The sequence below is a fragment of the Nerophis lumbriciformis genome, linkage group LG38 (assembly GCF_033978685.3).
Source record: "Nerophis lumbriciformis linkage group LG38, RoL_Nlum_v2.1, whole genome shotgun sequence".
NCBI classification, from domain to species: domain Eukaryota; kingdom Metazoa; phylum Chordata; class Actinopteri; order Syngnathiformes; family Syngnathidae; genus Nerophis; species Nerophis lumbriciformis.
Window position 1 is genome coordinate 13,672,008 of NC_084585.2, and position 72,089 is coordinate 13,744,096.

Sequence of the window (72,089 nt, forward strand, 5' to 3'; positions counted from 1 at the left end):
GCGCTTGCTGTCTGTGAGAAGGAGAGACAAGAAAGAGTGAGAAGAGCCTGTCGTGTAATGCCAGCAGCTACAAGCAACTGCTTGAGAATCCACAGACGTGTGGATGTGTTGAAGGTGTGCTGGAAAATGCGGAACGGAAATTAGGGCGCAGCAGAAAAGTGGAATGTATTATTTAAATCGGTGCGGACCGGAGTTTTTTTTAAACTGGATCTGGATCGGCATTTTCCCATGCTTTGCCGATACGCATTTTTTTGCAAATATCGGCGGCCGATCCGATCCAAATATCGGATCGGGACATCCCTACCTAAGGTGTAGCGTTATCGCTCTCTACTGGTCAAATTTAGCACTACATGTATTAAACAAGCTTTGATCGCGTTACTCCCAGAAAAAAAAAACATGACCACAAATACAAAAGACATCACAAAGTCAGCAATTTTTATACAAAACAAACAAAATATCCACTTAAGCAGGACTGACTAAGTTTTGCGATGAAGCTTAGACGTGTGGATTTCACCGTTGTTGCTGCTTGTCTAGAACACTGTGTCCGCCACTTAAAAGGTCTGACAAGAAACAATGGCTCGAGCACTTGCTCGGGGCAGAACATTTATACTTTTGTTGTCCGTCTGTTGTTAAAAGTTCGATTTTCGCAATTAATTTAGATTTTTTATTTTAGGGTTGAATGAGTAGTCTCCTTCTTCTTCTACTCACCCCACAGCTGCTTCATTGTGAAACATATGCCTCGCTGTTTCCCCCTGTGTGGCGGGAGTACTGCACACATTGGCCGCCCAAGTTTTAATGGTTTCATCAAGCCTATTTGGATGATGTTCGGCGGGCTAAATGAAAAGCTTTGAGGGCTGGATGTAGCCCGCAGGCCGCCAGTTAGATAGGTCTAAAGGAGACCATGATGAACAGATTCTTCTGCGTCTAATGTAAGCTACGCAAATCTGCTTTGTCACTAAAGTGAAGACATGGTGGACAGAGCTGGCGAATGCTGTGTGTTTTGACATTCAGATCACGCAGCGGAATGCTTAGCATTACATTTGTGGTGAATCATTTGGAAATGAAAAGCCTCTTCATTATTAACAACCATCAGGGACGATCGATATCTGATCTAATGGCTCGTTTGGATGCCTAGGACCCTTTGTTGTCATTAGCTGAGAATACACGTACACACAAAGGCAGGCGCACTTGCACGGACACACACAAGCACACAGCAGTAATGTAATCAGAAAGACTAAATGTTGCTGTGTTTGAGCTCAATACTAACCAAATATTCTGATGTCAGACTGAGTGTCACTGATGTATTTTGATGCAACATTCTGCTTTGAAGTGTATTCATAGCACATAATGTCCATGGACTGCGTCACTTTTTATTTCTTTATTTTTGCTTTGTTATCATTGAGTGCATGGCTGAGGCCAATGTAAATAACATCTGCATAACGTTTCCACACGATAAAAAGAAATGAAAAGATACCTGGGGTTGGTCCAAAACCTAAATGCACTATATGCAAAAAGGCTAAAGTACACCTCTGAGTCAAATCCATTTTTTTTTCTTTTGATGTTGCGTCAAAGAAATTCCTTTCTTAGGATCAAATCCATCCAAAATGCATGACAGCATTGCGTGTGTGTGTGTGTGCTCCACATTAAACTATACCCTTCTTAATATTCCATCCATCCATCCATTTTCCACCGCTTGTCCCTATCAGGGTCACGGGGTTGCCTATCCCAGCTTCCCTTGGGTGGAAGCTTCATTGATAATAAAAGCTCAAAGTCATTATTGAGCTTAGTGCACCCTCTGGTGGATAAAAAACAAACGAACGTGTGGGTGTGTGTGAGTTCACTGTTTGCATTCACACAAACACACACATAATCAGCATGTAACATCAAAGTCCAGATCATACTTCTAGCAACAAGTCTACCATGTTAGCAAGTCTTACTTTTCATGGTCCCCGCCTCTTCGTCGTCCTCATCGTCAGAGTTAATGACCATGGTGCCGAGCTGTGACTGCATGGTTCCTGTGTCGTCGTGTTCGATCATTGTGCCTGATCTGTCGCTGGGTGAGCCTGTCAGCCAGCCGGTTGCGCGAATGGTTCCCGGTTCACCCGGCCCTGCCCTGACCATCGTGCCCTGGTCGACTTCGTCTTCTTCCTGGAACACAGAGCTCCTATTGTCATATTGTCACATCAAGAAGAGTGTTACAAAGTGTGCGCAGCAATGAGGGACATTACCGAGTTGTCGTCGTCGTCGTCCGCATCCTGTTCTCTGTGCTCCGCCTCCTCTTGTCTCTTCAGCTTGATCTCCATGGCGTCGGTGATAAGCGGCCTGAGGATGGAGCTGGGTTTTGCAGACTTAATAAAGCGATGCTGAAAGAACAGAAAATTAGAGTTTAGTAATTTTTTTTACAATTTTAAGTCCAGTAAAGCGACAGGGTTCTTTCTTATTGACCTTGTCATTCAGAACAAGGGATGCATGATAATTATCGGACCGATTAAGCATTATGACGTCATAGATAAATCCGATAACGGGATTTAAAAAATAGTCGCTCCAATGAGATAATCGATACTGTGCTGTAGGTCGGTTAGGATCAAAAAATCAAGCGCTTCTGCCTCTTAGGCGGTGCGAACTTCCCCTGAGCTCAAAGTGTAAACAAACATGGCTACTCTATTCCTTCAGAGGAAGACATCCTTTGCGCTCTGCAAACACTCTACACCGTGACACCAGTAGCCAGCCATTCCGAAACATCGCTAGCATCGGTGCCCTGAAAGCCCATGAAGACGTCTGCGCCGCCAAAGATGCTGACCAAGGCCCGCCTCAAAGAAAAGCCTTTTGGAAAAAGTGCAAAAAGCCCACCAGAAACGACCCTAAGGCTAAACAGATCAGAAATGTCCTCATGGAAATGATGGTGCAGGACAGCAAGCGCCCCCGCCATCGCGAAAGAGACTGGACCCCATCAGCCAGAAGACCACCTGGAGCCACAGTTTGTACTTCTGATCTGCCGCTATTTTTGGGATTGCAGTCGATCTTTGGGACCCTACCGGTCGATCGCGAAAATATTATAAAACTTTTTTTTATGAATAGGACATTAGTGACACAACCCATCCGGAGAGTGGCCAACAGACCAGCAAACAGGCATGCATTTTAACCCCTGAACACGCCCGCACGTCTCTCTTCTCTCTCTTCAATCTCACATCACGCTGCTCTTATTAACACCGTGGCCGGACTCCCCGAGCATAGCCGGACACTTCACTCATGTGTCTCGCATGGCATGATGTGCACAAAAATCATTGAGCTGCAACAATGCAATAAGGCTGATTGTTGCAATGGATCAGACATTTGTGAGCATCCTGTTGCATTTGAGGACTCGCATTTTGGGGACACATCATTAGAAAGGCGCCCACACTTTCTGAGCAGCAATCAACCGGCTTCCTCTCTTCGGCAATGAGATGCTCTGCTTGACATTCTTCCAGGTCTTCCACAAACTGTAAGGTTCCATAAAAGCGAGTGGCCCGTCGGGATGCATCGCTGTCAGGCCGAGACCCGCCCGTCGGCCACAGAGCCCACCGTCATCATCATCATCACTCGACTGTAACAGGAAGCCGACAAGCCAAATTAGGCTTGTCGGCTTAGCCTAAATAAGAAAGAACATTGCACCATAGTCCATATTTTGTTTTGCTTTATATACAAAACACAAAACCAGTGAGTTGGCACGTTGTGTAATTCGGAAATGAAAACAGAATACAATAATTTGCAAATCCTTTCCAACTTATATTCAATCGAATAGACTGCAAAGACAAGATATTTAATGTCCGAACTGAGAAACATAATTTTTTTTTGCAAATACCGGTAATCATTAACTTAGAATGTAATGGCAGCAACACATTGCAAAAAAGTTGGCACAGGGGCATTTTTACCACTGTGTTACATAGCCTTTCCTTTCAACAACACTCAGTAAACATTTGGGAACTGAGGCGACCAATTTTTGAAGCTTTTCAGGTAGAATTCTTGCCCATTCTTGCTTGATGTACAGCTTAAGCAGTCTCCGTTGTCGTATTTTACGCTTCATAATGCGCCACACATTTTCAATGGGAGACAGATCTGGACTACAGGAAAGCCAGTCTAGTACCCACACTCTTTTACTATGAAGCCACGCTGTTGTAACACGTGGCTTGGCATTGTCTTGTTGAAATAAGCAGGGGCGTCCATGATAACGTTGCTTGGATGGCAACATATGTTGCTCCAAAACCTGTATGTACCTTTCAGAATTAATGGTGCCTTCACAGATGTGTAAGGTACCCATGCCTTGGGCACTAATACACCCCCATACCATCACAGCTTTTGAAGTTTGCGCCTATAACAATCCGGATGGTTATTTTCCTCTTTGTTCCGGAGGACACGACGTCCACAGTTTCCAAAAACAATTTGAAATGTGGACTCGTCAGCCCACAGAACACTTTTCCACTTTGTATCAGTCCATCTTAGATGAGCTCAGGCCCAGCGAAGCCGGCAGCGTTTCTGGGTGTTGTTGATGAATTGCTTTCGCTTTGTATAGTAGAGTTTTAACTTGCACTAACATATGTAGCGACAAACTGTAGTTACTGACAGTGGTTTTCTGAAGTGTTCCGGAGCCCATGTGGTGATATCCTTTACACACTGTTGTCGTTTTTTGATGCAGTACCGCCTGAGGGATCGAAGGTCACGGGCATGCTGCTTACGTGCAGTGATTTCTCCAGATTCTCTGAACCTTTTGATGATAATATTACGGACCATACATGGTGAAATCCCTAAATTCCTTGCAATAGCTCGTTGACAAATGTTGTTCTTAAACTGTTCGACAATCGAATCGTCACTGAAGGAATTCCATTCGGATCGAATCGTGAGGTGCCTAAAGTTTTCCACCTATAATAGATATAAATAAGTTATCGTATCGGCTTGAGAAAAAATATTCTGCATCCCAAATCAGAACAAGGAAGCCACACCAACAGTGGAGACAAAAAAAACACATTTTAAGCCTTCACTGATGGATCCACTAACACAAAATTTAAAAATCAAATGCGAATGTATAGTTAGCATGTGCATACCTGCAGCAGTTGTGTGGCGGTGGCTCTGTTTTCTGGGTTCTTCACCAAACACTGGCTCACAAAGTCCTGGAATTGTGGCGACCACAGATCATGGTTTCGGAATGTCGGGGGAGGGTTGGTAGGGATCATGAAGATAGCCTGGTAGAAGATATTCCACACGTTCATCAACAAATCTAGGAGCGTGAATGCTGTGACTTCGTAATGTTTACATCAAAAAAGATCTTATGCTGGGAATTGCTAACACGAATACAACACAAATTAGCCGTCTTCACCCATTACATACTGTATGATACCCGTTTTCCCTTTAAAATTAAGAAACAATATAAAACCATTACAAATTAAAATGGAAGACAATAAACATATTCAAACACTCAAATAATAATTACCGTTTATTGCTCCTGAAGAAGACAGAACAATACTTCATGTTTTTTCTGCCAGGAAAGTACAGTGTGTCTGTTTATTTACTGATATTTGTTTTTAAATAAACTCTGTTTAACAGACTTCAGTTTGTGTATAAGTACCTTTTGAGCACATTCAACAATACCTTGATATGAATTGTTCATATTGTTACCTTCCCAGCAGTGATGCATTAAGACATTTATTTAGGTTGTGTCTCAGTATTCACACAAAGGCAGAGGACATAGTTGGAGATTTAAAAAGAGCACATTGTACGCCACCTTACCCTCATGGGGTGGATGTCGGAGTAGGGCGGCTTCCCCTCAGCCATCTCGATGGCCGTTATTCCCATAGACCAGATATCCGCCACACAGTTGTAGCCAATCTCCTGGATAACCTCCGGAGCCATCCAGAAGGGCGTGCCGATCACAGTGTTTCTCTTGGCCATGGTGTCCTAGAGAGAGGCTAAAGCAAGTGAGGCTCGGACTGTCCGACATGCCGAGAAGTAGGGATGCACGATAATATCAGCGGCTGATAACTATCGACCGATAATGGCAATTATGACGTCACATCGATATGTCCAATTATTAAAATACAACCGATAAATTGAGCTAATAGTAATAAAGGCTTATTATGTGTTTGTCATTGTACTATCTGTAGTGGTTTGTCATGCTGCCTGGCTTCTTACCCCATTCCCCCCTACGATGTTGTCGCTTATTTGCAGGGTGTTCCCTTCAATTAATTGATCATGGTGAAACGCCACAGCAAAATAAAAGTTAAAAATAAAAATATTTTTACTAGAAAACATTTTTTATTTAATGTATTGTAACCTTCAGAGGAAGTCACACAAAGTCTGACGCGCTTTTAACCTTTTATTGGCAATCTTATACTAACAACAAGCCCAATTCCAACACATATTCCCTCCCGTGCACGCATGTCCTTCTCTGTGCAGACACACTACACTTCCTCATTCTCTGCCAATCCTGTTTCAGACACGGTGTGTTTACCATCATGGGAAAATTAATATCAATAACACACGAATATAAACATTTAACACTAGCAGGTCGTTACAGTATGAACCGATGTATATAGCTTATTATTTGTGCACTATTGACTAATGATGCACCAAAAATTCAGCCGCTCAAAAATTACTTTGTTCACTGAAACAGCAGTGCCGAAAAAGTTGACATTAAATTTGTATATGTTTTGTTTTGTGTGTGTACATTTTAGGTAGAAGAAGGAACTGTTAAAGGCCTACTGAAATGCGATTTTCTTATTTAAACGGGGATAGCAGGTCCATTCTATGTGTCATACTTGATCATTTCGCGATATTGCCATATTTTTGCTGAAAGGATTTAGTAGAGAACATCGACGATAAAGTTCGCAACTTTTGGTCGCTGATAAAAAAGCCTTGCCTGTACCGGAAGTAGCAGACGATATGCGCGTGACGTCACAGGTTGTGGAGCTCCTCACATCCGCACATAGTTTACAATCATGGCCACCAGCAACGAGAGCGATTCGGACCGAGAAAGCGACGATTTCCCCATTAATTTGAGCGAGGATGAAAGATTTGTGGATGAGGAAAGTGAGAGTGAAGGACTAGAGGGCAGTGGGAGCGATTCAGATAGGGAAGATGCTGTGAGAGGCGGGTGGGACCTGATATTCAGCTGGGAATGACTGTTTATAACAGTAAATAAACACAAGACATATATATACTCATTAGCCACAACACAACCAGGCTTATATTTAATATGACACAAATTAATCCCGCATAACAAACACCTCCCCCCTTCCGTCCATATAACCCGCCAATACAACTCAAACATCTGCACAACACACTCAATCCCACGGCCCAAAGTACCGTTCACCTCCCCAAAGTTCATACAGCACATATATTTCCCCAAAGTCCCCAAAGTTACGTACGTGACATGCACATAGCGGCACGCACATAAGGGCAAGCGATCAAATGTTTGGAAGCCGCAGCTGCATGCGTACTCACGGTACCGTGTCTGCGTATCCAACTCAAAGTCCTCCTGGTAAGAGTCTCTGTTGTCCCAGTTCTCCACAGGACAATGGTAAAGCTTGACTGTCATCTTTCGGGAATGTAAACAATGAAACACCAGCTGTGTTTGTGTTGCTGCAGCCGCCCGCAATACACCGCTTCCCACCTACAGCTTTCTTCTTTGCTGTCTCCATTGTTCATTGAACAAATTGCAAAAGATTCACCAACACAGATGTCCAGAATGCTGTGGAATTTTGCGATGAAAACAGACGACTTAATAGCTGGCCACCATGCTGTCCCAAAATGTCCTCTACAATCCGTGACGTCACGCGAAGACCTCATCATACCGAGACGTTTTCAGCAGGATATTCCGCGCAAAATTTAAAATTGCACTTTAGTAAGCTAACCCGGCCGTATTCGCATGTGTTGCAATGTTAAGATTTCATCATTGATGTATAAACTATCAGACTGCGTGGTCGGTAGTAGTGGATTTCAGTAGGCCTTTAATTAATTTCTTCTCACAAAATTGTGTGTAAATATATATACATAAATATTGGTTTTAAAGGTCTGAAAAGTATTGGGATCGGTTTAAATGTTCTTTATCGTGCATCCCTACGGAGAAAGCGGATGCGGACTCACTGTCAGCTGACCGGCGACGCCAAAGTCCGCCAGCTTGGCTTGACCCTCAGTGTTGAGCAGGATGTTTCCCGCCTTTATGTCTCTATGGATTTTCCTCATGAAGTGAAGATATTCCAAACCCTTCAGAGTCGACTGCAAGATGCTGGCGATTTCCTCTTCCGTGAGCTGCACACGTGCAGAAAGATAAGAAACGAGAAAAACAATCATCGGATTATTCTATTCAGTCATATTTGAAGTTTTTTAAAGTGCTTCCTGTTAATTCAGGTAGCTATTGTACGAGGATTACCGTCTTGCTACGTATTCGGATGATATCGGACACAGATCCGGCCCCGCAGAATTCCATGACAATCCACAGGTCGCTGTTTTTGAAATAGCTGCCGTAGTAGCGCACCACATGTGGACTGGAAAAACAAAAGTGAACAACATCCTCCATTTTCAAGTTCTTTGTCTTATAGCACAAAGTAAACCATCAGCACCAAATAACGCAATCAGGTTTTACAACCTTGAAATGTGAGCATCTTTAAGAACCTACATCTAGTATAAATGCTAAGGACATACATCGCTTGCAAAGAAGGTTCTGCATGCGGTGTGATTAATGAAGGTGACTGTTTAACAAACAAATGCCAGCCACCTGTTGCACTGCTGCATGATGGAGATCTCTTTGATGATCTCCTGCAGGTCTGACTCCACCGGCACTTGTTTGATGGCCACAATCTCTCCAGTCTGTTTGTAATGGGCCTTGAACACGCAGCCGTACGACCTGCAGCGCAACGTCAACAGGAAGTTGAGAAATAGGAAGCGAAGAGGAGTGACAAGAGAGAAAGACGTGGGCGACTTACCCTTCACCCAACTTCTCCAGGATGTCAAACACTTCCTCTGGCTGCTTGGTGAGGCTGTCCTCACTCAGCTTCTTCAGCTGCCTGTAACACACACACACACACACAAAAAAAATTTAGCAAAAACAAGGGGGTAGAGGGGGAACTGCACTTTTATAGAATTTTGCGTATCATTCACAATCTCTATGTAAGACAAGAACTCATATGTTTATCTTTGTTATGCATTCTAACTCGGAAAATACTACTAGTACAAGGTGGCTAACAATGCAGCTAATGAGAGTACACTGCTCCACCTATAAAGCCCTCTAAAAAAACATCCAAACACTGCCAACAATACTCCATTTACATTTGTGACCTGAATATTACGAAGTATTAGTGATATTGTATTATAAGCATTTACGCAGACAAACTATTTTTAGCTGCGCTGTGATCACAGAGACCTAACTAGCTTATGACCCCTTTGAGAACGGGATGCTGCATCTCAAGGGGCTATCCCAAATAAATTGTATTGATATTTATTAAATTAATGCTGCTGTATTGACATTTGTAGCCGGAGGGATGGTGTATCGCCTCTGAGCTGGTGAAAGTTAATTCTACATTATAAATCACCTGTTTAGGAGAAGGGTGTGGCCCTAAACCGAGAAGTTGGTACTGTATACTTTGGCATCCAACTTACACCTGGAGATGACGAGAAACATACGAAAATACGCTAGTTAACGGCACTTTTTTTACCCTTTGTAGGATTATGATTAATTTTTCATCTAAACGGGAAGATATGAACATCCCATCAGTCGGCATCCTAGTGAGAATAGACAGAGACGGGTGGGGCCATTAACCAAGAAGTTGGTATACTTTGACATCAAACTTACACCCGCAGATGACGAGAAAGACACAAAAAGACGCAAGTTAGCGGCACTTTTTTTTTAACCCTTTGTGAGGATTATGATTAGTTTTTCATCTAAACGGGAAGATATGAACATCCCATCAGTCTGCATCCTAGTGAAAGTAGACATTGTACAGTAAGTGGTTGTGTTATTACGTTCGAAGTGTGTATATCTTGTTCAGCACTTAGCAATACTGCTGCATGATGCTTAATGTTGGTTGTTGAAGGGACTAGTGAACATTGTGATGCTTCTGTGAAATTAATATGCCTTTGTATGCTAAAATAAGCAAAATAAGTAAATATTACATGTGATTATGAATGTGCCTGTTATTACATTACATACGTACATACACTATATTGCCAAAATTATTTGGCCACCTGCCTTGACTCACATATGAACTTGAAGTGCCATCCCATCCCTAACCCATAGGGTTCAATGTGATGTCGCTCCACTTTTTGCAGCTTTTACAGCTTCAACTCTTCTGGGAAAGCGGTCCACAAGGTTGCGGGGTGTGTTTATAGGAATTTTCCACCATTCTTCCAAAAGTGCATTGGTGAGATCACACACTGAAGTTGGTCGAGAAGGCCTGGCTCTCAGTCTCTGTTCTAATTCATCTTAAAGGTGTTCTATCGGGTTCAGGTCAGGACTCTGCGCAGGCCAGTCAAGTTCATCCACACCAGACTGTCATCTATGTCTTTATGGACCTTGTTTTGTGCACTGTCATGTTAGAAGAGGAAGGGGTCCGCTCCAAACTGTTCCCACAAGGTTGGGAACATGGAATTGTCCAAAATGTTTTGGTATCCTGGAGCATTCAAAGTTCCTTTCACTGGAACTAAGGGGCCAAGCCCAACTCCTGAAAAACAACCCCACACTATAATTCCTCCTCCACCAAATTTCGCACTCGGCACAATGCAGTCCGAAATGTACCGTTCTCCTGGCAACCTCCAAACCCAGAGTCGTCCATCAGATTGCCAGATGGAAAAGCGTGATTCATCACTCCACTGCTCTAGAGTCCAATGGCGACGTGCTTTACACCACTGCATCCGACGCTTTGAATTGGACTTGGCTTAGATGCAGCCATGGAAACCCATTCCATGAAGCTCTCTGCATACTGTACGTGGGCTAATTGGAAGCTCAAATGTAGGTGACCTCTTTGCACAATGCGCTTCAGCATCCGCTGACCCCTCTCTGTTAGTTTACGTGGCCTACCACTTTGTGGCTGAGTTGCTGTTGCTCCCAAACTCTTCTATTTTCTTATAATAAAGCCAACAGTTGACTTTGGAATATTTAGGAGCAAGGAAATTTCACGACTGGATTTGTTGCACAGGTTGCATCCTATGACAGTTCCACGCTGGAAATCACTGAGCTCCTGAGAGCGGCCCATTCTTTCACAAATGTTTGTAGAAACAGTCTCCATGCCTAAGTGCTTGATTTGATACACCTGTGGCCGGGCCAAGTGATTAGGACACCTGATTCTCATCATTTGGATAGGTGGCCATATACTTTTGGCAATATAGTGTACTTATAAAATGATGATGGTGGCTTTTGGATGTTTTAGAGCGCTTCATCGACTCCTTTTTAACTGACTTTTGTGAGCGTTTATTTACGAGTCAGAATGTTTTTTTTTTTTAAACGTGTGCCTTTCTCACATAAGGATTGTGAATGACAGAGAAAATTCTAAAAAAAAAGTACAGTCCCTCTTTCAGAGAAAAATAATATTTATGTGGACACATTAATGTTTTTATACTATTAACTAAGGATGGGCAATATGGCTTAAAATCTATATCACAATATATATTGCAGCCTCCTGCGATAACGATATAAATATCGATATAATATCTGGTATATAAATGATAATAGAACCATTTTAAAACAGGTTACTAAGGCTCCTAATTTATCTTCTGACATATGCAGTAACATACTCCGTCATTTCCAGTTGTAATATTTTCTCAACTATCATCAATGCACTTGCTCTAATTTATTGTTAATATCTGGCTACTATATGTTGTAACATGGTTCTAGGTACACGTCTGTTAAAACGTAATATTCACTTATTCTTCTGTTTGGATACTTTACGTTAGTTTTGGGCGATACTACAAATGTGGGTATCGAATCGATCCAATACCAAGTAGTTACAGGGGCAGTATCATAACAATGCTGATACTGAGACTTAAAATGTTTAAGACAAAAACAAAAACACAGGATGTTTTTGATGATAATCAATTGAATATTACAATTATATTCTACAATTGGTTCTGATTTAAATCCTTTGGTTTTTGCTCCTAAGGTCCTTCTGCGTCCAGTGACTTATTTGTTGAGTTTGTAAACAATAACAAAAACAACAAAAAAATGTTGATATTAGAAAAATATCAATTTAACTACCATAGGATGGATCTAATAATGATATTATACTTATCGTTACGTTCGATATTTATGGTTAGCGGATAGTATATCCTCCAACGGTGTGTAATGTAGCATGTTTAGATATTCCACGTCCTGCAGGGATGATATTTGTAAAAAAAAAAAAAAAACAGATTATTTGCCGCCTTGGAAGCTGACTTTGAACTGGCTTTGACATTAGCTATTATGCAAAAATGTTTTTGTTCGCTTGTCGCTGTTAATTTTGCAGACACAGCTAGAATGTCTAATCAATATGCATTATCACAATGCAATGACAGTATTAAAAACTCTACCGTCGGCCAAATGTAAATCATTTATATTGTCTGTATCTGCATTAGCAAGAATGCGCCTGTTCAACATGGGTTGAACTAATCTCAGTGAGGACTTTATTTCCATCTCAGACTGTCACGGCAAGCCAGAAGACAAAAATACACTTGACTCTTTATAGATAAGGAAACCTAAAAATATCCCTTATGAAGTTTGTAACATCAAACATCAGCAACGGCTCTTTACAATATGAACACAAATAGAACAGTAAAAATGTGCACACGTCTCTTAAAGTCAAATCTGCTTTCAAAATCCCTCTGATCATCCTCAATTCAAGTCCACGACTGGGTGCAAATATTAGAAACAGCTCTCAGTATGACACAGTAAGAATGACAAACATATTTGTGAATGGATATTTCTCTGGCAGTGTCAATCAAAAGTCAACACTATTATTGTTGTAAAATGTTTGTACTGAGCTGATCTGATGGTGTTGCTAACAATCTGTCCTAATCTTGTCCTAATCTGTTCCAGTTATGATGAGAATGGCAGGACTTCAAGATGAGTACTATGAACATGATGATGAGTAGAACAGGAAAGTCTGATAAGACAAAACAATGTTCAAACCCAGACAATATTTGTAAGCCAACCAGGAGTCAACAAAGGGAGTAGAGAAGTCTTTAAAATCAATTCAAGGATGACAACCACATTAGGGCTGAAACGACGCGTCGACGTAGTCGACGTCATCGGTTACGTAAATACGTCGAGGACGTTTTTGTTCGTCGACGCGTCGCATATTTACGTCACACTACCGTCATGGCGGAGCGCAAAGCAGACGATGCGAGCGGTGCGAGCGAGGGGAAAAAAGCACGCCAAAAGTCGTCAAAAGTGTGGGAGTATTTCAATAAACGGCCTAAGAAGAAACGCTACTTTTACTCCGCTACTTTTATCTACATTCAGCTCGCTACTCGCTACTAATTTTTATCGATCTGTTAATGCACGCTTTGTTTGTTTTGGTCTGTCAGACAGACCTTCAAAGTGCCTGCCTTACTGGTGACGTTTCACTTCGTTCCACCAATCAGATGCAGTCACTGGTGACGTTGGACCAATCAAACAGAGCCAGGGGTCACATGACCTGACTGGCTCCGAGCTAACTTCGGGTGTTACCATTTAGTGGTCAATTGTACGGAATATGCACTGTACTGTGCAATCTACTAATAAAAGTTCCAATCAATCAATCAAAAGTGTGAAGGAAAAAAGACCCTTTTTTTATTTCAACCGTAAAGACTGACTGCACAGTTCCTGTCTTCACAATAAAAGTCCCGCTCCATCGCGCCTGCGCTTTCAAAATAAGAGTCTCCGAAAGCCAGCGCAAACAAGCTAGCAAGCTACGGAGTTTGCCGCCAATGTATTTCTTGTAAAGGGTATAAAAACGAATATGGAAGGTGGACAAATAAGATGCCAAATAACAACCACTTTCATGTGGTATTAGACAGAAAGGAGGAACTTTTTTTCTCCTCCATTTGAAAACGTGGACGTTACCAGCACTGCTTCCTGATTACAATCAATGCAAGTCATCACAATCAGGTAATACACCAACTTATATTCTTGTCTTCATGAAAGAAAGGAATCTATATGTTAAACATGCATGTATAATTATTAAAACACCTTTAACATGTAAACAAAAACGGCAAAATAAATAAATATAAAGTATATACTGTATATATCAATGTATGTATGTATGTATATATATATATATATATATATATATATATATATATATATATATATATATATATATGTGTGTGTGTGTGTGTGTGTGTGTGTGTATATATATATACACATATATATATATATATATATATATATATATATATATATATATATGATATGTGTGTGTATGTTACTCAGTACTTGAGTAGTTTTTTCACAACATACTTTTTACTTTTACTCAAGTAAATATTTGGGTGACTACTCCTTACTTTTACTTGAGTAATAAATCTCTAAAGTAACAGTACTCTTACTTGAGTACAATTTCTGGCTACTCTACCCACCTCTGCTAATAATGTTGTTGTATGCACACTGTGTCGAGCGGAAATGGCCTATCATAGCAGCACAACGGTAGCGTTCTTGCCATCACCATCAACTAGTCAATCGTCCGCGTGAGTATACGTTGTCATCATTACACAAAAACATGAATGTGTCATTTGTATCTGCGTTGTAAATTCATAAACTAAAGCACCGTTTCGCTCTGAGAGGAGCGTTTGGCGTGCCTGTTCAGTGTTTACAAAGACGCGCTCCTCTTTAACGCTAACGTTAATTAGTTGTGCAAATACCTTTTACAACATTAACAATTACGTATACTATGTACAAACGAACAATTAACTTTCACTTTAATCATACTATCATTGTTGTGTTATTAAGCAAAATAAGCAAAAGTTTTACTTTTGTTGAAATGTTTACACTGTTGTTACAGAATATTTCGTTTTGCACTTTTTTGTATTGGATGTTTATCTTTATTTTTGCACATTTTAGCAAATAAGCAATACTTTTACTTTTGTTGAAATGTTTACACTGTTGTTACAGAATATTTCCGTTTTGCACTTTTTTGAATTGGATGTTTATCTTTATTTTTGCACATTTTAAAGCAAAATAAGCAATACTTTTACTTTTGAAATGCTTATACTATTGCAGAATATTAAGATTTGCACTGGATGTTTACTTTTATATTTGCACATTAAAAGCAAATAAGCTACTTTTAATTTTGTTAAATGTTTACATTGTTACAGAATATTTTGTCATGTTGTTGTCAATGTTGACTGAGTGGCCATACTTTTTTTTTTGTAAATAAAAGCCATGCCTTTTGAAAAAACTGGCCTACATTTATTTTTTCATCTTCATTTTAAATAAAAAAAATAATCGGTAAAAGGAAAAATAATCTATAGATTAATCGAAAAAATAATCTATAGATTAACCGATTAATCGAAAAAATAATCTATAGATTAATCGATAGAAAAATAATCGTTAGCTGCAGCCTTAAACCACATCATATTTGACTATGGATGTACTATTTACAGTCTTGGCGCGACCAATAACTTAAACCTGCTCGTAATAGTGTTTTTAGAGAGACCATCAACTTGAACATTCTAGTAAGTTTTTACACCAACAAATAACTTAAACCTGCCCTTTATAATTACTAATAACTTACACCTGTTCTATACAGATTTTTAGAATGACTAATCATTTGAACCTGTTTTAGTGCTACCAAAAACTTGATCTAGCAAGTAACGGTTTTTGGAGTGACCAACAACTTGGAGTTTATAGAAACAATGACTTTAGAGCAACAAATACGTTCGCTATATTTTTTTAGAATAAAACAATACCATGAGTCTACAAGTAATAAAGACTTTAAAGCTACCATTGATTGAAAGCTGAGCGTGAGTCGTAACAAAGTGTTGCAAGTGAGCAATAACTTGTTGGCTACAAAACCTGGAACATGTTCGCTAACGAGTCTTAAAAAAAGAATGAATCCTTCTTGTATTAAAGTCTTTAGGAGAAGCCAATAACTTCAAGCTGCAAGTAAAAGTCTTTAGATTGACAAACACTTACAAAGCCTTTAGATAGACCAGCTGATGGTAATAAAGACTTGAAAGCGTCCGATATATTGAAGCGGACTGTAACAAAGTGTTGCGATACTGAGTGACCAATAACTTGGAACATCCATCCATCCATTTTCTACCGCTTATTCCCTTTGGGGTTGCGGGGGGCGTTGGAGCCTATCTCAGCTACAATCGGGCGGAACATGTCAGCTACAAATTTTTAAAACTAATAATTTGAATCTGTAAGTTAAAAAGTCTTTCGAGTGACCAATAACGTGATTCTGCTAGTAAAAGTCTTTAGAGCAGTGATTCTTAACATTGTTGAAGGTACCCAACCAGTTTCATATGCGCATTCACCGAACCCTTCTTCAGTGAAAAATAAAAAATAAAAATTTTCAAATTCAAGACAAAGTTGTATGTTTTTTTTTACTGGTGCACGAAATGAACCGTGCATGAACATCACCTTGTTCAAAGAACAAAACCAACACAGTGCATGAACTCATAACAAATTACACACATGCAAATCAGATGGAAAATTAGAGGGAACATCGTTTGGGGGTATTCTTAATACGCCGATAGGGAGAAGTTTTTATGTACAAGATGAGTCGGGTGTGTTTTGACCTCCACGGCGGAGGCTCCGCCGAACCCCTGAGGCCGACTCACCAAACCCCTAGGGTTCGACCGAACCCAGGTTAAGAACCACTGCTTTAGAGTGACCAATAACTTGGAGCTGCAAGTAAAGTCTATAGATTGACAGAGTAGTTAAAAAAAAAAAAGGCTTCAGAAAGACCAGCTGCTAGTAAAAATGACTTTAAAGCGTCCAATGAATTAAAGCTGACTGTAACAAAGACTTGCGATACTGAGTAACCAATAACTTGAAACATGTTAGCTACAATTTTTGAAGACCAATATCCTGCTAGTAATGGTCTTTGGAACGACCAGTAACTTGGAGCTGCAAGTAAAGTCTATAGATTGACAAACACATTTTTTTTAAAGCTACTAGTAAAAAAGACTTTTAACGCGTCCAATGAATTAAAGCTGACTGTAACAAAGACCTGCCCTGCGATGAGATGGCGACTTGTCCAGGGTGTACCCCGCCTTCCGCCCGATTGTAGCTGAGATAGGCTCCAGCGCCCCCCGCGACCCCGAAGGGAATAAGCGGTAGAAAATGGATGGATGGATGTAACAAAGACTTGCGATACCTAGTACAATAACTTGAAACGTGTTGGCTACAATTTTTTAAGACCAATGTCCTGCTAGTAATGGTCTTCAGAACGACCAATAACTTTGAGCTGCAAGTAACAAAGTATTTAGATTAGATTTAGAGAGATCAATAGTTTGAGTCTGCTAGTAGTAAAGACTTTAAAGCAACCAATAACTTGAAGGTAAGCAAAACGTGTATAACATAGTTAACGTCTTTAAAAAAACACTAACTTGAACCTGTCCGTTACAATGTCTTGAGAGCGATCAATAACTTGAGCATGCTGGAGTACTAGAGTGAGATCTATCTGCAGAGAGACAAGGATGATTGCTGTCAATCAGTTAACGCTAGTAAATGTAATAATAGTGAAGATAGTCTTCACAGGACTTGGTGTGAAGCTGCTAACGTTCTTCCAATGGCAGAGGTGAGACATACAGGCAAAGGAGACAGTAGTGTTACCTGCGAGGATGGTTCCGCATCTGCACTTTGTCCTTGTTCTCCATGCTGGTCGTCAGCTCAACTTATTCCCGAGTCCGCAGACGAACTCGACCAGCTTGTCTCCACCGGCCTCCCACGAGATAACCTGCCAAATGGCTAACAGCTAAGTCAGTTTGGGGTCGAGCAGCCAGCCGTTAAAAATGCTAGCTGTTATCGTGCTAAGTGGCTAGCAGCTAGTTGTACAGCAGCGTCGCCGTTAAAAAAGAGATTTAATGTGCTTCTCATATCATAAGACGAAGTGCTCTTATTGTGCACGTCCCTCTCGGACATGGTCCCCCTGTCAGCATGTCCATGCTCCTCCAGTGTGGGGACAACTTAAGACTTGTTGAACAGTGCAAGTGGAGACACTTCGGAGGAACCAGGAAGAGCAGAAGCAGGAAGGCGGGACAAAGCATGTAGTGCCGGATGAGACCGACAGAGGGCGGCAGAAACCAGTCTAGTTCATTTACAAAGTGTAATGAACCTGTAATGTCATTACTTTGACAAATGACATGTTAAAACAATCGTTATAAACAATGTAAACGGACTGTTTTGATAAACTGTGAGGAGAACACATTAGTAGAAAATGAACTAATTATGGCGATATAAGATGTATATACTGTGTATATATATATATATATACTGTGTATATATATATATATTGTCAGAGGCAGATATTTACATATATCCATATTTAAGTGTTACTTCTTTACTTTCATAGTCATATTACAAGACACCTAGTGTTCTTCCTGTTGTTCTCTTTTGGTTGTCTGCAAGTACTGTATGTGTCAACCTTGAAGTTGTGGTATGCAGGGAGAAGCTATAACTCCTTTCTCTTATCTGTTCCTGTGCCCAGCTGGGGAGGACAATGGGTATGTGTTCGGGCTGGAGGAAGAGACAACGAGGGTGGGAGCAAGAGACACTTTATAGATGAGGTTTCCGTATTTCAGATCAGATCATTTTAGCTGCGCTAGTGAACGCTTGCTGTACTGGATTGGTCTCACGTTTATTTTCAAAGCTTTGAAAATAAATCACAAAATACCCAATCTGTCTGGTGGTCAAATTGAACTCAGCTTATGTGTCATCAAAAGAACTTGGGCGTGATCAGCAACTTAAATTCCCTGGGAGGAACATCTGGTCCGAACGCAACAATATGTTATATTGCTACTATGGTACATTTTTAGTCTACTTTATACCTGCATTATTCTTTCCATCCTTTGTAACTGAGCTACTGTGTGGAACAAGTTCCCTTGTGGATCAATAATGTTTGTCTAATTCTAAGTCTAATCACTCTTACATCGGAGTCATCTATCCATTCCTTTTTTTTTACTGCTTATCCTTCTCGGTCACGAGAGGGGGCTGGAGCCTATTCCTGCTGCACTCGGGCGGAAGGCAGGGTCCACCCTGGACAAGTCGCTACCTCATCACAGGGCCAACACAAATAGACAACATGCACACTCTCGGGCCAATTTAATGTTGCCAATGTCACCTGAAATTAAACAGTTAATATATGATGCTAATTTATTAATTTTACTGGACATTATTTTCCAAAATAGCTCAATTCAATTACTATGGACTGGACTCTCACTATTATGCTAGAACCACTATGAACTGGACTTTCACAATATTATGCTAGATCCACTCGACGTCCATTGCACCGGTCGCCCTGGGCAAGTTTTTCCTTGCCCTGATGTGGGATCTGAACAGAGGATGTCGTTGTGGCTTGTGCAGCCCTTTGAGACACTTGTGATTTAGGGCTATATAAATAAACATTGATTGATTAAAAATATGAATGAAATACAGTAGTGGCACAGGGTTTAGTGCATGTGCCTCACAATAGTAGGGTCCTGGGTTCAATCCCCGGGCTCGGGGTCTTTCTGTGTGGAGTTTGCATGTTCTCCCCGTGACTGCGTGGGTTCCCTCCGGTTACTCCGGCTTCCACCTCCAAAGACATGCACCTGGTGATAGGTTGATTGGCAACTCTAAATTGGCCCAAGTGTGTGAATGTGAGTGTGAATATTGTCTGTCTGTCTGTGTTGGCCCTGCTATGAGGTGGCGACTTGTCCAGGGTGTACCCCGCCTATTACCCGAATGCAGCTGAGATAGGCTCCAGCACCCCCCACAAACCAAAAAAGGGACAAGCGGTAGAAAATGGATGGATGGATGAATGAATTACAAAGTATTTGGTGTAGTTATGTACCACCTTCGCCAAACAGAACAAGCAAACAATCATGAGAAAAATTGTGCTTGATAAATTCCATTCACAAAGTAAACAAAAGGCTTTTGGTTTAATAGATACATTTATTTATTTATTAGCAATTGACATCCAAAAATGGGAGAGAAATAACTTCACAGCGGGAATGAGTGGCAGGAAGAATCTGGAAGAAAAAATAATGTATATAAATAAAAGGAAGCATTCATTGTTCACAAACCATGTCTGTATTTGTTGACACTTCAGGCAGAAAAAGAATCAGAAAAGATGACAAGTTGATCAAGAAAACACTCACCATCTTTACTCTCCAGAAGGACGCACACTCTCGAAGACTCCCGCTTCCCTCATGGTGTTGAACTCCTTGACGGAGTCGTAATGCTTGTAGAAGTCTGCATACGCTTGCTTCCTGGGCTCCCCCACTGTGTACTGAGCATCATAAAACACATCATTTCAGTTAACCATGCGCAAATGTCACTTAAACAACTTTTCTGGGTTTTAAATTAGCACTATTCCGTACTTAATCTTTGGTGCTTAAGTGCGTTCACACTGAACGCTGAGTGCTCAGTCGGGGTGTGATCATACACTCATGTCACGAGATGATACATGATATTGGGTGCACGAGAACAAAAACAAGATCTTAACATTCATTTTAAGGTGTGTAGGGTGGTAGAGCGAAAACTACAACGACAAGTTACATTACTGGACAAGGAAACGTTTTTAATTTGCCTCAGTCACAAAACATCTGGGATTTAAGCTCACGATTCCGATCATTATTGAATGAAATCGGCCGATACCAATACCGATCACATGAATTAACTGTACATGTTTCCATCTATTCATGGTGAGTAATATTGACAGTTTAACAATTTTAGCACAATATTTAAACCGGTTCCTTATGCTCTTATTACATACAATTGTTAGATCAAAACAAAGCCAATAACACACAAAAACTAAATAACATCTAAAACGACTAACTATTACGCACTGAAATCCTTTTTGCCCTCAAAGTCATCCTGTGTCCAAGGAATTATTCCCTGAATTGACAAAAACACCCCAAAAAATATTTTAAAAAATTAATATATCAACCTAATCACTAAAATAGGTCATGGATCATACATTGATACTACCCTTGGTGTCAACACCATTTAATGGATTGTTTTATAAATTGGTGTCGACACCATTTTTATGGATGGATCTGTCCACCTTAGGTGTTGTGTACTGACTGTGACAATGCTGACACAGCAACAGTTATATTTTCCTGTCGCTAACTCTTATTCATTTCTTGTCAAGAACTGCGTACTTTCTGCAGTAAAGTGCTTCAATCTACACTTCTTAAACTTAACAAGCAAATATCTCAACATCGATAGCATTAATCAAAATAACAGAGGAAATTACCAATGCAATAGATGGTAAAGAATGTGCGGCCGCAGTATTCATGGACTTAACAAAAGCATTTGACACAATTAATCATGATATTTTAATTAAAAAAATTAGAACGATATGGCATCAGAGGTTTGGTCTTGAACTAGGTAAGAAGCTATTTAACCAACAGGAAGCAATATGTGAAGATGGGTGAAAATATGTCAACACGGCTAGATATATCTTGTGGTGTATCCCTGGGATAATACTGGGACTAAGATTGTTTAATCTTTGTACAAGCGACATTTGTAAAGTTACAAAGGACTTAAAGTTAGTTTTATTTGCAGACGACACAACTGCTTTCTGTTCAGGAGAGAACACACAGAAGATAATACAAATAACAGAAGAAATGAACAAATTAAAAAAATGGTTTGACAAAAACAGACTATCTTTGAATCTCAGTAAAACTAAAATAATGCTATTTGGTAACAGTAGAAAAGAGCAACATACAAGAATACAAATAGACGGAGTAGACATTGAAAGGGTAAAAGAAACCAAATTTTTGGGAGTCTTAATAATAGATGATAAAATGAACTGGAAATCTCATATACAAAATATACAACATAAGGTGGCAAAAAACATTTCAATAATGAATAAAGCAAAATACGATCTGGGTCAAAAATCACTTCATATTCTCGACTGCTCGCTAGTGTTTCCATATCTGAGTTATTGTGCAGAAATATGTGAAAATAACTACAAATGTGCGCTACATTCGTTAACCGTGTTACAAAAAAGATCAATTAGACTGATACATAATGTTGGATATAGAGAACATACAAACCCTTTATTTATTGAGTCAAAAATATTAGAGTTCAATGATTTGGTAAAATTGCAAACAGCTAAAATTATGTACAAAGCAAACTATAACCTGCTACCAAAGAATGTACAACAATTCTTCTCAACTAAAGAGGAGGAATATAACCTTAGAGGAAAATCTAATTTAAAACATTTGTATGCACTTACAACACTTAAAACCTTTAGCATATCAGTATGTGGAATTAAATTATGGAATGGATTAAGTAAAGAAGTTAAACATTGTACTGATATGATCCAGTTTAAGAGGTTGTTCAAATTAATAGTGCTTACACAAAAAGTACAAAGAAGAACAATTATGAGAAATACTTTCAACCTTATTGAAAATAACATATTCTTCATCTCAGTGTGTTAATAATGACTGACTTAATTATATATTACAAAACTGTTGTATTACTCATTCACAGATGTCATTTTACTATAAAAAAAAAAGTCAGCAAATGAATGTATATATTTGTAAACTCTCTGAAGTGGGAAAAGGGTAGGATTAAATAAGATTTGCTTCTTCCTACTCCTTTTCAAACATGATGTAAAGTGAAATGAAATGAAATTGTGTGATGTATTATGCTGTAAGTGTGTTCATGTTCGAAATAAACTAAAGAAAGAAAGAAAGAAAGAACAAAGCACTTATTTCTTCTGTAGCTCAGCAGATAGCTAGCATGCCTGCTCCTGCTTGCTCTCGGCGTGTAACATGTTCAGCCTCATCCTCCAGTGATAATGTTACTTAAGGAATGCAGTTTATTTGCCGTAATGGAAGTGATTATTATTAGCTTAGGGGAGTGTCTCCACACGGTATGGAAATGCAACTAGCTGCTAGCTAGTCAACCAGGGGACTAAGAATAAATACAACATCAGCCAGAAAGAACGGGCGTTTGTGATCACCATCAAAAGGCATTCATTGGCAATGGTGATAATGTACTTTTAACTTACTTTTAACTGCTGAACTTGTGTCACCAAATAAAAAATATGAAGGTTAAAACACAGTAATTATAATTACAATTGTCTTTTCGGGAAGTCGACAGGGTCTTCTACATCTCCAATATTGTAGCTTTTAAGTGTATCAATGACTCGGCTGCATTGTTTTATCTCTGCGCTGCTGCAGTGGGGTTTTGCTGCTGGGGGAAGCGATCCAGTGTGTTAGTAATGCTTAGGGATGTCACGGTATGAACATTTCTTTCCACGTTTTTTTGACAAAAATGATCACAGTTATTATTGTCGCAGTATATTTAAATGAGCTCAAAATTTCTCAAAAATGACTTATTCTGATATCTTTCAACCAAGTGTTATTTAAAAAAAAAACCATTTCAAAATGATTTCTTTTGTAAAAGAAACATTATTGTAGATAGTGTTTTTATGTATCTAGAGTAGAAATCGAACGTGCATATGAAAGCACCACAAGCTAGAGCTGGGCGATATGGCCTTTTATTAATATCTTGATATTTTTAGGCCATGTCACGATACACGATATATATCTCAATATTTTGCATTAGCCTTGAATTAACACTTGATGCATATAATCACAACAGTATGATGATTCTATGTGTCTACATTAAACATTCTTGTTCATACTGCATTAATATATGCTAGTTTTAAACTTTCATGCAGAGAGGGAAATCACACCTAAGTCAATTTACCAAAACTGTATTTATTAAACAGTTATTAAGCAGTGGCACAAACATTCATGTAATTTCTAAACAGAAAGTGCAAGATTGTCAGGGACATTTTTAAAACAAGCTATTAGTGCACTTTTGTGCATGATGTCACTAAGAAGACACATCAAAACAACACTAAATTAAAGTGCACTTTTTGTACAGAATGGCACTACAATATTTTAAAACAAATAAAGTTCACTTTTGTGCATGATGTCACACAGTATATTTCAAAAACTGTAAAAGAAAAATTAGCTGCATAATAGGAAATCAAATTGTGTATGTCCTTCGCTATGTGGTAGGTTACTGCGGATGTTCTCTCCTGTTTTTGACTATTTTTTTCATACGGTGTTGATGTGGAAATGGAAGACGCCAGGTTCAATTGGGTGAGTGCTGGTTGCTTGGGCATTTTCTTGGGTGTGGCACCGGACGGAGATGTTGACATGCAGAGTTTTAAGCACTCCTTATTCTCTAGCGGGTGACTTTTCAAATGATGCTACAAATTAGTAGTGCTGCTACTTTTTGTAGCAATGCTTTTGCCGCATACTTTACATATTACGGTTGTCTGTTCAACACCTTCCCGCTTGAAGTCAAAACGCCGCCAGACGACGGACAATGAGCTGTTTTTCTTGGGAATTAATTATTCCTCCATTTGTTACCAGATTCGCACCTTCTCTCTCTCGTGTTACCACTCGCACTGCTCCGCTTGCACCACCTGCCACAGCTAACGTTACCTATGGTACAATCCTCTCTGCTACCTCACTGCTCGGCGAGGGCGTATGACGTTGCACGCGTGACAGTATGTGACGTATGTAACAAAGTGCGCTTGTTTTATCACACTGTGCGAAGGAGAGACAAGAGTGAGAAAAGCCTGTAGTGTAATGCCCGCAGCTAAAAACAACTGCGTGAGAACGTATACTCACGAAATAGTCATTTTCTATATTTCAATATATCCCCCAGCCCTACGACAAGCATTATACACAAAGTAATACGACAGAAACAAACTAAATAAAAATAAATGTGAAAAATTGTGCAAGATAGCTCCTTATGGAGAGAAGAGAAACAAATGAAAACAAATGAAATAATTTTACAAGATAGCACCTAATGGCCATCAGACGTCAGACTACATTTTTCTGTCCATACAGATTAAAAAAGTGTTAATATATGAAATCTAGTCTTACCGATAGGGCTGCACGATTATAGCCGAAATAGCAATCATAATTATTAGTCATTACGTCAGGTAAATCAGTGTTGGGGTGGGGTGTGAACGCAACACCATAATGTAATTTGTAATATCTAATAAAAAGGCTATAGATAAACATTATCCATATATTTAAAGACACATTTGCTTTTGTTCATTAATAGTATCAACGTGTCAGCTTCTTCCCATTACATAATTCCTGTATCTCTATTTTTACATTTTGACAGAAGTATTTTTTTAAAGTTATGTACATGTAGATGCTGTATCGGCAAGGATCCATTAAGAGTTTGAGCAGAAATATGTCGTTTAGGAATTAACTATACACCATAAAACAGGGGTGCCCATTAGGTCGATCGCGAGCTGCCATCGATCGCGGAGGACGTGTCAGTCGATCGCCAGCCAGGCATTAAAAAAATAGACCTAAAAATTTGCAATCATCAATCTTCACTCTGATGTCACTTTTGTCACTTGATTGACTTTCACGGTACCCAAGGATCTTGTGAGATGACGCTGGCTGCTGTGAGCTTATTAGGAAAAAACGACCAGCAGGAAGGCGAGAAACACTTTTTATTTCAACAGACTCTCGCACCGTACCTGCTGTCAAAACCCTAAAGACTGACCGCACAGTTCTTGTCTTCACAATAAAAGCACTGCTCCTTCCTGCCTGCGCTAACAAAATAAGGGACTGAGAAAGCTAACACACACACAAGCTAGAAAGCTACGGAGTTTGCAATAGATTTCCTGTAGATTGTATAAAAATGAGTATGGAAGCTGGACAAATAAGATGCCAAAAACTAATCATTTTCATTTGGTATTGGACAAAAAGTAGAACTTTTTTCTCCTCCATTCAAAAATGTGGAAGTTATCAGCACTACTGTGAATCCTATCTGATTCCAATCAATCCAATTCATCAGAATCAGGTAATACACCCACTTGTATTATTGTCCTAATGAAAGAAAGTAATCTGTGTTAAACATGCTTGTATTATCATTAAACATATTTAATATGTTAAAAACTTCTCTTTCATAAATTATATATATATATATATATATATATATATTTTCTCTAAAAAAGGTAGATCACCTCAACTTGGTCATTTGAAAAATAGCTTGCCTGCTGAAAAAGGGTGGGCACCCCTGCCATTAAACATTAACAAAATGATATGTCACATGAATGTTTTTTAAAGTAATAATAATAACTTTGTGAAATGGAGAAAAAAAACAAGTAATGTAAGAAAAACATGCAAATTTTTTTCCGATACCAATATAAAAGACAAAGCAGTTTGGCTAAAAGAAATTAAGTCAAATAAACAAGTTTTGTTCTTCTCCAAGAACACCATGTGGTTCAGTGCAACAATTTGGCCAATAAAAATAAACATGAGTGATGCCTCTCACCTCTACTATGCAATATTTGTGCCTCACTGACAACTCAGCGTATCGACTAAGGCTGCAGCTAACGATTATTTTTCTATCGATTAATCTATAGATTATTTTTTCGGTTAATCGGTTAATCTATAGATTATTTTTTCGATTAATCTATAGATTATTTTTCCTTTTACCGATTATTTTTTTTATTTAAAATGAAGATGAAAAAATAAATGTAGGCCAGTTTTTTCAAAAGGCATGGCTTTTATTTACAAAAAAAAAAGTATGGCCACTCAGTCAACATTGACAACAACATGACAAAATATTCTGTAACAATGTAAACATTTAACAAAATTAAAAGAAGCTTATTTGCTTTTAATGTGCAAATATAAAAGTAAACATCCAGTGCAAATCTTAATATTCTGCAATAGTATAAGCATTTCAAAAGTAAAAGTATTGCTTATTTTGCTTTAAAATGTGTAAAAATAAAGATAAACATCCAATTCAAAAAAGTGCAAAACGGAAATATTCTGTAACAACAGTGTAAACATTTCAACAAAAGTAAAAGTATTGCTTATTTGCTAAAATGTGCAAAAATAAAGATAAACATCCAATACAAAAAAGTGCAAAACGAAATATTCTGTAACAACAGTGTAAACATTTCAACAAAAGTAAAACTTTTGCTTATTTTGCTTAATAACACAACAATGATAGTATGATTAAAGTGAAAGTTAATTGTTCGTTTGTACACAGTATACGTAATTGTTAATGTTGTAAAAGGTATTTGCACAACTAATTAACGTTAGCGTTAAAGAGGAGCGCGTCTTTGTAAACACTGAACAGGCACGCCAAACGCTCCTCTCAGAGCGAAACGGTGCTTTAGTTTATGAATTTACAACGCAGATACAAATGACACATTCATGTTTTTGTGTAATGATGACAACGTATACTCACGCGGATGATTGACTAGTTGATGGTGATGGCAAGAACGCTGCCGTTGTGCTGCTATGATAGGCCATTTCCGCTCGACACAGTGTGCATACAACAACATTATTAGCAGAGGTGGGTAGAGTAGCCAGAAATTGTACTCAAGTAAGAGTACTGTTACTTTAGAGATTTATTACTCAAGTAAAAGTAAGGAGTAGTCACCCAAATATTTACTTGAGTAAAAGTAAAAAGTATGTTGTGAAAAAACTACTCAAGTACTGAGTAACATACACACACATATCATATATATATATATATATATATATATATATATATATATATATATATATATATATATATATATATATATATATATACACATACACTATATATATATACATATATATATATATATATATATATATACATATATATATATATATATATATATTATATATATACATACATTGATATATACAGTATATAATTTATATTTATTTATTTTGCCGTTTTTGTTTACATGTTAAAGGTGTTTTAATAATTATACATGCATGTTTAACATATAGATTCCTTTCTTTCATGAAGACAAAAATATAAGTTGGTGTATTACCTGATTCTGATGACTTGCATTGATTGTAATCAGGAAGCAGTGCTGGTAACGTCCACGTTTTCAAATGGAGGAGAAAAAAAGTTCCTCCTTTCTGTCTAATACCACATGAAAGTGGTTGTTATTTGGCATCTTATTTGTCCACCTTCCATATTCGTTTTTATACCCTTTACAAGAAATACATTGGCGGCAAACTCCGTAGCTTGCTAGCTTGTTTGCGCTGGCTTTCGGAGACTCTTATTTTGAAAGCGCAGGCGCGATGGAGCGGGACTTTTATTGTGAAGACAGGAACTGTGCAGTCAGTCTTTACGGTTGAAATAAAAAAAGGGTCTTTTTTCCTTCACACTTTTGATTGATTGATTGGAACTTTTATTAGTAGATTGCACAGTACAGTGCATATTCCGTACAATTGACCACTAAATGGTAACACCCGAAGTTAGCTCGGAGCCAGTCAGGTCATGTGACCCCTGGCTCTGTTTGATTGGTCCAACGTCACCAGTGACTGCATCTGATTGGTGGAACGAAGTGAAACGTCACCAGTAAGGCAGGCACTTTGAAGGTCTGTCTGATAGACCAAAACAAACAAAGCGTGCATTAACAGATCGATAAAAATTAGTAGCGAGTAGCGAGCTGAATGTAGATAAAAGTAGCGGAGTAAAAGTAGCGTTTCTTCTTAGGCCGTTTATTGAAATACTCCCACACTTTTGACGACTTTTGGCGTGCTTTTTTCCCCTCGCTCGCACCGCTCGCATCGTCTGCTTTGCGCTCCGCCATGACGGTAGTGTGACGTAAATATGCGACGCGTCGACGAACAAAAACGTCCTCGACGTATTTACGTAACCGATGACGTCGACTACGTCGACGCGTCGTTTCAGCCCTAGTATCGACACTTCACAGTCTGCGTTCAATTCGATGTGATGACAAAACATTTTAGCTACTGTTGATATTGGAACACTGACGAGGTTAAGCAGTAAAATAAATGACGAGTGACCATACCAGTAAACAAATGACAAGGCTTTATAAGCAAGTTGCGGCAACGTTCCATACACATCGCCTGCGCATGGTACCATGGTAACTCTCAGTCACAGCAGCTGAGTGAAGGACGTTGTGTTGCACTTTCAAAATGAAACTGCAAGATCAAATATTTTTCTCCTCTGCTGTATACTTTTTGTGTGGGGCAAATGCGTCTGTCTACAATATTGTCCACACATGCCAGGACTTCATGGAAGAAAAGCGAGTGAAATTAAGTAAAACAAAGCGATCGGCTCTGTTTACTAGGAGGTAAAATCTCCGGTGAACGGTCGTGTAGTTGACCTTATGTTTTCCAAAGCCAAATGGAGCGAGTGTGCGTGCGCCTCTGCGACTCAGTGTTGCCTAAAATGCAATAATAAATTATCTTTTTTCAGTCATAAAAATTTTAACTGTATCATTATACTGTGTGCCGTTACATCCTTAGTAGTGCTTTTCTGTCCTGTCTTGGTGTACATGGTCGATTTGGGACAGCACTACAGGAACTAATTGAAATGCACTGATAGTAGTATTCCATTTGAGACCCAGCCCTTCTGTATGCACACAAAATATGCTATATCATCATCACAAAATAGGTTCTATAGGTCATTTGACCAAGAGAACATTATCCAAGGGTGGCTCAAAGCAGACATTTGTTACATCCAATGGATGAATGCAGGCCACAATAAATAATTGAAGTTGTTTTTCAATAATGTGTGGGTTACCTTGTAGATTGCCGCCAACAAGAAGGACAGACCGAAAGCAACAGGCAGATGGAACCTCAGGCGCTTTGCCAGTAGCCCCCTCATCATTGGCTTAGCTAAAGACATGTTGGATCACCTAAACACAGAAAAGGTCACATACATGAGATGGACTCTAAATGTCCTACAAGTGCATATATTACCAGGTTACTGTCGTTGCTAAATGACCAAGTATGTGTTAGCAAGGTCTTTCCATCACTGTAAAGCTCATACTCCAACAGGCTCCTGCAGCTTCGCTCCCACAGTGTGCGATTCAAGAACTCCTTCATTCCGCACTCCATCCAGCTGTATAATAACTCGCCATACAGCAATAGATGATATTTGTCTATTACCTGACCGCCTCTATCTTAGCTACGTCTCTTTGTTTATAACGTATATTTTCTGCTGGATCTTATTAACTCCTTATTTTATGCTGCAGCTGTTACATATACTGTAATATTGTACATGGTAATTGGGATTTGTTATATATTATATAATAGCATACTATAATAATATATCAGTATATATTATATAATGTATATATAATAATATGTAAATATTACATATATGTTATGTTTTATATTGCTACTATGGTACATTTTTAGTCTACTTTATACCTTTTGTTTTAGCCCTCTTTTTGTGCATTATCCTTTCCATCCTTTGTAACTGAGCTACTGTGTGGAACAATTTCCCTTGTGGATCATTAAAGTATGTCTAAGTCTAAGTCTAGGTCTAAAGGCTGGAAGGAAACATTTACCTAAAATTGCATAATATCAAATTTAAACATATAAAAATGCTACCTTAACCGCTTTAAGGTTTAAAAGGCTATGCAGTGGTACTAAAGAGACACGTTTGTTCAAGAGCATATTATTATAACATTGCTTGACTGAATAATGAACGCTCGTTTTCCTTGTTCCTGTAACGATGACGTTCTATTACATTTTAACAGTGCGCAAGATAAAACAGAGTTAATTAGTGATGACCTTTTGTATGCATCCTGGTGTCGCCATGTCAGTCCAGGACCAGCGCAAACTAACAATACAGTTACTTATGCTGTACGTCTACTTTACAATATTTTAAAATATGAAGACTGTGTATATGACATGAATAACTAAGATGAACAGACTAATCCATATTGTTGTTACGACATTGAAGACAACCTTCTCTTTAAATGTTATGTCTAGAGACATCAACACCTGTTTTTTTTCACATTATCAACTGACAGTTAATGAGTTTGCAAGTTTTGTGTGCTTTAAAAAAAAAGAAACCGACTGAATGATAGCAATGTAAGCTAACGAAACGGTAAGCTAAAGAGCTCGAGCGCGACACAAAGCTACCAAACGTTTCAAAGTCGTAAGATATATTTAGTACTGATAAATGTTTGTCACTTTAACGAGAGAGTATAAAGTGTTTAAGCGGGGAGAATACTCACAAGTTTGACTCACGACCTTCACAGAATCAGCTAGCGAGCGAACACCCTGCAAGTAATGTACGAAGGTGAACTTCCTGTTCGGCACGCTGAGCTGTTTAAACACACAACGCCGCCCTAGCGGACTGGCGTGTAAATTGCAACCTGTCTGTAGTTTAACAACAACAAAGCAAACGAAATATTGAGAGATTACAAAACGTATCACATTCTGTTCCATTGTTGATCTGAGTGATACATTGAACAAAAAGGTGACGCTATACAATATTAACTATTGTGTCGGTGTTTTGTCTTTTTATAATGAAACATTTACTTCCATTCTAAACACTGCCCCCCACCGGCTTTCAATGGTACTGCAACAACTCGTCAGGGACCGACCACAAGCTGACGTAAACGTCCTGCCCATAGTCCCGCCTATTTTAGGTCATCTTGACCAATCGGAAGTCACAACGTCATTTACTACTTAAATATTCATTAGAATTCGCGGGCTTTCTGTACCGCGTGACTTCTACTGGCGCGAAAGACTGGAGAGTGCAAGGAGAAGCCTGAGCTCCAAAACGCAGAAAAGCAGACGAGAACAATGGCGGTGAGTTAATTTAACTTTTTTTCGAAGTCATTTCACCGCTGAAGCAACCCGCTAATGATTTGTTTTGTGACGAACTTTGATCGCGTCTTGTAGAGTTTATCCGCTTTAAGTGTCGTTTGTCGTCAATAAATAATACTAACATGATCGAAGTCAAATCCTATGAAATTGGAAGTAATTCAAGTATTTTGATTAATTTATATCTATTTGTGAACGTTGGTTCGAATGCGTTAATGCGCTCATCTAAACCTGCGTTTGATCTTCAATACTAGCATGTGGTGTGGAGTCACAAACATTGCCCTGGACACTTCATTAGGTACACACTCATGATTTTCAGTATTAAAAATCACAAAGATAGTAAATCTATTACTTATTGACAGTATTGTAGCGGCCAGATTGCTTCAGTAGTTTCTATTTTTTTAACATATACAGTAGCCCTATTGCAACCAAATATCATATCTAATTTGGTTGGGTACCTAATGAAGTGGCCCGCTTATGCCTATTGGTACTCACTGTTGTGCATATGGTATCTGCGTAAGTCCCAAAAATTTGAAATCAATCATGGAGGCATTGCGGAGATATTTCTTGCCTTCCTTCATACTTCCTTCAAGTGAGTGGTTTGGAATCTGGCCATTGTGTGATGTCAGCTGATTATCTATATATGGTAGATTTTTACCCGTAGGGCTTTGCGCAAATCTGCCATTGTAGTCGGATGATTTAGTCAAGCTCCTTCTTTTTTGTTATCCTCTATTTGTGGGGCAGACTGGCTCGTGCATGCACGTGCATCCTCTGCTGTTGCCATTTCCAACACAAAGAAGTGTATAGTTTCGAACTTAATTTGTTCGTAGAATCGCTATGGATGCGCTAAAAACTACAACAAAGATGAAGGTTGAGACGACGCAGTCTAAGTGGAGGCACGTAAATAAGACCGCTCACAAAATTGCGCATCCTTAGAAGACTTGTCAGAAAGCAGCTTGAAAACGGTCTGTTAAACATAATCTATGCAACATTTTAAACAAAGAACCACCATTACATGTTATGTAGACCACAAGGGTAGAAAAACATGATATTAATACCTCTTTAAAAGAGTCTAGTCAAGTTGTTACAGTTGTGAGGTTAAACTGAGCAAAAAGAATGGCGAAAACATGTCATGTGATGTTGACAGGATTCATCCGAGTCACAGCACATGATCTCCAGGAGGGGAGACTTGACCTCCAGCCCAGGCAGAGACCTGCCCCCCTTCGAGGACGAATCAGAGGGTCTAATGGGAGATGGGAACCTGCCTGTAGAGGAGGAGGAGGAGGAAGACGGCGATGGAGAGGAGCTGATCGGGGACGGCATGGAGAGGTGAGGAATTGTTTGTTTGCTGGGAGGATGAGGAAAATAATTCTCACGGGTGTTTTTCCGTGTGCGCAGGGACTACCGAGCCATCCCAGCGCTGGATCAGTACGAGGCGGAAGGTTTGGACTTGGATGACGAGGATCTGTCTGAGATGTCCCCTGGAGCACGGGCGGCTGCAGAGGAGGCCATGAGGAGGAGGGATCGGGAGCAGGGCCTTAGTGGGCGGCTGAGGAGAGGACTGCTATACGGTGAGGACCCCACTTCAGAGTTTTACTATATACTAAACATTCCAGAACATTCCTTAATACTGTAGACAACAAAATACTATCACCTAGTGTCCTACTAGGGATGTAACGATAAATGGTGCAAATCCAGACAGTTAGTAATACCGTTTAACTTTTTGATTACAGAAAACCGCATTTTAGGCAACACTGCTTACTTCCTGGAAACGGAAAACACCAACTTTTCTCTGAAAACGGTACAATATTATTATGGTATATGTCCAAAAGGGAAAAATAAAACTTAGATGTTTAAAATTAAGTGGCAATAATGTTTAGGATAAACTCACTTACTGTAATTAAACACAAACATAATGCTCAAATGTTCTAATTATGTTATTACTACAATCAAGGAAGTGTGTGTGTGTATATATATATAATATTTATCTTTGAGTTATACTTACAGTTAAGTGTTTTTAAAGTGACAATATAAACTTGTAAAACAGTCATATTCATGTTAGTGTGTGTCTTTCAACTTTTTAACTTCAGAGTCCTCTGTCGTCGACATCTTATATAACTTTGCAAAATGGTGATTCTTAGAAAAGTTAGCTGACAATTTAACATTTAATAATGTAAATACCAAAGACTATAAAAATGGGACCCATTGCCTCCCTGCTTGACACTCAGCATCAAGGGTTGGAATTGGGGGTTAAATCACCAAATTGATTCCCGGGCGCGGCCACTGCTGCTGCCCACTGCTCCCCTCACCTCCCAGGGGGTGATCAAGGGTGATGGGTCAAATGCAGAGAATAATTTCGCCACACCTAGTGTGTGTGTGTGACAATCATTGGTACTTTAACTTTTAACAAATTGAGGCTTGGCCTCCTTGGTGTCCAATATATTTTCCGGGTGGTGGTTTATCAAGTAGCTTTTCATATTACTTGTGTTCCCTGCAAATTTTTTTTTTGGTTACCGATGCCGCCTGGCACATTTTCTACTTAAAACATGGATAACAAATCCAAAATAAACCACTGTTGATTCAATGTTATTGGGGGGGGAAAATGTGGGTTAAAACATCACCACTTCTGAGCGGCCTTATGTGTCGTCTTGGAAAGACTCCAGACGAAAGCGGCAGCTTTGCCTTGCAGTACGCAGACCAAAGAGGTTGTGTTTCGGCCAGGGTCTGTCTGTCAGCAACATAACTAAAAAAAAGTTATGAATAGATTTTAATGAAAACTTCAGGAAATGTCCCAAAAAATGATCTCTATATCTCTCCTTTACGACCTCTCACACTAGGACCTCGCACTACACAGGGAATTTGGGGAGATGTAGTTTACTTCCAGATAGGGTTGTACGGTATACCGGTACTGGTATAGTATCGCGGTACTAATGAATCAAAAACGGTACTATACCTTTGTTTGAAAAGTACCGGTTCCCCATTTTATTTTATTTTGTGTTTTTTACGGGCATGACGGCGCGTCGTCATGACATCGCTGGTTTTGCGAGCAGAGGAGCATGTTCGACAACGCACAATCACGGCGTACTTACAAACAGACACAGTGCGTAGACAGAAAGGGGAGAACGGACGCATTTTGGCTTAAAAACTAACGATAAAGGTGAAGCTATAACACGAAAACGCCCTCAGGAAGAGGTGCTTTAAGACATTGCTAGCTAGCTAGTAGCTATAGTCTGCAGTGTTTTTTCTACTTCTAAATGTTAATCCTCGCTTCCATGGCGACAAATAAAGTAAGTTTCTTACAAGTATCATCCCTGCAGGACGAGGAATAGCCAAACATGCTTCACTACACACCGTAGCTCACCGGTGTCAAAATGTAAACAAACGCCATGGGTGGATCTACACCTAACATCCACTGTAATGATACCAAGTACAGGAGCGTATCTAGTCGATACCACTATGATTACGTCAATATTTTTTTGGCATCACAACATCTTCCTTCTAATTTTTAAATGTATATTATGTTTATAAACTCAGTAAATATGTCCCTGGACACATGAGGACTTTGAATATGACCAATGTATGATCCTGTAACGACTTGGTATCGGATTGATACCCAAATTTGTGGTATCATCCAAAACTAATGTAAAGTATCAAACAACAGAAGAATAAGTGATTATTTCATTTTAACAGAAGTGTAGATAGACATGTTAAAAGTTAAAGTACCAATGATTGTCACACACACACTAGGTGTGGTGAAATTTGTCCTCTGCATTTGACCCATCCCCTTGATCACCCCCTGGGAGGTGAGGGGAGCAGTGGGCAGCAGCGGTGCCGCACCCTGGAATCATTTTGGTGATTTAACCCCCAATTACAACCCTTGATGCTGAGTGCCAAGCAAGTAATGGGTCCCATTTTTATAGTCTTTGGTATGACTCGGCCGGGGTTTGAACTCACAACCTACCGATCTCAGGGCGGACACTCTAACCACTAGGCCACTGAGTAGAAAAGAGAAAGTAAGCAGATATTAACAGTAAATGAACAAGTACATTAATAATTCATTTTCTACCACTTGTCCTTAATAATGTTGACAAAACAATAGAATGATAAATGACACAATATGTTACTGCATATGTCAGCAGCTAAATTAGGAGCCTTTGTTTGTTTACTTACTACTAAAAGACAAGTTGTCTTGTATGTTCACTATTTTATTTAAGGACAAACTTGCAATAAAAAACATATGTAAGATTTTTTGTTAAAATAAAGCCAATAATGCAATTTTTTGTGGTCCCCTTTATTTAGAAAAGTACCGAAAAGTATCGAAATACATTTGGTACCGGTACCAAAATATTGGTATCGGGACAACACTACTTCCAGACTGGCCAGTTCAAAAGTGCGAAAAAAAAAACTACACTGGCCCAGTTTTCATTTTATACCATCACACATCGCGGTGTTATTGTGATGATTTTGATGCCGAAATACCCTGGTATTTATAATACCGTTAAACTCCCGACTTATTATGGATAAATGTTGTAGAATGTGTAACAAAAGCAGACGTCCATGAAAGCCAAACAAACGGTCTTGCATTCTGCCTCTTAGACAGCGAAGACGAGGACGACGAGCGGCCGGCGGCGCGACGGAGGCGCCTGGCCGAGCGGGCGGCAGAGGGCACAACAGAAGGCGAGGATGAGGAGATGATAGAGAGCATCGAGAACCTGGAGGACATGAAGGTTTGTCTGCGTGTGAAGGCGTCCTCGCCCGCTCGTCGACGACCCCGACTGACACGCTTCTTACCCGGCTTGCAGGGTCACACGGTGAGGGAGTGGGTGTCCATGGCCGCCCCCCGGCTAGAGATCTACAACCGCTTTAAGAACTTCCTGCGCACGCACGTGGACGAAAGCGGCCACAACGTGTTCAAGGAGAAGATCAGCGACATGTGCAAAGGTAGCTCATGTCCATTGTATGTGTGCAGCAATGCATGTGAGCGTGTCCTGCATATTCTACTAATGTGTGTGTTTGTGCAGAGAACAAGGAGAGTCTAGTGGTCAACTATGAAGACCTTGCAGCCAGGGAGCACGTGCTTGCTTATTTCCTGCCTGAAGCTCCCACTGAGATGTTGAAGGTGAACAAGATCATGAAATGACGTTAAAAATGTCACTTTCAAGCTGCTATGCGTCAGGCGCGGTAGAAGCTTAGAATGCAATCAAAATACCCGCGATCATTGAAACCCTCCAGCATACGCTCACACTTTGAGAAAAAGGACAACGCTCGTCGTAAGGGCGGTGTTTGGAGTGGCTTGGATCTAAACTCTTTGATGTAAGCAGTCCTGCAGAGTGTTTACTTGTGCAAAGCTGGACAGCCAGTTATTATAATGGGGCGGTATGGCGTAGTGGGTAGAGCAGCCGTGCCAGAAACCTGTGGGTTGCAAGTTCGCTCCCCTCCTCTTACCATCCAAATCGCTGCCGTTGTGTCCTTGGGCAGGACACTTCACCCTTGCCCCCGGTGCCGCTCACACTGGTGAATGAATGACGAATGATAGGTGGTGGTCGGAGGGGCCGTAGGCGCAAACTGGCAGCCACGCTTCCGTCAGTCTACCCCAGGGCAGCTGTGGCTACAAACGTAGCTTACCACCACCAGGTGTGAATGAATGATGGGTTCTCACTTCTCTGTGAAGCGCTTTGAGTGTCTAGAAAAGCGCTATATAAATCTAATCCATTATTATTATTATTATTAATATCTAAATGTCCTCCAATAAGCACACAAGGTTGGTCTTTTCTTCTATTTTAGTCTATTTCATTTAGGATATAGGCTACTAGGAGCTCGCAGTTACACATACATAATAATTTGACCAATCCCTTTGATCACCCTCTGGGAGGTGAGGGGAGCAGTGGGCAGCAGTGGTGCCGTGCCCGGGAATCATTTTTGGTGATTTAACCCCCAATTCCAACCCTTGATGCTGAGTGCCAAGCAGGGAGGTAATAGATCCCATTTTTATAGTCTTTGGAGAGGACAAATTTCACCACACCTAGTGTGTGTGTGTGTGTGTGTGTGTGTGTGTGTGTGTGTGTGTGTGTGTGTGTGTGTGTGTGTGTGTGTGTGTGTGTGTGTGTGTGTGTGTGTGTGTGTGTGTGTGTGTGTGTGTGTGTGTGTGTGTGTGTGTGTGTGTGTGTGTGTGTGTGTGTGTGTGTGTGTGTGTGTGTGTGTGTGTGTGTGTGTGTGTGTGTGTGTGTGTGTGTGTGTGACAATCATTGGTACTTTAACTTTAAGTGAACAATATTGCAGTCTGAAATGGCACGTTTGTCAATACGATAGTTGCATATTACTTACACATACATAGTCTCGAAAGCAGACAACATATTCGAAAGTATCCAGTAACAAACGTGTCCGCATCATTCAACTTACTGTGTCATGAGCTTAACTTAATGAATAACTGTGACCCCCAGGTGTTGCCATAAAAAACATTATCCCTCCACTTCGACTTAAAGGGGAACTGCACTTTTTTGGGAATTTTGCCTATCGTTCACAATCATTATGAGAGACATGAACACAGCACATCATGCTTGTTATTTGACTGCATAGACTGTCGAGCTAGCTGTCTACAAACAAACACATGACATTTGGGCTAATACTTTGATTGTTCATTTATTTCAGTCAGTACAGATTGTTGTCCTATCGCAGTGTTGTGCATTACAAACTCAAACGCGTTGCGTGCTGACGTAGAAGCCAGCTTATCGCTTTCAGTAGCTAGCTTATACTGAAGTATGCCGATGTGTTACTACGCTAGAAAAATAGTTCCTTGGTTCGCTCTACAATAACAATGTTGCTACAGTTTGGTTATTATACAGGTTACGGGACGTAAATGAAGTATCGCTGACAGTTTTTGAATGCATTTTTAAAAGGTAGAATTGATTGCTCCCGTTAGCTGCATTGCTAGCCACCAAGAACGAGACGATTTTTACATGTTGGAATGCAAAAAAAACCAAAACGATTGTGTTTTTGTCTCTCATGATTGCAAACGATAGGCAAAATAAAAAACAGTGCAGTACCCCTTTAAAGAAAGCGTTAGTTCATTTTAGACAGTTAGTTTTTTTTACCATTTACCATCTATGGCTGTTCTCTGTTTGACTAATTTCTCTTGATCAAAGTTTTTGTAACATCCAACACTACAAATTATTAAAAGTATGTATGATTAGTGCTGATTTCTGATCAATATTGGTAACGGCCAATACTCAAGGCTACAATATCAATATTGTAGCATAAGTGAAAAAGTTGTATCGGGACACTCCTATACTTTACCAGAGTTGTTGTGTCAATCGGAGGTAAATAAACACCCAAGTCCCTTACGCTGAACAAAGAACAGGACATTGCCTCTGTTTTTTTAACCCTTTGTTTGCAAAGTTCACTCCTGCCAATCAATCACTAGCTTTCAATTCCGCCCAAATTCATCATAAGGAGAATATGAACATTGTCTTCACGTAAACGTTGTCACTGTCGTCTGTTTCCAGGGGCTTCGTGTAACGTAGTTTCGCTTGTTGCCAAGCTAACCTGATCATTCCTCTCATGTGTCAGGTGTTTGACGAGGCGGCTAAAGAAGTGGTTCTGGCTATGTACCCCAAGTATGACCGCATCGCACACGAGATCCACGTGCGCATCTGCAACCTGCCTCTTGTGGAGGAGATCCGCTCACTCAGGTACCACACTGCGAGAACAGCCATACGTGAAACTGAGGGATGTAACGAGAAACAATATAATGATAAACCGCGGTAAAACTCCCCATGGTTAGTATTATAATTACAGTTTTTTAAATAACGATTGTAAAACCGTGATTGATAACACATAGATTAACTCTTAGAACAGAGTCATCGATCGATACCCGAGGCAATATGACAACAGGAAGTGAATTAGCGTGAAATCAAATAAACAGGACGTGACGCACTTAACACTCTTTTCTCTTTTTTTTAACATCCATCCATCCATCCATCCATCCATCTTCTTCCGCTTATCCGAGGTCGGGTCGCGGGGGCAGCAGCTTAAGCAGGGAAGCCCAGACTTCCCTCTCCCCAGCCACTTCGTCCAGCTCTTCCTGTGGGACCCCGAGGCGTTCCCAGGCCAGCCGGGAGACATAGTCTTCCCAACGTGTCCTGGGTCTTCCCCGCGGCCTCCTACCGGTGGGACGTGCCCTAAACACCTCCCTAGGGAGGCGTTCGGGTGGCATCCTGACCAGATGCCCGAACCACCTCATCTGGCTCCTCTCGATGTGGAGGAGCAGCGGCTTTACTTTGAGCTCCTCCCGGATGGCAGAGCTTCTCACCCTATCTCTAAGGGAGAGCCCTGCCACCCGGCGGAGGAAACTCATTTCGGCAGCTTGTACCCGTGATCTTGTCCTTTCGGTCATAACCCAAAGCTCATGACCATAGGTGAGGATGGGAGCGTAGATCGACCGGTAAATTGAGAGCTTTGCCTTCCGGCTCAGCTCCTTCTTCACCACAACGGATCGATACAGCGTCCGCATTACTGAAGACGCCGCACCGATCCGCCTGTCGATCTCACGATCCACTCTTCCCCCACTCGTGAACAAGACTCCGAAGTACTTGAACTCCTCCACTTGGGGCAAGATCTCCTCCCCAACCCGGAGATGGCACTCCACCCTTTTCCGGGCGAGAACCATGGACTCGGACTTGGAGGTGCTGATTCTCATCCCAGTCGCTTCACACTCAGCTGCGAACCGATCCAGTGAGAGCTGAAGATCCTGGCCAGATGAAGCCATCAGGACCACATCATCTGCAAAAAGCAGAGACCTAATCCTGCAGCCACCAAACCAGATCCCCTCAACGCCTTGACTGCGCCTAGAAATTCTGTCCATAAAAGTTATGAACAGAATCGGTGACAAAGGGCAGCCTTGGCAGAGTCCAACCCTCACTGGAAACGTGTCCGACTTACTACCGGCTATGCGGACCAAGCTCTGGCACTGATCATACAGGGAGCGGACTGCCACAATCAGACAGTCCGACACCCCGTACTCTCTGAGCACTCCCCACAGGACTTCCCGAGGGACACGGTCGAATGCCTTCTCCAAGTCCACAAAACACATGTAGACTGGTTGGGCAAACTCCCATGCACCCTCAAGGACCCTGCCGAGAGTATAGAGCTGGTCCACAGTTCCACGACCAGGACGAAAACCACACTGTTCCTCCTGAATCCGAGGTTCGACTATCCGGCGTAGCCTCCTCTCCAGTACACCTGAATAGACCTTACCGGGAAGGCTGAGGAGTGTGATCCCACGATAGTTAGAACACACCCTCCGGTTCCCCTTCTTAAAGAGAGGAACCACCACCCCGGTCTGCCAATCCAGAGGTACCGCCCCCGATGTCCACGCGATGCTGCAGAGTCTTGTCAACCAAGACAGCCCCACAGCATCCAGAGCCTTAAGGAACTCCGGGCGGATCTCATCTACCCCCGGGGCCTTGCCACCGAGGAGCTTTTTAACTACCTCAGCAACCTCAGCCCCAGAAATAGGAGAGCCCACCACAGACTCCCCAGGCACTGCTTCCTCATAGGAAGACGTGTTGGTGGGATTGAGGAGGTCTTCGAAGTATTCCCTCCACCGATCCACAACATCCGCAGTCGAGGTCAGCAGAACACCATCCTCACCATACACGGTGTTGATAGTGCACTGCTTCCCCTTCCCGAGGCGGCGGATGGTGGACCAGAATTGCTTCGAAGCCGTCCGGAAGTCGTTTTCCATGGCCTCACCGAACTCCTCCCATGTCCGAGTTTTTGCCTCTGCGACCGCTGAAGCCGCACACCGCTTGGCCTGTCGGTACTCGTCCGCTGCCTCAGGAGTCCTATGAGCCAAAAGAACCCGATAGGACTCCTTCTTCAGCTTGACGGCATCCCTCACCGCCGGTGTCCACCAACGGGTTCTAGGATTACCGCCACGACAAGCACCAACTACCTTGCGGCCACAGCTCCAATCAGCCGCCTCGACAATAGAGGCGCGGAACATGGTCCATTCGGACTCAATGTCCAGCACCTCCCTCGTGACATGTTCAAAGTTCTTCCGGAGGTGGGAATTGAAACTCTCTCTGACAGGAGACTCTGCCAGACGTTCCCAGCAAACCCTCACAATGCGTTTGGGCCTGCCAGGTCTGTCTGGCATCCTCCCCCACCATCGCAGCCAACTCACCACCAGGTGGTGATCGGTAGAAAGCTCCGCCCCTCTCTTCACCCGAGTGTCCAAAACATGAGGCCGCAAATCCGATGACACAACTACAAAGTCGATCATGGAACTGCGGCCTAGGGTGTCCTGGTGCCAAGTGCACATATGGACACCCTTATGTTTGAACATGGTGTTTGTTATTGACAATCTGTGACGAGCACAAAAGTCCAATAACAAAACACCACTCGGATTCAGATCCGGGCGGCCATTCTTCCCAATCACGCCTCTCCAGGTTTCACTGTCGCTGCCAACATGAGCATTGAAGTCTCCCAGTAGAACGAGGGAATCACCCGGGGGCGCACTCTCAAGTACTCCCTCGAGTGAATCCAAAAAGGGTGGGTACTCTGAACTGCGGTTTGGCGCATAAGCGCAAACCACAGTCAGGACCCGTTCCCCCACCCGAAGGCGGAGGGAAGCTACCCTCTCGTCCACCGGGTTGAACTCCAATGTGCAGGCTCTGAGCCGGGGGGAAACAAGAATTGCCACCCCAGCCCGTCGCCTCTCACTGCCGGCAACGCCAGAGTGGAAGAGAGTCCAGCCCCTCTCGAGAGAACTGGTTCCAGAGCCCTTGCTGTGCGTCGAAGTGAGTCCGACTATATCTAGCCGGAACTTCTCCACCTCGCGCACTAGCTCAGGCTCCTTCTCCCCCAGCGAGGTGACGTTCCACGTCCCAAGAGCTAGCTTCTGTAGCCGAGGATCGGACCGCCAAGTGCCCTGCCTTCGGCTGCCGCCCAGCTCACATCGCACCCGACCTCTATGACTCCTGCTATGGGTGGTGAGCCCATTGGAGGGGGGACCCACGTTGCCTCTTCGGGCTGTGCCCGGCCGGGCCCCATGGGGGCTGTGCCCGGCCGGGCCCCATGGGGGCAGGCCCGGCCACCAGGCGCTCGCCATCGTGCCCCACCTCCGGGCCTGGCTCCAGAGGGGGGCCCCGGTAACCCGCGTCCGGGCGAGGGAAATCTGGGTTCCTTGTCAGTGTTCCTCATAGAGATCTTCGAGCTGCTCTTTGTCTGATCCCTCACCTAGGACCAGTTTGCCTTGGGAGACCCTACCAGGGGGCTTAAAGCCCCCGGACAACATAGCTCCTAGGATCATTGGGACACGCAAACTCCTCTACCACGTTAAGGTGGCAGCTCAGAGAGGAGATTTTAACATTAAAACTAAAAAGAGTAGAAGAAGATAAACATATTTAAACACTCAAAAAATAATAATATATATAATATTATTGTATAACATATTTCTTCTGCCAATCACGTGTATTGTGTGGCTATTTATTTTGTTGATTCATTTTTTAAATAAAACTTGGCTATGAGCGTGTGAGTATATTTTGTACACATTCAACAGAACCGTGATGATGATAACCGTCGAAATCTTGGTGACAATAGGCCCTTTTCCACCAAAACTTCAGGCTGATATTTCTACAATGATACCACGTAAATAAACTGACATTAGGTCAGAGTTGTTTTACTAAAAAGTAAGTAAATTAAATACGAAACTGCAAGAACCCCAGACTCTATAAAACAGACTTTAACATTATCTATCTACCTCTGCTTTATCCACTCTTATTCAACTGTAAGAACTCCTGCACATACCCTGTTTGCACATACATTTTTGCACTTACACATTTGTATATTTATATTGCATTTGTGACCTAGTTTATTTGGTTTATTATTTTCACTTATTTTTTGAATATTTTTGTCTTTATTCTGTTGTTTATCCAACTGTTTTTGTTGAGGCCAAATGCAACGCCATATTGGCCTCACTTGAATGACAAAGAATCTGAATGTGTAGAAATGACAACATGTAACGGGGAAAAAGCAACATATTAGACATGCATGCAATTTGTGGTCTAAAATCTGAAAGAAAAGACAACCCCTTTCTTCTCTTGCAGGCAGCTGCACCTGAACCAGCTGATCCGCACCAGCGGGGTGGTGAGCAGCTGCACCGGCGTTCTCCCGCAGCTCGGCATGGTCAAGTACAACTGCAACAAGTGCAACTTTGTGCTGGGCCCCTACTTCCAGTCTCAGAACCAAGAGGTGAAGCCTGGGTCGTGTTCGGAATGTCAGTCCCAAGGACCCTTCGAGATCAACATGGAGGAGGTGAGCGCTCTTCTTTCGGAAGCTTCTTCCACGTCTCTGCCACTTTGTTCATTCAAATGCGATGCCCTTGCAGACAGTGTACCAGAACTACCAGCGCATCACCCTTCAGGAAAGCCCCGGAAAAGTGGCTGCCGGACGCCTCCCGCGCTCCAAAGATGCCATCCTGCTAGCGGACCTGGTGGATAACTGCAAGCCGGGAGATGAGATTGTGAGTGGACGTCCTTGTGAGAAGTCCAATCGGTCAGTTCGCCAACTTCAATCAGTTTCCTGTTTTTAAAGGAGCTGACAGGCATCTACCACAACAACTACGACGGCTCTCTGAACATGGCCAACGGCTTCCCCGTGTTCGCCACAGTCATTCTGGCCAACCACGTCACTCGCCGCGACCAGGGCGTGGCCGTGGCCGAGCTGACGGACGAAGACGTCAAAGCCATTGTCGCCCTCTCCAAGGACGAATGCATCGGCGAAAGAGTGAGTCGGACGCACACACTACTGATCACTAATCACTATTCCATTGTCACGTTCGCATACTGCAGCCGCAGTGCATGTTGGATTTGAAAGTACCATTTGGTACTGTTCTACCCCCTTTGTAAAGCAGTGTTTGAGAAAACAGCACCATCTTGTGGTCAGATTTGCTCATTGCACGTATCAAGATATTTCACTATATATTGTTTACAAGTATCTCAATACATTGCATTGAAATCAGTTAAAATCAGTTTAATCCGTGCTTGGACCTTCCAACTGAGCACAATTTTAACATGAAACTTTTAATAGGAAAAAACAAGGTTGAGAAAAATTGCAATAGCGTGCACTACAAACTACAGTACCATATTTTCCGGACTATAAGTCGCACTTAAAATCCTTTCTTTTTTTTCTTAAAACTCGACAGTGCGCCTTATAACCCGTTGCGCCTAATGTAAGGAATAAGTTTGGTTTACCTGACCCACCTCGAAAGCTATTTTATTTGGTACATGGTGTAATAAGTGTGACCAGTAGATGGCAGTCAAACATAAGAGATTCGTGGAGCCTGCACTATGATGGGTCTCAAGTGAACAACACCATCCATCCATCCATTTTCTACCGCTTGTCCCTTTCGGGGTCGCGGGGGGTGCTGGAGCCTATCTCAGCTGCATTTGGGTGGAAGGCGGGGTACACCCTGGACAAGGAAGGCGGTGTACACCCTGGACAAGTCACCACCTCATCACAGGGCCAACACAGACAGACACTAGGGCCAGTGTGTGTGTGTCAACCAACATTTTAAATGTTCCATTGAAAATATAGAACATTACACACGGCGCTCAAAAATCTATCAAAATGTTTTAGTACGACTTTGGTAAGCTATGAAGCCGCACCGCTTGAAGGATTGTCTGCGCATTAAACATATGAGTATTATTTTGGTGTGTGTTTAAAGGTAAGTCATATTATCTGGCGTTTTGTTTCGCAATATTATGCAAAAGCAACTTTTCTTACCTTCTGGTACCTGCTGATCTGTATTTGGAATCTGCGTAATTACGCAATGTAGGAAGTAACTTTTTACTAATGGAATGCGCTATTCAAGAGAAAACTATATTAAAAAATATTAACACCAAATGCTGCAGCCCATTTAGCCATTAGATTAGTTGGGCCTGGGGGGATTTGGCACTGAAATGATGATGAAACCATTATGACTTGTCTAAGACAAATAAAGAGGTTTAATGTTTAGACTATGATGTCTTTCCTCTTTCCTTATCTGTACTTAGATCTTTGCCAGCATGGCGCCGTCCATCTACGGTCACGAGGACATCAAACGAGCACTCGCCTTGTCACTGTTTGGAGGAGAGCCCAAGAACCCCGGTAATTAAAAATGGTCATAATTACAGTAATAATAATTGCCGATGAGGTTTTTGACAATATGTTGAAAAAGCAAATAATCCTCTTTCTTTGTGACAATGTTGTTGCTCAGGGGGTAAACACAGGGTGCGAGGGGACATCAACGTGCTGCTGTGTGGAGACCCTGGAACAGCAAAGTCTCAGTTCCTCAAGTACGTCTCTTACCGCTACTTACTGACCATTATTAGTAAGAGTACATATTTTCATTACAGATTTGTTCACTGCTTAGATTGGTACCTCTGCCAGGAGGTGATGTGATAGTTATTTAGCAACATAACTCAAAAAGTTTTTGGCGGATTTTCATCAAACTTGCAAGAAATGTTAGAATTAAGGAACATGTGATTAGATTTTGGCGTTGATCCTGATCATTTCAATACTATAGTTTAGTCTTTATTTGAAGGGACAATGCACAGAGACATTAAGCTTTAAGACAGATATGTTCTGCACCAGATTATAGCTAAATAGCTCATTTCCATTTGCAATCCCTGGTTACCTAAATTAAAAATATACAAAAACATGCAATAAAATTATACTATAGTATATAATCAAATTAAGAAAAGTCATAAAATGCCCTCTCATTGACACATACTTATACATTACAACCACACCTCTGTTACATCATCACACATAGACAATACATGCTCTCCTTCACATCTGTCATCATTTGTAAAAAACAACCATGATTTTAATAGACACACCTCAAAGCACACAACAAAATGTTCTCATGCTTAAATATAATACATATTAAATTGACATGTCAAACATAGTGCCAACCTCAGTGACCGTGTGAGCAGCTTTGATTGCGCCAAAGCCACTTTTTAGGTTCAATTGTGAATGAAGAGTATTTTTTTAGACTTTTGAAGTTCGTTGTGAGGTCGTTTCATTCCTTTATCGCTTTATATGAAAAGGCTGATTGTGCAAAAGAGGTTTTACATCTGGGCACGCTACACTGCCCCCTGGGGGAGGCTCGTTTGTTTCTAGTTGTCACAGCAGATGGAAACTGGGCAAAGTGCTTAAGTGGCGCTGGTGCAGTGTTATTTAAAGTTAAAGTTAAAGTACCAATGATTGTCACACACACACTAGGTGTGGCGAAATTATTCTCTGCATTTGACCCATCACCCTTGATCACCCCCTGGGAGGTGAGGGGAGCAGTGGGCAGCAGCGGTGGCTGCGCCCTGGAATCATTTTGGTGATTTAACCCCCAATTCCAACCCTTGATGCTGAGTGCCAAGCAGGGAGGTAATGGGTCCCATTTTTATAGTCTTTGGTATGACTCGGCCGGGATTTGAACTCCCAACCTACCGATCTCAGGACGGGCACTCTAACCACTAGGCCACTGAGTAGGATTCGATGGGCCATTCATATTGATACTAATCTTTGAATGTTAGCAAAATGTATCTATATTTTTGAAGAACTAAACCGTGATAATAGTGTTGTGGTTTTTTCCGTAAAGGATTTTGAGTGAGTGAAAGTACCTTCTGGGTAATGTAGTATATATGCATTTGCTTCATTGTAGTGTTGTCCCGATACCAACATTTTGGTACTTTTTTGATACTTTTGTAAATAAAGGGGACCACAAAAAATCTTAAGGTACATTAAACATATGTTTCTTATTGCAAGTTTGTCCTTCAATAAAATAGTGAACATACTCGACTTGGCCCTGCGATGAGGTGGCGACTTGTCCAGGGTGTACCCCGCCTTCCGCCCGATTGTAGCTGAGATAGGCTCCAGCGCCCCCCGCCACCCCAAAGGGAATAAGCGGTAGAAAATGGATGGATGGATACTCGACTTGTCTTTTAGTGGTAAGCAAGCAAACAAATTTAGCTGCTGACGTATGCAGTAACATATTGTGTCATTTTCCATTCTATTATTTTGTCAAAATTATTAAGAACAAGTGGTAGAAAATGAATTATTAATCTACTTGTTCATTTACTGTTAATATCTGTTTACTTTCTCTTTTAACATGTTCTATCTACACTTCTGTTAAAATGTAATAATCACTTATTCTTCTGTTGTTTTGATGCTTTACATTAGTTTTGGATGATACCACAAAAGTGGGTATCAATCCGATACCAAGTCGTTACAGGATCGTACATTGGTCATATTCAAAGTCCTCATGTGTCCAGGGACATATTTCCTGAGTTTATAAACATAATATAATTTTTTTTTAAAAAGAAAGATGTTGTGATGCCAAAAAATATCGACATAATTATAGTAGTATCGACTAGATAAGCTACTGTAATTGGTATCATTACAGTGGATGTTAGGTGTAGATCCACCAATGATGTTTGCTTACATTTTGATGCCGGTGAGCTACGGTGTGTAGTGAAGCATGTTTAGCTATTCCTCGTCCTGCAGGGATGATACTTGTAAGAAACGTACTTTATTTGTCGCCATGGAGGCGAGGATTACTCATTTAGAAGTAGCTAAAACACTGCAGATCGCGAATGGACGTTCGCTGCTAGCTAGCGAGCCATGTCTTAAAGCGTTATAACTTCACCTTTATCGTAAGTTTTAAGCCAAAATGCGTCCGTTCTCCCTTTTCTGTCTACACACTGTGTCTGTTTGTAAGTACTCTGTGACTGTGCGCTGCCGAACATGCTCGTCTGCTCGTAAACCAGCAATGACACGACGTGATGACGACAGGGGAGCGGGGGGTTGGTGGACCGGTACTTTTCAGAGGTGGTATAGTACCGAATATGATTCATTAGTATCGCGGTACTATACTAATACTGGTATACCACACAATCCTACTTCATAGTTGACATATATTTATTCAACATTCATTTATCTAGGGTAAGCACAGGTGTCAAACTCAAGGCGACATAATTTGATTTGGCCCGCAAACACCTGGAAATGTGTCAATTAATGTAATTGAATTTTTTAATTTTGACAAAATATATGTACTGCTTGAAATTGCATGCCTTTTAAACTCTTAATAGTATCCATTATTGCAACAAATATTTCAATATATTATCATACCTTCCAAACATGTTTTTGTCTAAATAAAAAAATTAACTTTACTTTACAACAAACTACCCATAAAATTAATAAAAATGTCAATACATTTTACGTTGTTCTTTACAGCATATCACTGTAAATTGAAAAAAAACTACTACTGTTTTTTGCGTTAAAATTCTGTTGACTGAGCTGTCATATTTTTACTGTAAAATCTTGTTTTTAACAGTGTATTACTGTAAATGGAAAAACGATACATTTGTTTTTATGGCAGAACTGGCAGCTAAGTTGCCAGAATAAAAAAATAACTTGTACTTTTTTCCATTAACAATATACCCGGTAGTGTTGTAAAAACCAATGTAAATTTAACACAAAAATTCTGGCAACTAAGCTGCCAGCTTTTTCCATAACCCCCCCCCCCCCTAAAAACAGTGGTGCTATTTTTCCAATTACCGTAAAATGTTGTAAAAAATAAACACTATTTTACATAAAAATGTTGTAAAATCGACAGTCTACTTAAAACAATTTATATAATTAATTATGATATCCAGAGGCAAATTCATACATTATTCGCTGTTACAAGCGGCCCTCTGATGGCAGCCATAACTGCGATGTGGCCCTCGATGAAAACAAGTTTGACACCTCTAATTTAAAGGGTGTTATTTTAGGTCTAGAAGGTTATCACAATCCATCCATTCATTTTCTACTGCTTGTACCTTTCGGGGTCGCGGGGGTCTGCTGGAGCCTATCTCAGCTAAATGTATTTAGAAGGTTGTAAACAGGTTTTTTTTGCTCCCACTATGAAATTATTGAATTTATAATATTTCCTACTGCGTGGAAATGTATTTACCTGGAACAAATTAACAGCAAAAAAAGTGGGTTTACTTTACACTATTCAAAACAAAAAATTTAAATTGTATAAATAAAAACAAAAAATAAGTGTGTATTTTATTTAACAATTAAATGAAATATATAACATTTAAAATGTGAAATTTTTTTGTAATAATGATACTGTATAATTTTTCTGTGTGGGGCCAGTCTTCAGGGAAACTGCACAGTCGTCAATGTCTTTCTTTGTAGTAACCGTTAATGTTATCTAAAGCGTTGATGGCGTACGTGTTTCTGTTTGCAGGTACGTGGAGAAGGTGGCAAGCAGGGCGGTGTTCACTACAGGTCAGGGCGCCTCGGCCGTGGGATTGACGGCCTACGTGCAGAGACACCCGGTCAGCCGCGAATGGACGCTGGAGGCTGGTGCACTGGTGCTGGCTGACCGCGGGGTCTGCCTCATCGATGAGTTTGACAAGGTGGGCGGAACCTCTGTGTCCCAGCCACGCTGTCGCCGACACGCTATATAACTCTGTCGCTCTCCAGATGAATGACGCCGACCGCACCAGCATCCACGAGGCCATGGAGCAGCAGAGCATCTCCATCTCCAAAGCCGGCATCGTCACATCGCTGCAGGCACGCTGCACCGTCATGGCCGCCTCCAACCCCATCGGTAGCTTCTAGAAGCTTCTCAAGCGTCAAAACCGTCAGACGCAGCCCTTGTGTTTGGACTGTTTGTTATAACGACCAGTGGGCATGTCCTTCCAGGTGGCAGGTACGACCCGTCTCTGACCTTTGCTGAGAATGTGGACCTGACCGAGCCCATAGTGTCACGTTTCGATGTTCTGTGTGTCGTCAGAGACACTGTCGACCCAGTGCAGGTACACACACACACAAACTCTTTTTCATTGTTTTCATTGGCATGCGATAAAACGAACAGTTCCTCCAGTAATTAGTGATTGCGCCAATCTCCGCAAATTTTGTCCAATGCCCTCAATTTTTGGCCAGTCAGCATCATTTTAGCCAATGGAATTTGTGTCTGAGCGTCGCTCACACATCAACTGTCTAATCAAAATACTTTTTTTTTCTTCAGGAACAACATAGCATAACAATAGATCAACTCTTTATTAATCAAATGACCCAATTAGCTCAGACCTACTTCCTGTTCCTGTCTATGGCGCTAAACCTTCTGGGTAATGTAGTATATATGCATTTGCTTCATAGTAGTGTTGTCCCGATACCAATATTTTGGTACCGTATTTTCCGCACCATAAGGCGCCCTGGGTTATAAGCCGCGCCTTCAATGAACGGCATATTTCAAAACTTTGTCCACCTATAAGCCGCCCCGTGTTGTAAGCCGCATCTAACTGCGCTAAAGGAATGTCAAAAAAACAGTCAAATAGGTCAGTCAAACTTTAATAATATATTAAAACCAGCGTGATGTGGGCGCGCATGGAATCGTATATCAACATGGACGGAGCTGCGTAAAAAAAGCCACCCGGCCTCTTCGCGTAAACTTAAACTTACCTTAACCACTCGCTCATCTTTTCTTCATCCATCCCTTCGAGTTAGCTTTTATGATGACGCCGGCTGGAAAGGTCTCTTTTGGCAAGGTCTTCCTTTTGAATATCACCATGGGTGGAAGTTTCTGGCCATTAGCATGGCAAGCTAGAACCACAGTGAAGGATGACTTCTCATTCCCTGTGGTGCGAATATTCACCGTACGTGCTCCCGTTGTATCCACAGTGCGGTTCACAGGAATATCAGTTGCTGTGAAATAGTAATCCGTGTGCGGATGGAGAGATTGCGTCTTTTCATGAACCGGATCCCGGTCGCTTAGTAGGAGCCATTTTGTGGTCTTTACAGATGTAAACACACAAAGGAAACGAAACGTACGGTAATATCCGCGCGCTTTTTCTTCTTCTACGCGGGCGGGTGGTTGCTTACAGTAGAAGAAGAAGCGCTTCCTGTTCTATGGGGGCGGGTGCTTACCTTGGCGGTTGCTTGCGTAGAAGAAGAAGCGCTTCCTGTTCTACCGGGAAAAAAGATGGCGGCTGTTTACCGTAGTTGCGAGATCGAAACTTTATGAAAATAAATCGTAATATTAATCCATATATAAAGCGCACCGGGTTATAAGGCGCACTGTCAGCTTTTGAGAAAATTTGTGGTTTTTAGGTGCGCCTTTATAGTGCGGAAAATACGGTACTTTTTTTGATACTTTTGTAAATAAAGGGGACCACAAAAAATCTTAGGGTACATTAAACATGTTTCTTATTGCAAGTGTGTCCTTAAGTAAAATAGTGAACATACTCAACTTGTCTTTTATTAGTAAGCAAGCAAACAAATTTAGCTGCTGACATATGCAGTAACATATTGTCATTTTCCATTCTATTATTTTGTCAAAATTATTAAGAACAAGTGGTAGAATATGAATTATTAATCTACTTTAGGGATGTCCCGATCCAGGTTTTTGCACTTCCGATCCGATACCGATACTGACTGATACCGATACTGACCGATACTGGCCTATCCGAGCATGTATTAAAGTTTAAAGTTATTTAGCCTACCGGTACTTAGTTGTCAGAATCATGTTGAAAAGGGTTTTAGTACTCTTGATAACAACTAGCCAGCTGAATTAGGGGAGTTTGAATAATACACAATGGTTGGTAACAAGAAACTGACCTGTTTATTCAAGGATAAACACAAAATAGACAAAATTATACATGACAAACAGAAATGGCATCATTGAAACTAGGGCTGGGCGATATGGCCTTTTTTTAATATTGCGATATTTTAAGGCCATATTGCGATACACGATATATATCTCGATATTTTTGCCTCAGCCTTGAATGAACACTTGATGCATATAATCACAGCAGTATGATGATTCTATGTGTTTTGATACTTTTATTAGTAGGTTGCACAGTGAAGTACATATTCCGTACAATTGACCACTAAATGGTAACACTCGAATACGTTTTACATACGTGATACAGATATATACTATCAGATATATACTATCATCATAATACAGTCATCACACAAGATAATTACATTGAATTATTTACATTATTTATAATCCAGGGTGTGGAGGGGGGCGCCGGATGTAAGTGTCAAAAAGACAGCCAACAGAGTTTGATATGAGAATAAATCTAAAGTTAAATAAATAATAAATAAATGGGTTGTACTTGTTACCCCGCCTTCCGCCCGATTGTAGCTGAGATAGGCTCCAGTGCCCCCCGCGACCCCAAAAGGGAATAAGCGGTAGAAAATGGATGGATGGATGGGTTGTACTTGTATAGCGCTTTTCTACCTTCAAGGTACTCAAAGCGCTTTGACACTACTTCCACATTTACCCATTCACACACACATTCACACACTGATGGAGGGAGCTGCCATGCAAGGCACCCATCAGGAGCAAGGGTGAAGTGTCTTGCTCAGGACACAACGGACATGACGAGGTTGGTACTAGGTGGGGATTGAACCAGGGACCCTCGGGTCGCGCACGGCCATTAGAAATGAACCCATTTGCAGGAAATGTAGTCTTGATTTTCAAAATTTTCTTTCAAGACTTGCATGTCTACATTAAAACATTCTTCTTCATACTGCATTAATATATGCTACTTTTAAACTTTCATGCAGAGAAGGAAATCACAACTAAAAAAAATCAGTAATTTTTTCATACGGTGTTGATCTGGAAATTTTTGCCTCAGCATTTTGATGGTGTGGACGTGTGGCACCGAATGGAGATATAAGCGTCTCGACAGACGTTACAATATTTGAACAATGATGACGAAAACTGTTTTCTCTGTCGTGTCCGTGTGTCGAAAATTGTTATGCGCTTATTTTTTTATTTGATTTTGTGCGTGGCATATAATTGCCGTGCGCAGAGGACGTTTGAGCAGTGCGCAATTGCACAACCGCGCACCTTAGCGAGAACGTTGGTCACACGGCTGCGCTAGCATCACAGCTAACGTTAGCCATGCTGCTACCTCTCTGCTGGGAGAGGACGTATACGTATGTGACGTATGACGTGACAGTATGTGACGTGCGTTAGAAGGTGCGCTTGCTGTCTGTGAGAGGGAGACAAAGGAAAGAGTGAGAAGAGCCTGTCGTGTAATGCCAGCAGCTAAAAGCAACTGCGTGAGAATCCACAGACCTGTGGATGTGTTGAAGGTGTGCTGGAAAATGCGGAACGGAAATTAGGGAGCAGCAGAAAAATAGAATGTATTATTTAAATAGGTGCGTTGGAAACCACGGAGCGGAGTTTTTTTTTTTAACTGGATCTGGATTGGCATTTTCCCATGGCTTGCCGATACGCATTTTTTGGCAAATATCGGCGGCCGATCCGATCCAAATATCGGATCGGGACATCCCTAATCTACTTGTTCATTTACTGTTAATATCTGGTTATTTTCTCATTTAACATGTTCTATCTACACTTCTGTTAACAGTAGTTCTTAAAGCACCTCTTTCTGAGGGCGTTTCAGTGTTATAACTTCACCTTTATCGTTGGTTTTTAAACCAAAATGTGTCCGTTCTCCCTTTTCTGTCTACACACTGTGTCTGTTTGTAAGTACTCCGTGATTGTGTGCTGCCGAACATGCTCGTCTGCTCGTAAACCAGCAATGACACGACGTGACGACGACAGGGGAGCGGGGTGCACCGGTACTTTTCAGAGGCGGTATCGTACCGAATATGATTCATTAGTATCGCGGTACTATACTAATACTGGTATACCATACAACCCTACTTCATAGTTGACATATATTTATTCAACATTCATTTATCCAGGGTAAGACAATTAAGAACAGATTTTCATTTGCAATACTGACCGAGCAAAGAGGCAGCATTTATCGAACATGTTAGAGATGTTGAAGTGAGACAATAATCCCTCATCGTCCCTCATTTACCAACAAATGTATGCGCTATAAATCGCTAACAGTTCACAAATGCTCTTAATGTGTTGGAACATAATTGAATGTTTAAGATGGACAAAGACTTTTCAAGTCTAAGACATACACGGGGAATGTGAGTGACTTGTGGACGACTGGTAGCGTTTCTTTCTACAATTATAACCAACTATTGCTATTAGTTATAATAAATTAAAACAGTAAAGTAATTCGACAATGAGCTCAAAGTATGATCTAGTGCAGGGGTGTCAAGCGTACGACCCGCAAACAGGTTTTATCCGGCCCACAGGATGAGTTTACTAAGTATAAAAATGAGCTGAAATGTTTGAATGAAAGAAACAGCTGTTCTAAATGTGTCCACTGGATGTCGCAATAGCAATTCTTTGTATCTTTGTAGATGATGCTATATATGTAAAAAAAAAAAAAAAAAATAAACCACGTTAGTGCACCAGTCGAGAAAAATGAGAAAACTACATAAATAACATCCTGTAATTTGATTTTGATATTTTTTTTATCTCGATAGATTGAAAATTAACACCAATGAGTTGACTGATGAACATTATCACATAATTTATTCAGAAAGTATAAATAACGACCAGTTAACTGCAATAAATGCTATTAACTGCAACATGCAAGTGTAAAAAAAAAACAACAACATTATTGTCAGGTTCAAACACTGATGACATCTATTAAACAGACAAGAAGCAAGGAATCATGCAGAGACAGAGTTCAATTTGGCTCATTGAGGAGAGACGTTTTTGGGCTTTACTTGAGTTACAGATCCAAACTACGCTCTAAAATCCTGCCCACGTACTTCCTCTATTTATTTGGGAGGTCCCTGGTTACATCACTGAGGCTGTCGCTGAGGGAAGAGGGTAATCTCAACAGCCCCAGTTAGACACAATATATGACTATTTATGAAATGCAAATGTGCTGAGACTCGTGGTATCGCTCTGTCTCTGCTTTGTCTGCGTCTCGGTACTCTATGTTCGCCCTTGGCAGTCAGCAGGCCGATTCTGGAAACTAACACTGATACGAGACGATGTCCCTTTGCACAGATAAAAAAGTGCAACTTCAGCACAATTGATAATAACTATAGCAACGGCCTTTAAGCATAAGAGTTGTGTGATAATATATACATAATTGTTCTAACAATTATAATTTGTACATTTTCAGAATGTGCTTGTTCTATTTTTAAACAAAGAAAACAATCTGAAGTTGTCTTTATTTTTAAGCTATCGTGCCGTGGTTTTACCAGTCCGGCCCACTTGGGAGTAGATTTTTCTCCATGTAGCCCCCGATCTAAAATGAGTTAGACACCACTGACATAGTGTCTACTTTTAAGTCTTTGGTATAAAATGAGTTAAACATCAATTCCTTTTTTGTTTTCAAAATGTTGTGTGCTTTTTGCGGTTAAGGTTACAAGGAACACTTAAAACAATTTCATCAAATCTCAAGTTGAATAAATGTTACTGAAAAATAAGTCAATAATCAAAAAAGTCCTGGAGGGACTGAATGAAGTTATTGCAGCAGCTTTTTAGTGGCGCCCCCCCATTAGAGGCTCTATGAAAGGTTTTCTCTGATGTGTTCCTTGTGTGCAGGATGAGATGTTGGCTCGCTTTGTGGTGGGCTCCCACAAGAAGCATCACCCCAGCAACAAGGAAGGGGGCGTGGTTCTGGAGGAAGTGGTTCTGCCCAACACGTCGAATGTGCCACCCGTTCCTCAGGACCTCCTGAGGAAGTACATCATCTACGCCAAGGAGAGGGTACGGTTTGTCTGTTGACTTGGACTTAGACCTAGACTTCCTTTTTATTGTCCTTCAAATTTGAACTTTACAGTAAAGATAAGAACAAAATTTCGTTGCATTAGCTCATGGTAACCCCGAAGGGAATAAGCGGTAGAAAATGGATGGATGGATGGATGGATAGCTCATGGTAGTGCAGGATAAAAAATCAATAAGGTGCAGATATAAATTACTGTACAGATAAATATATTGCACTTATTGCATATGCATCCACGTTTATGGATGTATGTTATATTGTCTTTATATTCCAACGAGTTAATCCATTTTTGGGGGGAATTAAGGGGATTATTATGATGCGTTCAAGAGTCTTACCGCCTGAGGGAAGAAGCTGTTACAGAACCTGGAGGTTCTGCTACGGAGGCTGCGGAACCTCTTTCTAGAGTCCAGCAGTAAAAACAGTCCTTGCTGGGGGTGGGAGGAGTCTCTGCAGATTTTCTGAGCCCTGGTCAGGCAGCTAAAATTGTCTGGCGGTCGTATGTTACTATGGAGTGACTACGCTGGAAGTTAACTTTGAAATGTACAGACCTGACAAATAGCGGCGAGACGTGGCAATAATCATCAAGTGTTGGTGCAGGTTCATCCCAAACTCAACCAGATGGACCAGGACAAGGTGGCTCGCATCTACAGTGACCTGCGCAAGGAGTCTATGGTGAGTCAAACCCCCACGTTCTGGCGTCTATCTTCAAAACCGGCCTTCTAACGGCCGCGCCCTGCCACCAACAGGCCACTGGCAGCATCCCCATCACGGTGCGCCACATCGAGTCCATGATCCGCTTGGCCGAGGCCCACGCCAAGATGCACCTGAGGGACTACGTGATTGAGGACGACGTCAACATGGCCATCCGCGTCATGCTGGAGAGCTTCATCGACACGCAAAAGTTCAGCGTGATGAGGAGCATGAGGAAGGTGCAATACAATACATCCGCCCAAAGACCGTCCCTGCAAGTTTGCGCTCTGGTCTTCACGGTGTTCTCCTCCGCAGACCTTTGCCCGGTACCTGGCGTACCGCAAAGACAACAACGAGCTACTGCTCTTCATCCTCAAGCAGCTGGTGGCTGAACAGGTAGCCTACCAGAGGAACCGCTACGGAGCTCAGAACGACACCGTGGAGGTGCCAGAGAAGGACCTGCAGGACAAGGCGAGTTCACTGTAAACAAGTCTGTGCTAAATGACAAGATGATGTAATGCTAATGAGACCCAAGCAAAACAAATGCTAATCATTGCAGGTCAACTTGCTAACGTGTTTAAAAAATCCTGACGCTAAATGATGTCACTGTCCTCCCCCAGGCGAGACAGATCAACATCCACAGCCTGTCGGCCTTCTACGACAGCGAGCTGTTCCGCGGCAACCGCTTCAGCCATGACGGCAAGAAGAAACTCATCCTTCAGCAGTTCTAAGAGGCGCGTCCGGAGTTGGAGCGCGTGTAAATACGTGTACATGTTACCTTTTTCCTCAACTTCCAACTGTTCCTGAATAAACTTGTCTTTGTTAAACAGCCTTTTGTCTTCCTACCTAACATTCAAAGCAGGGGGTCCTCAACGTTTTCAGAAAAAAAATTCTGTCTAAGCCTGGGCCCCTGGAGAGGGGGTCCAGACTGAGGCCAAGGGGGAAAAAACCTTATAGCCATAGCACACATAAGCACGTGTGCAAGAGGGAAACATCAAACATAAAAAAAACACAAAGGACATTAAAGACATTAAAAGAGCAGAGCTGATGCAACCAGTCATTTCTACATACAGCTGCAAAAGTAAAAACAACAAAAAAATAAACATACACTGTGGTGGCCGCATACTTGCCAACCTTGAGACCTCCGATTTCAGGAGGTGGGGGGTGGGGACGTGGTTGGGGTCAGGGCGTGGTTAAGAGGGGAGGAGTATAATGACAGCTAGAATTCACTATCCTACATCCTGAAAATATGCAAACAAAACTGTTTAGATAATTGATACTTCAAACTTGCATAAATAAATCTTAAGGAATATAACATAACTTGGCTTCTGAGAGCTTCAAAATGTAATGAATAAAATGCTAAAGTTGTTGATAAACAAGCAATTATTTTAATAATTAAATATGGTCATTTTAAATGAATTATTATGATCATTTAAAATTAATTATTTTAAATATGTTTATTTTAATGTATAATTCTATGGCTGGATGTAATAAGGAGTCAGAAAAAATACAAATAAAAATACAATTAATTTTGATGTTTTTAGGAAAATATAGTAAAAATTTAGTTTATTTATTTTTATTTTTTTTTAAATTAATAGATATATTTATTTTTAGGTAAAATAAACATAATACAATTTATCTCTAGTCTGGATGATTTAGTTCTTGTCACCCTGTTGTCCTCCCGTCGTGAAAAAAGGCTGTCCTCACTCAGGTCATGGAGCTGGAGGGGGCGTGGCCTCCAGCTTCGGCTGAGAATCGGGAGATTTTTGGGAGAATATTTGTCCCGGGAGGTTTTCGGGAAAGGCGCTGAATTTCGGGAGGGTTGGCAAGTATGGGTGGCCGCCCTGTGATGAGGTGGCGACTTGTCCAGGGTGTACCCCGCCTTCCGCCCGATTGTAGCTGAGATAGGCTCCAGCGCCCCCCGCGACCCCGAAGGGAATAAGCGGTAGAAAATGGATGGATGGATGGACTGTGGTGGCCTCTGTGGTGTTCCACGCCATCGTCTGCTGGGGTGGGGGGAGCATGGCCAGAGACAGGAGCAGACCCAACAAAGCAACCAAGAGAGCCGACTCCAACCTCGGCCGCCCACTAAGTCTCGGACAGTGTCCAGTCCGCATGGATGAGCGAGGATGGATCTAAGGAGACCGAGGTGTCCGATACACGCTTATTCCGCGCCACGGACCCCTAAACCAATGGGGAGAAGGAGCAAGGACGCCCTTCTTGTATATATTTTACAAAATTTAATTCAAAATAAACTGATCCTAAAGGCACCTTGTGTTTGTGGAATAATAAGATATTCAAATAGAGTATGGGCTGCAGAATAGTGGACACCTAGTGCGTTAATAGTTAACTGTCAACTAGCATGATAATTGTGAATTAGTGCGTTATTCATTATCTAGTGTTTTAACTAGCTACAGGCACGCTAATTGCAAGCCGACAACTAGTGCGTTAATCACTGACAACTACTACATTAATTACTAACTGGCAACTAGTGCGCTAGTTACTGACAAATGGCACGTTAATTGCTAGCTGACAACTCGTGTGTTAACTGCTAACTGAACTCGAGTGCTAAACGCTAGTTAGCACCTTGGGCGTAAATCACCAGCTGCAACTGGCGTGGCAATTGCTAGCAGGCAATTAATTAAGGCGTTCATCGCCAATGATCTTAAAGGGTGACTGTTTTTTGGGGGGAATTTTGAATATCATTCACAATCCTAAAGTAAGACAATAATATATATGTCTTTCTCCTTTTACGCATTCCAACAAGTAAATAAATGCGATTAAGTGTTCGCTTACAATTGAGCACATGGGAGTCGCTTTATTCCGCCTATAAAGTGCTTAAAAAACATCCAAACGCCTCCATCAAGGTTTTATATACATGATGAAGTATTGTGATGTAGTTTGTTGCCTTTGACCAGTCTTCCTCTCAGGGAATACAAGTCACTGGTCATCCCAAGTTCTTTCAGATGACATATATGCAGAGTAAGAAGGACCATCAAGACAGAATAGGAATATTATCAAGTTCAACTAAAGCTTTAGGAGACCAGTACTACAGTCCGTTAATAGCGGCATCTAGAAGCGGACTGAAAATCAAACGGGAAGAGAGACCACTTATTGAATACGAAAACAGCCCCCACCCTGCCCAGAAAGGAATACAGCCTCATTGTTCTAATACAGATAAGATAAGAAGGGAGTACTCCAACTCCCACATTCCAACGCTTCAAGGTAAAACACAGAGTTCACTTACAAGCAAAAAGAGTACACATGGGAACATATTAGCTGATTTAAACATGACTATGAATAAAGAAAGAACTGTTAAATATATATGCATTCTCCACAAGTTACATGCATATTCATAATATATTATATTTACATATTTTGATCAATTTAAGCATTCGGCTGCGCATTAATTACAAAAACGCATCACGTCGTTGACGTTTTACTTCGACAACATCACTGATGAGCCAACGAACATAAAACATCACTTACTCTACAATGTCTGCTGTCATTAGGATGCCGACTGCTTGAATGTTCCTATATTCTCATTTACTTAGACTTAGACTTAGACAAACGTTATTGATCCACAAGGGAAATTGTTCCACACAGTAGCTCAGTTACAAAGGATGGAAAGGGTAAGGATGGAAATGATAATGCAGGTATTAAGTAGACTAGAAATGTACCATATTAGCGATATAAAATATAACATATATGTAATATTTACATATTATATTTACAGTATATATAGGGTCACCACTTTGTGAACAAATCCCTGAGCAAATTGTCAAACAGTTTAAGAACAACATTTCTCAACAACTATTGCAAGGAATTAAGGGATTTCACCATCTAAGGTCTGCAAATCATCAAAAGGTTCAGAGAATCTGGAGAAATCACTGCACGTAACATTGCATGCCCGTGACCTTCGATCGCTCAGGCGGTACTGCATCAAAAAGCGACATCAGTGTGTAAAGGACATCACCACATGGGCTCAGGAACACTTCAGAAACCCACTGTCAGTAACTAAGTTAAAACTCTGCTATGTAAAGCAAAAGCCATTTATCAACAACACCCAGAAACGCCGCCGGCTTGAGAAACTGTTGACGTGGTGTCCTCCGGAACAAAGAGGAAAATAACCATCCGAATTGTTATAGGCCCAAAGTTCAAAAGCCAGCATCTGTGATGGTATGGGGGTGTATTAGTGCCCAAAACATGGGTAACTTACACATCTGTGAAGGCACCATTAATTCTGAAAGGTACATACAGGTTTTGGAGCAACATATGTTGCCATCCAAGCAACGTTATTACAACAGTGTGGCTTCATAGTAAAAGAGTGTGGGTACTAGACAGGCCTGCCTATAGTCCAGACTTGTCTCCCATTGAAAATGTGTGGCGCATTATGAAGCGTAAAATACGACAACGGAGACTGTTGAACAACTTAAGCTGTACATCAAGCAAGAATGGGAAAGAATTCCACCTGAAAATCTACAAAAATTAGTGTCCTTAGTTCCCAAACGTTTACTGAGTGTTGTTAAAAGGAAAGGCCATGTAACACAGTGGTAAAAATACCCCTGTGCCAACTTTGTTGCAATGTGTTGCTGCCATTAAATTCTAAGTTTAGGATTATTTGCAAACAAAAATTAAGTTTCTCAGTTCGAACATTAAATATCTTGTCTCTGCAGTCTATTCAATTGAATATAAGTTGAAACAAATTTGCTAATCATTGTATTCTGTTTTTATTTACAAATTACACATCGTGCCAACTTCACTGGTTTTCGGTTTTGTATTACATATACACACATGTGTGTGCATATTATGTCCATCCATCCATCCATTTACTACCGCTTATTCCCTTCGGTGTCGCGGGAGGCGCTGGTACCTTTATAAATATGTGTAAGTGCATTGTGCATGCATATGTAATAAATTGAGATATAATAAGTCATATCAAATTCTAGGTGTTCTCCTTAGCCCTTTTTAGTTCCCTTTCAGGGGACATTTTCTTTCTGTTAGATTAAATCCTTTGAAATATAATTAGCTTCATGGTAACCTTTGGGTCACAGCCGTAAACTCCCAGCTCCCAGGAAGTTTGAGCCAAGGCCATCAGTGGTTCAGAAGATCAAGAGATGTTGGAAAGAACAAGACAGTGTGAGATAGGGGCCCCCACAAGACAGGGCCAGATGACCAGAAGCGAGCGGAGGTGGGGAGATCCAGAGGGCCCCTGTGGATCAAAGCTAGGGAGACGCTATGAGGTAGGCCCCTCTTGGACAGACCGTCTGGAGCAGACCAAACTGCTTGGTTGGTCTCTGTCCCAGGGATGTTCACTCTTTCTTTTTCAGCATACTTGCCAACCCTCACGAATTTTCCGATAGACTCCCGAAATTCAGCGCCTCTCCCGAAAACCTCCCGGGACAAATATTCTGGAGACCACGCCCCCTCCAGCTCCATGCGGACCTGTGTGAGGACAGCCTTTTTTCACGTCCGCTTTCCCACGATATAAACAGCGTGCCTGCCCAATCACGTTATTCCTTACGAGGCGCCCGGCATACCGCCGATGAGCATGGTGCAGATGGAGAAGATCTTCTCGGCGTCCGTGTTGGCGCACATGTTGCCAAAGCCGACGCTGGTCAGGCTGCTGAGGGTGAAGTAGAGGGCGGCGATGTACAAGCTGCGCACCGACGGGCCGCCGACCGTGTTGTTGACGTAGGGCATCGCCAGGCGTTTGCCCGGCTCATGGAGCCATCCTTGGGGAAGAGACGGGAGGACAACAGGGTGACAAGAACTAAATCATCCAGACTAGAGATAAATTGTATTATTATGTTTATCTTACCTAAAAATAAATATATTTATTTAAAAAAAACAAAAAAAACAAAACATTTTTACTATATTTTGCTAAGAACATCAAAATTAATTGTATTTTTATTTGTATTTTTTCTGACTCCTTATTACATCCAGTCATAGAATTATACATTAAAATAAACATATTTGAAATAATTAATTTTAAATGATCATAATAATTCATATACAATGACTATATTTAATTATTAAAATAATTGCTTGTTTATCAACACTTTAGCATTTTATTCATTACATTTTGAAGCTCTCAGAAGCCAAGTTATGTTATATTCCTTAAGATTTATTTATGCAAGTTTGAAGTATCAATTATCTAAACACAGTTTTGTTTGCATATTTTCAGGATATATATATATATATATATATATATATATATATATATATATATATATATATATATATATATATATATATATATATATATATATATATATATATATATATATGTATATGTATGTATATATATTTGTATGTATATATATATATATATATATATATATATATATATATATATATATATATATATATATATATATATATATATATATATCTATAAAATACTTGACTTGGTGAAATACTCCTCCCCTCTTAACCACGCCCCCACGCCCCACCTCCCGAAATCGGGGCTCTCAAGGTTGGCAAGTATGTTTTTCAGTTAATCACACTATAAAATAAACCGCAGATGGTGAATTAAAAAAATGGACTTTGTGATCTTTATTAAAGATTAAATGAAGAGTAATGGTAGATGTTGTGGGCAAATTGAACTCTGAAGTGGCGTTAATGCAGCATCGTCCTCACAGTTGTGAAAACGAGCCGCACTTGAACGCCATCAGCGGCGCCTTCTAGCGGCAAAAATACGTTTTGGGCACTACTTTCTTGACTGCAACTTGAATTGCTGTCAATCTTAAATTTGTAACAACACACACTCGAAAAAAATAAAGCACTTTAAACGCCACAAAAGAATGAGAAAAGTCAAAGCTCGTGCTCGTGAGCGTGTATGCCTGTGGAAAAGCTCAAATAAACAAGGCACCTTTGAACGCAGCCCTCTAGTGGCTACCAGTGTAACGACACACGGCGACCACGCGCATAGGCGGAGTCTCGCCTGTGCGCGTGACACCATTGCCATCCTGCTGTGTCCGCGGGAGGATGAAGATGACGACTGCAGCGGACATGACGGGGTCGTGCCTCTTCATCTTCATCACGCTGATCGGTCAGGCTTCTCGCACGCACGCACACACATGCACACGCACCACTTAGGCGGGACAATATGACACCCCTCCACCCAACTCACCCACCCCACAATGTTGTCTGATATTAATGCTATTTACATGTGCGCGCGCGCGCGCGTGGGAGGTGCGCTGCAGCGTCGTGCGCGCACACGTGTTTAATGAAGTGATATATTTATGTTGCGTCATGATTTGAATGTTTGCGTGGTGATATGTTTGACTTTATCATCAAACCCTGAACGTATCACTTAAGGGACACTTTATTGGGTACACCATTCAATACCAATGTAGTAATGATTGACAGTCACAGAGATGAAATGTTCATCATTGTGTTATTATTTGAACTGTTCCTAATAAGAAAACGTGTATATAAAGTATCGGTATGATGATGTTTCATAGTCATGGGGGGTGAGGGGGTTTTGTGAAGTCAGCAGATTTTGAAGTGAGACATCATGCAGCTCATTTAAAGGTGCCATATGTAGTAATGTGGCCAGAAATGGTACTGCAACCACGGTCAAAATTCTGTAGTCTCCTACCACTCTCCATGACTGAGGTTGCCAGATACGCAGCCGAATTCGAATCCTATTCCAAGGAACTTCAAATGGCAATGGACGAGTCCTACGCTGTAGGTTTCTCTTGTTTATGCTTCTTGCAAGATGGTTTACTAAGTAAATATGCCACATTTTACTGATGTCGATTAGCCAAATGTATTTGTAAAGTTACGCAGCAATATTTTCGTCTGGACAGATTGTTGGCATTACCCTGCTAATATGTCTAGTTTGACCGCACGGACCACCATCAAAATAACTACATATAATAATATATAATATATTACGCACATCACCATCTTTCAGTGCAGAGTGCAATTCTATGAGCCAACCCACGTTACGCATAAATCATATAGCCTACTACCATGTCAATACACAAGGTAGAAAATAATTACATGTAATGCATTATATTGTGCCAAGCAAATACCACCCCATATGTGTTTGATGCATATACAGTACCAGAAACCGCAATTAGCCGTGCTAATGTTGGAACGCATTTTTTCAGCGTATCAGCATATTGAGAAGGAAATAGGCACTGACACTACAATATCCACATAGGTTTTATTCGTCAAAAATATATTTTGCCCCGTCAGTTGGATGACACATCGACATACTGGCTAACGAGTATATATTTATCCCGTTAACCTATATGTCGATGTGTCATTAGCATGCTAAGCATTACACTAGGAGCTGAGCATCACACTAAGCATTCGTTGCACGAACATACTAGCTTTGTTAGACAAGGTCATAGACTGTATTGAACAATATAATTTACATACGAAATGTCCATTTCCATTTATTACAACTAATAAGTAAATGTAAATGCCTTACTTACCTATCAAGGAAGAAATTAGCAAGTTTGGCGTCAGATGAAAAATCTTCTCCACCTTCAATCGTCTCCATCTTTCAAAGGCATCCCCGATACAAATCCTCGTTTTGTTCCTGGCTTTGTCATGAATAAGTTGAGAATCGTAACAAGGCCTTTTAGATTTACTGAGGTCTGACATGTTTAGTAACTTTACCAGTGGCAGTAGCTCGACGAAGATGGCGGTGCGTAACTGGCAACCTGGATGTGACACACTCACAGACTTTCTAATTGGTCAAACAATGGAGGGCGGGACATCGAAATTAAAACAATAACAACATTTCGGGGCTGTAAATCTATTTTTGAAATTAGCATATCCCGGCTGAACTACTGTTATCAGTTATAGAGATATTGGAAAACAACATGATTTATTAATGTCTTTTGACATATCAGGGCCATTTAATGATGACTTGACATGACATTTCTACATATGGCACCTTTAACATCAGTAATCAATGTAGATCACAATCGGCGTATTGACTTTGAGTCTAGGTTGGTACAATCCATCTATTTATTTAGAGTCAGAATTAGGATTAGTACAGTCCTTTTATTCATTTTGAGACCGGATCGATACAGTCTATCTATTCATTTTGAGACCGGATTGGTGTTGTACATCCATCCATCCATTTTCTATCGCTTGTCCCTCTCGGGACAAGCGAGTTGCGGCGGAACTGGAGCCTATTCCAGCTGCACTCGGGCGAAAGGCAGGGTACACCCAAACATTCACATCTATTGATTTAGAATTAGATCAGTGCAGTCCATCTATAGATAGATTATACATTTTGGAGTCACGATTAGTAAGTCCATCCTTTGATTTGAAATCAGGACTGGCAGAAACCATCTATTGATTTTGAGTCAGGGTTGGTACAGTCCATCTATTGATTTTGAGACAGGGTTGTTGTATATCTATTGATTGTGTGATTTTATTCAGATGGGTGCAGTCCATTGATTGATTTTATCAACATCCATGTTGTTTTAGTGGCGCCTGGGTGGGGGCTCTCACGGATGTATTTTCCTCTGTAGTGTTCCAGCCGTCTCTCACGATGACTTCGCCACATCCTCAGGACCAACATCAAAGACCACTTCAGGACTTAGTCTCACTCAGATCCCAGCTGGTCCAAAGGAGTCCAGAACAGATCCAGCAGAAATCTGGGACCAAGGTGGACGGCCGGCAGGATCCACCGGTAAGAACATTGATCCTCCCAGGAAGTCTGTCCAACTTCTGCTCCTTCTCTTCTGTCCTCAGGACCCAGAGGGGAACTGGACACGTCCATCTGACCTTACGACCCCCCAAGTAGTCGCCACCGAGGAATCTTCCATGGAGGCTTCTGGCGTCTTTGGATTGGACGCAGACGAGCGAGACGGTGGTGAGGAGGGCGGAGTGGCCCGAGACAGAAGAGACGAGTGGACGGACCTCCATCCTATCTTCAAGAGGACGAGTGCTACACTGGACCTGGACACCATGATTGGTTGGTGGAGATGAAGTCATTGTGCGTTCACTGGCCACTTCATTAGGCACGCCTTGGAATGACATCATTATGTTGACTCGGGATAGACCAAAATGTGACACTGGAACAGATAAATTGATTGTGAAAGGAAAACAAATGTGTAACTTATGAAGTGGCCGTCAGTGTGTCCTAACCTGCTGGTGTTTTTAAACATGTGATTGTGACATGGATGGCGCTCTGCAGGCTACAGTCCCTCCTCACCCGCCCTCGATGCTGGGCCTCGGCAGCACCGTGAGCAGGTGATGACAGTTAACTGGCTAACTAACTAGTAACCAGTTAGTTAACTAAGTCAGGCCCTGCTTATTGTCGCCAGTTATGGGAGGAAGATTCTCACTCCAGCGGTTTTGGTGCCCTCCGCACCTCCACGGCCTCTGGCATCGCCACGGCAACGCCTCCCCCCGAGTCTGACACAGGCACAGACTTTGGACTATTGGGGGTCAAAGGTAAAGCACGCTTTTAAGGATTTTTTGTTCAATTCCTTCCATTGACCTTGTTTTCGTGTCCGTGCAGGCGAGGACGAAAGACGCCTCAATGTCCCCGTGGACCGTGTCGACAAAGACGAAGATGGCGAGAAGCAGACCAGGAGACCTCCCACCCATGTTTCGCCCAGCGGACCTTTGGCTGAGGCCACCTGGGACTGGCTGGCCACGCCCCCTCAGCAAGCACAGGTGCATTTTTTTTAAACAAAATACTAGCAGGGAATCTACTGTCTGCACACTCTTACAACAATTACATATTTAAATTGATTCCAATATTTTAATTTAATTGATTAACTTGAATGTTTTTATTTATATAATTATATCTAATACATTTGTATTTATTTATTTAAAAACATTTTTTTTAATTGTGATGTTTTTTAAAATAAAGAAATGCATATTTTTTAATTAATTAACAACATGTGTATTATTGTATTATTGATTAAGAACATGTCACATTTTCTAATATGTATCTTAAATCATGATAAAAAAAAAAAATATATATACTGTATATATTTGTAATATTAAAAATAAATATTTAATGTATTGTTTTATGTATTTTTATTAATTAACACATGTTTTATGTATGTATTTTGGGGGGGTAAAGTGTACATTAATGAACAATAGTATAAGATTGTTGAGACATTTTTTTATTTGATCTTATTATTCCCAAACATATTTTACTTTAGTTTGAAATTGTGTAAAGTGTGTTTTATGTTTTTGCGCTTATGTTTTCCTACATTTTGACTTGTTTGTTGGGGATAGGTTGATTGGCAACACTAAATTGGCCCTCGTGTGTGAATGTGAGTGTGAATGTTGTCTGTCTATCTGTGTTGGCCCTGAGATGAGGTGGCGACTTGTCCAGGGTGTACGCCGCCTTCCGCCCGAATGCAGCTGAGATAGGCTCCAGCAACCCCCGCGACCCCAAAAGGGACAAGCGGTAGAAAATGGATGGATGGATGTTGTCTACAGCTCTTTACCCAAAGGAGCCAAATCATATCATCATTACCAAATTAATTATTTTAAATAAATTCTAAAATTAAATATAATTTCATTCTTTAGAATAAATTTTAAAATTAATTATAATAATTTTTTTTAAATATTAGTTTTACCTAAATCAAATTACATTGATTTAATTGAATTATTTAGGATAATTTTTATTTATGTATTTTTTGGGGTAAAGTGTACATTAATGAACAATAGTATAAGATTATTGAGACATTTCTTTTAATTAGATTTTATTATTCCCAAACGTAAAGTGTGTTTTATGTTTTTGCCCTTATGTTTTCCTACATTTTGACTTGTTTGTTGTCTACAGCTCTTTAACCAAATGAGCCAAATCATATCATCATTACCAAATTAATTATTTTAAATACATTTTAAATTAAATATAATTGAATTCTTCAAAATAAATTCTAAAAATAAATATGATTTTGTGGGCTCTGAACGGAGGATGTCGTCGTGGCTTGTGCAGCCCTTTGAGACACTTGTGATTTAGGGCTGTATAAATAAACATTGATTGACATTAATTGATGATTACATTTTTTTAAATATTATTTTTTATTAAATCAAATTACATTGATTTCATTGAATTATTTTTTTAAACATTCTAAAATTATTCTAATTTAAAATTTTACAAACTAACTCGATGATCAAGTCATTGTTATGTGTGTGATGAACATGTCCGCGTGTGTCAGGTAACATGTGTGGACTGGACGCAACCTGCTGGACACGGCTACGTCATCCTCAACATGACGCACAACCTCAACTGTGTAAGTACACTTTATGCCTCCCCCCGCCCCCTCATGTACTCACCTCAGTGTCTAACGAGTGTGTGTGTGACAGGAGGAGTTCCGTGTGGATGGCGGTGTGCTCCTGCTGAAGACGATGGAGCGCCTGTTTGCCCGCAGGATGAAGAGCCCAGAGGGATCATGGCGACTTTACCTGAGCAAGCCGACACACCAACAACGGCAGATGCTCATGCACGTGGCATCTGAGCAAGGCACGCGCACACTAAAATCTTCCTTGTGTGAGAGGATTGATATGATATGTTGTGATGTGTCCTCCAGGAGTGATCTCCACCAAAGACCTTCTGAGCATGCTGACAGAAATGAGGATAAGTTTGAACAAGGTAACTTTCTGCTGTTTTTGATAGAGAGAATTGGAACAAGCCTTGTATTGATTTTGATTTATGATCAGTGCAGACCTATTGATTTTGAATCAGGATCAGTGCAGACCCTCTATTGATTTTAAGTCAGGATCAGTGCAGACTTTCTCTCGATTTTGAACCAGGATCAGTGCAAACCCTCTGTTGATTGTGAATCAGGATCAGTAAAGATCTTCTATTGATTGTGAATCAGGATCAGTAAAGATCTTCTATTGATTGTGAATCAGGATCAGCAAAGATCTTTGTGGAGGGAGGTGTGGCCAGCGCTGCTTGCAGGAGCAAAGGTCGCCGCCTCTGTCTATGGTGTTGAGGGCAGAGCACCATCAGATAGGGGCGGGACAAGTGCTGACGGCGAGACACAGCTGACATAAGTGGCCGGGAACAGGAGAGGAGAAAGGTTACAGAGGTGACTGAAAATTCACGTTCTGCTGGAGAAACTTAAGAGAAATTCTATGTACATTAAAACCTTGCTAAAAACTGCACGGTTGGCTCCTGTGCCGTGTCTATCAGTGGAACTGCTAGGAAGCAACTTCTACAATCTTCTATTAATTGTGAATCAGGATCAGTAAAGATCTTCTATTGATTGTGAATCAGGATCAGTAAAGATCTTCTATTGATTGTGAATCAGGATCAGTGTGGTCCATTCATCTAGGATAAATTTAAAGAAATTAACTTTCTGGAACTTTCGCCCTTCCACTGCCGTACCCTCAGGTGGGCGTCCAGGGCTACGGCAAACCCAGCCCATGTCCGCCTCGGCCGAGTCAGACGCGCAGCGACTACAGCAAACTCTTCGTGGTCCTGGTCATCATCGGCTCGGTCTGCATGGTCATCATCGCGTCAGGCTTCATCTACATCTGCTGGCAGAGACGCCCGCCCGTCACCAAGAGCACGGTAAGATAGCCGGGGAGCGACTCTTAACAAGCGCGCTAAAAAGACAAATGCGTCCATCCCGTGGCAGTTCCGCGCCGAGGAGCTTCACTTCGTGGAGAACGGTTGCCACGACAACCCTACACTAGACGTGGCCGGCGATAGCCGGCCTGTGACGCGGGAGAAGACCATCGCCAACGGGCTGGCGGGTGCGGGCGAGGGGGGCGGAGACGAGAGCAGTCGCTGGCAGGTGAGTTGGCCGCCATGTTGCTTTTTTTTTTACTCTTTCTGGCAGTTTCAAGTCATAAAAATGGGGTCCCACAGAACGTTTTTGGTGTCCCACTTTTTTTAACCGTTTTGAAAACAAATGATAAATGTATGCATTATCCTGTTATACACTTTATTACCAAAAGTATTTGGCCACCCATCCAAATGATCAGAATCAGGTGTCCTAATCACTTGGCCCGGCCACAGGTGTATACAATCAAGCACTAAGGCATGGAGACTGTTTCTACTAACATTTGTGAAAGAATGGGCCCCTCTCAGGAGCTCAGTGATTTCCAGCGTGGAACTGTCATAGGATGCCACCTGTGCAACAAATCCAGTCGTGAAATTTCCTCGCTCCTAAATATTCCAAAGTCAACTGTCGGCTTTATTATAAGAAAATGGAAGAGTTTGGGAACAACAGCAACTCAGCCACCAAGTGGTAGGCCACGTAAACTGACAGAGAGGGGTCAGCAGATGCATAGTGCAAAGACTTTCTGCACAGTCAGTTGCTACAGAGCTCCAAACTTCATGTGACCTTCCAATTAGCCCACGTACAGTACGCAGAGAGCTTCATGGAATGGGTTTCCATGGCCCATCAGCTGCATCTAAGCCATACATCACCAAATTCAATGCAAAGCGTTGGATGCAGTGGTGTAAGAATGGTCGAAAATTCCTATAAACACACTCCGCAACCTTGTGGACAGCCTTCCCAGAAGAGTTGAAACTGTAATAGCTGCAAATGGTGGACCGACATCATATTGAACCCTATGGATTAGGAATGGGATGGCACTTCAAGTTCATACGTGAGTCAAGGCAGGTGGCCAAATACTTTTGGCAATATAGTGTATCTCACATTCTATATTGTGTTTTAGAAAAAGGTTGTCATAACCGTTACTTAATTCTTTAAAAAAAATAATACAAAAGAAAACAAATGTTTATGCATATGTAAATATATTCAGTTATAAACATTCATTCACTTTCTTCTTTCCTTCATGGATCTAAACTTTATCGCTGCCGGTATTTTTTTCTATATTTTCATTTAATAAGTTGTAGGTGTATTTATTTCAGTATAAAAGTGTAAAAAGTTTTTTGCTTCGGTCATGAAATTATGATAGTCTGCCAGGGCATACATTCATATGACAAATTTAATTGATTATTCTCTGTTACGTGTACAGGGGAAGAAGACGGCACAGACAGCAGGGACGTTGTTTAGCTCTATATTTATT

The 72,089-nt window shown here is 41.1% G+C and overlaps 4 protein-coding genes across 5 annotated transcripts in view; 2 read left to right on the forward strand and 2 right to left on the reverse strand.

The window, feature by feature from the left end:
* Positions 1 to 18,173, reverse strand: part of LOC133578411 (serine/threonine-protein kinase 4-like) — a 35,857-nt gene extending 17,684 nt beyond the window's left edge. Inside the window, exons 1-9 of the mRNA XM_061932829.1 lie at positions 17,759 to 18,173; positions 8,955 to 9,035; positions 8,747 to 8,875; positions 8,402 to 8,516; positions 8,116 to 8,280; positions 5,761 to 5,928; positions 5,079 to 5,216; positions 2,229 to 2,363; positions 1,938 to 2,148 (exon numbers count right to left, since the gene is read on the reverse strand). Of these exons, the coding sequence (XP_061788813.1) occupies positions 1,938 to 2,148; positions 2,229 to 2,363; positions 5,079 to 5,216; positions 5,761 to 5,928; positions 8,116 to 8,280; positions 8,402 to 8,516; positions 8,747 to 8,875; positions 8,955 to 9,035; positions 17,759 to 17,802 (1,186 nt within the window). The 5' untranslated portion in view covers positions 17,803 to 18,173. The remainder of the gene's footprint in view (positions 1 to 1,937; positions 2,149 to 2,228; positions 2,364 to 5,078; positions 5,217 to 5,760; positions 5,929 to 8,115; positions 8,281 to 8,401; positions 8,517 to 8,746; positions 8,876 to 8,954; positions 9,036 to 17,758) is intronic.
* Positions 18,174 to 20,057: 1,884 nt separating this feature from the next.
* On the reverse strand, positions 20,058 to 31,304 carry cox6c (cytochrome c oxidase subunit 6C). Its single transcript, XM_061932559.1, has 4 exons — positions 31,149 to 31,304; positions 29,702 to 29,816; positions 20,284 to 20,414; positions 20,058 to 20,154 (listed from the first exon to the last, which is right to left on the reverse strand). Exons 2-3 carry the CDS (start codon positions 29,804 to 29,806, stop codon positions 20,289 to 20,291), a joined length of 231 nt encoding a protein of 76 aa, XP_061788543.1. The 5' UTR covers positions 29,807 to 29,816; positions 31,149 to 31,304; the 3' UTR covers positions 20,058 to 20,154; positions 20,284 to 20,288.
* Positions 31,305 to 31,592: 288 nt separating this feature from the next.
* Positions 31,593 to 57,922, forward strand: mcm2 (minichromosome maintenance complex component 2). Its single transcript, XM_061932327.1, has 20 exons — positions 31,593 to 31,728; positions 32,891 to 33,072; positions 33,142 to 33,314; positions 36,340 to 36,470; positions 36,546 to 36,684; positions 36,765 to 36,862; positions 39,310 to 39,431; positions 43,851 to 44,058; positions 44,132 to 44,266; positions 44,338 to 44,529; positions 45,798 to 45,891; positions 46,001 to 46,079; positions 50,018 to 50,189; positions 50,257 to 50,383; positions 50,479 to 50,591; positions 56,225 to 56,389; positions 57,003 to 57,077; positions 57,152 to 57,334; positions 57,411 to 57,566; positions 57,716 to 57,922. Exons 1-20 carry the CDS (start codon positions 31,723 to 31,725, stop codon positions 57,824 to 57,826), a joined length of 2,661 nt encoding a protein of 886 aa, XP_061788311.1. The 5' UTR covers positions 31,593 to 31,722; the 3' UTR covers positions 57,827 to 57,922.
* A 6,122-nt stretch (positions 57,923 to 64,044) lies between these two features.
* podxl2 (podocalyxin-like 2) overlaps positions 64,045 to 72,089 on the forward strand; it is a 14,825-nt gene continuing 6,780 nt past the window's right edge. The window contains exons 1-11 of one of the 2 annotated variants that reach the window (XM_061932217.1): positions 64,045 to 64,149; positions 66,602 to 66,762; positions 66,825 to 67,047; positions 67,270 to 67,325; positions 67,400 to 67,529; positions 67,597 to 67,754; positions 69,260 to 69,334; positions 69,408 to 69,564; positions 69,632 to 69,693; positions 70,441 to 70,620; positions 70,688 to 70,846. In XM_061932217.1, the coding sequence (XP_061788201.1) occupies positions 64,086 to 64,149; positions 66,602 to 66,762; positions 66,825 to 67,047; positions 67,270 to 67,325; positions 67,400 to 67,529; positions 67,597 to 67,754; positions 69,260 to 69,334; positions 69,408 to 69,564; positions 69,632 to 69,693; positions 70,441 to 70,620; positions 70,688 to 70,846 (1,425 nt within the window). In that variant the 5' untranslated portion in view covers positions 64,045 to 64,085. Of the gene's footprint in view, positions 64,150 to 65,864; positions 66,071 to 66,601; positions 66,763 to 66,824; positions 67,048 to 67,269; positions 67,326 to 67,399; positions 67,530 to 67,596; positions 67,755 to 69,259; positions 69,335 to 69,407; positions 69,565 to 69,631; positions 69,694 to 70,440; positions 70,621 to 70,687; positions 70,847 to 72,089 lie in introns of those variants that run through there. The other variant, XM_061932218.2, reaches the window with a different exon arrangement.

What these genes read in the sequence shown, in the direction of transcription:
- mcm2 (XM_061932327.1), top strand. An exon ending in CTCCCACTGAGATGTTGAAG is followed by an intron (nt 36,863 to 39,309) that starts GTGAACAAGATC and finishes CTCATGTGTCAG; the next exon opens with GTGTTTGACGAGGCGGCTAA. An exon ending in TCATCTACGCCAAGGAGAGG is followed by an intron (nt 56,390 to 57,002) that starts GTACGGTTTGTC and finishes GTGTTGGTGCAG; the next exon opens with GTTCATCCCAAACTCAACCA.
- cox6c (XM_061932559.1), bottom strand. Translation starts at nt 29,806, where the DNA reads ATGTCTTTAGCTAAGCCAATGATGAGGGGGCTACTGGCAAAGCGCCTG. An exon ending in TGTTGGCGGCAATCTACAAG is followed by an intron (nt 20,415 to 29,701) that starts GTAACCCACACA and finishes TATGATGCTCAG; the next exon opens with TACACAGTGGGGGAGCCCAG.